We start from the raw sequence: 52,174 nt of genomic DNA, 5'->3' as shown, positions 1-52,174 counted from the left end.
CAGGTGCTGTGCTCAGCAGAATCTTCTCCCCACCTCTGCAGCAAAGCTACCAGTGCCTGCTGGGATAAAAATGTGAATTTACAGAGAGGCACCCAGAAGATTAAGGATGCTCTGACTCCTGCACTGGAGAAACAGCTTTTGAACCTGCTGCCTTGCAGCTCTCTGAAGCTTCCATCCCATGCTGGTGCTGAGGATCCCAGCCAGGTGATCTGCATGTGGTCCCACTGAGACCTGAAAGCAGGAATGGCTCCACTCACCCTCGCTTTCCCTACCTTACTCTGCCCTATAAAAAACTGTCTTTTTCTGCTCGTCACTCTTGCCCCTCGCTGTGAACCTCTGGCAGCCTTTGTCACCACCACAAAGCCACTGATACCACTGACCGAGTTGCACCTGCTCTGGACACCACCCAAATTCGTGTGGTGACACCAACTTCAAGCACCACACTCAGGCTGGACCAAAGGACACCTGCAGCTCTCAAACATCTACCTGAAACACCCCAGGTCAAAGGATTAGGAGGGTTTATGTGCTCCATCAGGTGAATGTCACCTTTTGATGGGGTAACAGAGAGAAAGGCTCTGGGCAGTGCATCACCACCTCCTTGAGGTCCTCATGAGCATCTTTAATCTCTTCTGTTGGCTGGGGCTGAATGATCAAAACCACACTTAACACAAATGTTGCTCTGCACATCAGAGACAAGTAGGGCTGGTAAAATCAATCCACCCACGTTCCATCCACTTGCTCCTGTGCACAGAAGGGGCTTGACATCTATCACTGTGCCCTTGCAGAAGAGCTACAAACAGCTTCAGGAGAAGGGAGACAAACTGACGCAGCATTTCCTCTGCTCAGCATTCCCAAAGGCCCTTCTCAAACATCCTGTTTCCTCACCAGAGCTACACTGCTCCTCTTAAAGAACTTTTTCTTTAAAATCAGTTTTTGGGTTGGAATGCAGCTCTCTACAATACCCTGCAAGTCTTCCCCCAACCAACTGCTGCACTGTGCTCTGAATCATTTAAGTGTCGTATTGCCATGAAACTGCTGGTATTTCCCCACACTACCCCACAGCCTGCTGGGATCAGCCCCTTTGCTTGCACAGCTGATACCAGGAACACCTGGGACCTGCCTTAGCATCCATCTTCAAGCAGCTACGTTTCAACATGACTTTTCAGAAGCGGTGTGTTGAGCTTTTGATGGGGTACCCTTCTTTCTTGAACCAGGGTAAGAGAGCAGAGGAGGCTGCTGTTCTCCTGAGTTCTTTATTTCATAGTCTCACAGCTTTCTTGAAGGCAGAGTTCAAAGGGGGTTACATGATAAAGGCAAGCAGCAACAGCAAACAGCAGGCAAAACCAGCTTCTTCTTCGTCTATATGCTCTATATGCTCTATATATTCTATATGCTCTATACTCTATATGCTCTAGACTCTATATGCTCTAGACTCTAGACTCTATACTTTTTCTTGCAGAAGTGTGGATTATATTTGCTAACTGACCAAAAAGATTAACACACGATTCTAGTTTTTCTTTTCTTAACCTATCCTGGTCTAATTCTAACAGTCGTAACCCTTACACAAGTGCTACACAGGTATTACACAGATTTGCATGTACAGTTTCTATCAGTTATTGTTTATGTGAACACTATCTAAAAAATGTGAACAGTATAATTCTATCTATATTTTGTCTAAAGTAAAGAATTCTGTGAAAAGGTAACACTGCTGCAGTAAGAACTGTGTCCAAGGCCTCTGCTACAGCATTTCAATGTTTAAGGCACTCAGCATATATTTCTACTAAAGTGAAAAATGTATATTTCTATTTCACTTTGGTGTGACTTCATGTATCTCAGCTTGTCCAAAGGTTTTAATTCAACCCCTGTGCTTTGGCTTCCCTCTGGGCCTGAGTCCAGAGGAGCTTTCACTCCAACAGCTGTGGTCAAAATCCAACCTAAAGAATCGATCCCGAGTGCTTGGCAGTCTGTGCCAAAGCATGGAATTAATAGACTTTGATTCCAGCCTGATGTATTTATTTTGCAGGACTAATAGAATTTGTCAAAGGAAAAATCTAGTACCCAAATTCAATTCTGGAATTTAATCTGCAGCCTCTGTAATTTGTTTCTCTTGCAGGTCACCCTACCTGAGGGTGCAGTCTAAGAATTGCTTTGGGCTGCAGATATGCTTTGGCATAATTTAAAATAAATTTAGTTTAAAATCCAAACTCTTTCCCAAGTAGTTGTGACAAGCCAACAGACGGCATTTTCTAGGACAGCATCTGGTCTTTCCTTGGTGTCTGAATAATTTAACCAGAATATGGAAGCTCCATATTTAAGGAGCCCATGTTTAAGGAGAAACAGGACATGCAAGTGCTTCCTGTTCAAAATTGCTAAACCTTCTTGTTTCCTCCTCTCCCTCTCTTCCTCCAGACCTATTGGTAGCTGCACAAATCAATATGGAGGAAAATTCTTTCTGTCTATTGACCTCTAAAACAACATTCAAGTGGCAATGACTCGAGTTTTGGTCATTTCACTGACATGTGAGAGGAGGAATCTGTGCTTGAGGTCACACCTCAAAGAAGAATAGAGAGGAATGACACATAGGAGCAGAAACAGCTTTGAGCTTTACAGGCTGTTAGTTTTAGGTGTTCTGGAAGAGACTTAAACGAAACAGTTATTTCCCCTCATAAAACAGCAGCAGCAGCGAAACAGTGAACACTAGCCATGAATAGCTGATTCCTGCCCTGGGCTCTATGACTTTATTTATTTCAGATCTGGTCATCCACAAGAAGCATCCACGGAAACTCTGTCACTGTGAGGTCTTTTTTCACATCCTCGTATGTAGGAATTTTAAGATTTCCTGCTGTCCTTCTGCCCAGCCCCAGTCCTGAGGCCTGTGGATGTCACAGGCTCTGAGCATGCAGCCAGCACAGGCTGCAAACCAGGCCCGCCCCTGTGGCTCCCAAGAAGTGCAGGAGGATGGCCAGGGACAGGAACAGCTTGTCACTGCAGAGAGCCTTGGCTCTGCTCACTCCCACAGGCTGTGCCAGCAGCCACCTGCATCCTGGGAAGGGGAGAACCATGCACAGGATCTTCCACGAGCAGCCAGAGAGAGCAGCAGCCCCAGCTCTCCCCGACCTGCGTTCCAGCAGCTGCTTTAACACTATTCAGGATCCAGGCCCTTGGTTTAGCATCCTGCCGCCTCCTCTCCACAAAGGTCATCAGGATCTGGAAACACCACAAAAGACTCCAGGCATGGTTATACATCAATACCTGTACAGTCCTTCTCACTGCCAGGGAAAGGTCTCGTGGGTTTGGCAGGACATGATGGGAAGAGGGGAAATTAAAGCGAGCCCATGAACAACGAGAAGAAACTATCTGGAAGTTAAAGTGTTTATTGATGTGTTTAAACTTTGTACATTCCCCACAGACCACACTAAGGAGTTTGCAGGTAAATCTGTGCATAGTGGGAAGAAACACAGAAAGGGGAAGAAAAAATAAAGTCACAGGAAAAATAGAAAAAATACACCACAGGTTACCAGAACCTCCAGATTTAAAAAAGCCGTGAGCATTAACACCAACTATACAAGCATTACAAAGACATGATGGTGAGTGGAACAATGCCCCTTTTGGTCTTCTTGGGGCCTATGCATCCCATTTCCCTTAAAGCAGGCAGCATCCCTTTCCCAACGTGTCACTCTCTTCCCTCCCCAGCTAAGAGAGCTCTGTGTTTGTCAGCTCCCAAGGTCCCAGTTATTGCAGTGGTTTGTCATTTCTGGCCCAACATCACCCAGAGAGATGCAGAGGCTCAAAAACCTGCGGCTCTTAATTACTTACCATGTTGGTGAGGCAGGAGAGCTGGGGAAATCAGAAAGTAGTAGCGAGAGGGGGCTGTTAATGCCAGGTGAGTACTGAAGGAAACTGGCTGAGAACAGAGGATTTCAATTCAATACCAGAACTTCCAACTCTAGAGCAGAACTGAATCTGGAAGGGGAATGTGCAGACCCCAGTATGCACAAACCATGTTCTAACATTCCACTAGAATAACTATAAACAGAGATGCTAGAAGCCTTTTAACTCCTTGCCTCCAGGGAGTCTTGATTCCTAGAGTCCGAGCTGCTAAGCAGCAGGGTGCACACCACTGGCATATGAGGATGGGTTTTTTTCTTTTTTTTTTTTTTTTCTCTTTTTCTCTTTTTTTTTCTCATTATAAGGAATTTTGTTAGTTACCATTCCAAATTGCTTCCTTGCTTATGCTGTAACAGCTCCTATCCCTAAATTAATCTCTTTGCAACTCCCAGTGAAATTCACTTTAAAAAAAAAAAAGGAAAAAAAGAATACTGTTTTATATATAAAAGCCAAAATGACTGAAGAGCCACAACTGTCTCCTTTTTCAAGGTGGTTTGGTACAAACGACCCTCAATATACAGGTGGTCTATCAGAAAAAAAAAAAAAAATCAACATTTTCCATTTTTATATATATAGAGCTTGTATCAGACAACAGTACAACAGAACTGGTATTTTTCAGATTATTAAAAAAAAAAAGAAAACTACATCTCAGTCAAATATCTGCAATAGATCCATTTTTCCCATTTAAGGAGATTTATATATCATATTGTTATATTATCATTTCTTCACCCATTTAAAAGAATGGAAATTGCAACTCTACAGTAGTAATTATAGTCTTAATGATCCAGGAGTTCTGAATGTAAGATGAAGTCCTCTTGAAGCAACTGTTGGTCAGTAGTTGATCCAAAACACTGGACCACTTTGGCCCTTCACCCCGCATCTTTTCCTATCAGGGCTACTCTATCTTCATCTCTTTTATATCTGCATCTGCTCCAGGTATTTGTAAGTGGGATTCTCATAGCCATGGTTTTGCATCTTGCTCAGATGCCGCTCCTCGGGGGTGAGCATCGGGTCAACCTTTGGAAAAAAACACACGAAACTGGTCAAGGAGAAACTTCCAGGATTGATTCCACAGAACAAGAGGCAGCAGACAAGCACTGAGTGAATACCATGGTGAGCAGTAAACAGGGAAAAAAGGTAAACTGCAAAAAGTAATTTGTTTACTGAAGTTGCTTGTTCAAGAGCTGATGCCTCTTGCCCACCCAATCCGCTGTGGGGATGGTCTCACAAATCTGTCATTGCTCAGCCAACACTGCAAATCAGGGACCCACTGCTCTCATTAAAGAGGTTGTTATGATCTCCTGCATGGGTGGGGCAAAGGGAAAAGCAGCTTTCTCTGGGCTCCATTAAGTTGTCATTAGAAATGTGCAAGGAAGAAGGAGCTGCTCTTTAGCGTTTGGCCAATCACAACATCTTAATCGTCAATTAGCCAGGGGGACAAATTGCTATGGATTGACTGACTGACTGCCCTGCTAAAGATATCGCCTGAAAAGCTCATTTACTGCTAAATCCTACCCTGAGCCAGCCAGGGAAGCCTAATTGAATCCTAGTGATAAGCAAATGCAGCTATGGAGTGGCAGGTGCCAGCACGGCACACCGGGAACAAGCGGTGATGGTGTTCGCAGGGACAGGGTTAATTCCTACCCAGCCAGGAGCAGAACTGTCCATGGCCTGGAAGCTCCTGCCATCCTCTACCCCCACACACAACATGTGATTCAACACTGACTATTTTCATCCTTGGTTGTGGAGCTCTTTCTCACCTCCACAATTCCATGGCTGATGGTCCCATACTGCCTCTTCCTCAGCATCACCAAGCTGATGACTATAACAGTAGCTATGGCAACTGCAATCACCAAGAGCCCAATAAGGGCGCTGCTGCTGAAGCTGAAGTCATCACGGAGGGAATTGTCGTTATCCTGGAGGGAAGAAAACAGCAGGCTGAGGAAGAGCAACGAGGGAGATGCACTGCTGAACACAAACCTAAGCCATGGCCACTAGTAAGGTCTTTGACCATCTGTGGTATCGAGCTATGACTGATTATACACTAGACAGTGCATATATTTCACCCTTAAGTATTCCACCCCTAAATATTTCACCTCTAAATATTCCATTGAAAGGATAACGAACACAAAATTCTTTCCCCACTCAGTACCTCTGGACAGGCACTGGCCCACATCACTTCCCTATCCCCCAAAACACTTTTGCAGTAGGAGTCAGGTTAGTATCTAACATTTGTTCACTGTTTACATCTTTATGCAGAAGGGCTGTACTGTGTTTCACTGTGCATGAGCCCCCAGAGCAGCATCCAGGCACCAAACCCTGAATTCAGTAAAAATGGGAATCAAAATCCAGCTTTAGGAATTTGCCAGTCCCTGGATTCAGCAGCCACAAACGTACCGGCTCATCCACCAGCCCTCCGACACGCTCCGCGTTGAAAATCATCTCCTTCACATCAAGGGTTTCATCAATTACCTAAAAATGGCCACAAAAGCATTTTATGGAAGGATCCACACAAAACAGGGAGGAGAAGGAAGAGAAAGACAGTCAAGAGACCTTTAATGAACACTAGCAAAGGCTCAGGACCACTTACCATCTCTCCCCTGCTCTCAACAGCATGGAATGTTCTCAGCTCTTATACAGCCACCAGAAATAGTATTACAACTAATAACCTCCAGACTACCTCAAACTAAAGCCCCAAAGAAAAAAACAGTTAAAAAATAGGTCCTAACTTTGGACCCAGAATTTCTGTCACGTAAGATCTAACCTGTGGCTTTAAAACAGTACTGAAAGGAAACTCAAAACCTCACTTTTTAATTTTTTTAAACCCATGGAACTGAGGCCAAGTGGCTGTCACTAGAACCTAGAGAATTCTTAACACTGTGGGTAGAGACAATTCCTGCTGATTTGCTCACTTTCAGAGGAAGGTGAGGCCTCTCCTGCCATGAAAAGTAAGTGGGAACACAGATGGAACACACCAGCACTCGGTGTGTTCAGACAGAGAGCTACCTAGTGAAAGTAAAGGGACATCAAAGGGTCTCTGCTTGGGAAAAACATTCCTAAATCAGAGAATTCTCAGACTCAGACTGCCAAAGATCTGAAGCTCTCTCCTTCCCTCCCCCTCCCACCCTTCTGATGCTAATCAGTATTAAGAGCCTACAATAGTCACCAAACCGACTCCCCCACACCATATGGATAATGAACACACTGACATTTTGTGAGCAGGAACAAGACATGGAAACAAGCCACTGCTATTAATTAGTGTCCAGAGCAGGTTTAGCTTCACAAAATAAATGTGGAGAGCTCACCACATTTTCATCCACCTTGTTCTTGCTGTTAATCACTTTTTCTTCAGCGCCAATCAGCCCATCCAGCTCAGTCATGCCAGAACCTGCACCAGAAGAGCAAGGAGAGCCCATCAGTCCATAAGAACATTTTGGAAGAGTCACCTACTCTGTGTAGAGCTGCCATCATGGCTCGTGTGTTTAACTGCACAGACTGCTGAGTATTGACCTGTCCTCATGCTGCTGTGTCAGAAGGCAGCTCACAAGCTACAGTGACAAATGATTAGGAGGGCTGTTAATGAGGGGAAATGAGGTGGCAATGAGAGGACCAGACAGGACTCATCACCAAAATCAGGCTGAGGTGTCAATCCAGACAAACTGCACTGTTAAGTGCTTCTGTTAGATGGCCCCAGACAAGGTGGAACACACACTGAGTGCAGTGACGTCTGCAAGTGTCACCCCCGGTCACCAACACCCCTCTGTGACCCTGCATGAAGTGGACACACATCCATCTGCCAAAAGCCAGCACACAGGGAATGCTGTCAGCATCACCCATTTTGGTGGGATCAGGCACATCAGCAAGTGCCTCGGGAATGAGAATTCCAAGGTCACCCAGAGTGGCTCTGTAATGAGCTGCTGTCCCGTATCTGGCACAAGCCCAGAAACAATAAATCCCAGGGCAAGGGAGAAGCAGAGAACTACACCAGCCTTTGTACCAGAACATTACTACACCATTTCCAGGCTGGAGCCAGCACTGGCTCAGGAGAAGAATATCAATTAACAGAAGGCTCTGCATAAACTGTTTTGATCCAAAGTGTTTATAAATAGATCAGATCAGTAAGAGAGTCTGATGCACACGGCCCTGACCTGAGGGCATGTGAGGAGAACACCAGTGTTCCACTGGTGGCAGGGACAATGTAACAACCTGTGAGGCACCAATACAAAAGCAGGACAGTGAAGCCTCAAACCTGCAGTGGGATCTTTCCAATGATGTGGGGCAAGTTCTACTATAGCACTTCAGGCTTTGCTGGTGACTGCAAAACACCCCCTCTGCACAAACTGCTGAGCTTGCAAGGCTCCCAAGACATGTCAACTGCTGGAATTGGCAGCATGGTCTTTGATGAGATGCAAGGAAAGGCTACTTGGCTCCAAGGCAAGTTTTTACAGTGACAAGCTTTTATTGCCTGAAAATGCCACAGAAGTAACATTTCACTACGAAGCATCTCAGGTTTTAGTGCATCACATTTTTCTTTAGAGGCAGTAATCAGATTCCAAGCACAGCCAAGACTGCCAGTCTGACTTCTCACAACTGTCGAAGCAGGTCATGTTATTATGGAAGTCAATGACTGGGATTTTCGGGAGAGACCAGCCACAATAGTTTGTACAGAACTACTGGGTCAGCTTTTGGCCTGTGGTTGCTTTACTCCAGCCTCAGGAGCCAGCCCAGCAGTCTCCAGGGCTGAGAGTTCAGCTGCTGCACTGAGCTCTGCTATTTGTCTCAGGGTGCTGTACCAAGTAACAGACCCAGTTCTATGTAGCTCAAAGGCACGGTTTAAATTATATACCTCCCAGGGGAAAAAAACAAAAACAAAAGCACACACCTGCACAATCCCCCCCCAAATCCAAAACTCCCTCGAAGCCCTCGAGCAATTCAATGGAAAGGGAAGGGAGAGAAGGAACACGTGTAGGACAATCGTCATCCCCAGGTCATCAGAGACTCTTTCATTTACCCAGGCAGGAAGAACTAGCACAAATTTAACATCTTCAAGTCAACAAAGCAGTTGTTCAAAAGTTTAATAAATAAAAATCAAACTAAAGTCTGTCCCAATTCTTGCCAGAGCAGTCAGCACACTGAATTGGCTATACTGTTCCACAAGAGGGATGAAGGTGACTTACATTTGTAGAGAAACACAGATAATGAGTATAGTTTCAAGCTATTTAGCCTTCACCATGTTACAAAACTACGTGTGCTCACATGAAATGGTTATTAGCAAAACCTTTTGCTCTCCTTTGAGATCTACACAGTATATTTGGAACCAAAGGCAGATTAAAGCAATGGGTTTACTCCACACACAGCTCACGTAGCACTACTCTGCAAGAGCCTCCCATTTCTACTCATCTTTCCCTGATTCCATATCAATAACAGAGACATTACTTAATGCTAATATTTCTGTGCTTCTCTTAAAGCCCCTTTTTAGCCAGGCACTGAGCTACTGCAGAATTAATCCTGAGCTAAGGGAGAAAAGGAAAACCACACACACTTTGCTGCTATGGAGAGATGCTACATGTGGGAAGGTGATGCCAAGGAAAGCACAAACACGGAGGAGGAATCTCCTGATTTATCTGTCCCATACTAGCTGCACTCCGTAAGGACATATAGATGGGAAACAGCCTGTGTCCTGAAGAACACTCATTCCTAGTTCAGTGGCATCATGGGGCATCAAGGACAGGTTCCACAAGAGGCAGAAGAGCCTCTGGACTATTCCCCACGAGCACCGCAGGGTTTAATCTGAGAAGTGTCACACATGGAGAGATGCAAAGCACCACTGCAGACACTGGCCAAGGCCACCCTTCCCAAGGGCTAAGAGCCACTCCAGGCACTCCAAGACCCTAGTGAGCCAATCAGGGAGGAACACACACACAATTAGGTGCTCAGACTAGTTGGCTTCTTTGACACTAGGCCTAAACAAGCAAAAGTGAACATTACTGACCTAAGCGAAAGCACAGAAATGAAAATCAAGGTGAGTATGGAACTAAAATGAAGCTATCAAACACACTGAGGAGGTAGGAGAGTGATTGAAAGCACTGTGAGGGAGCAGCTTAGAACCAACCTTTTTTCATTGGATGGTACAAATCCGGCTGAGGATCTAGCAGGAGGGAAAACAAAAACAAAAATAGCAGAGAAAGGAGATTAAGAGAGAAAGGAAAAAAGCCTTGTGCATGATTTCTGACTCAGACCCTGGGAAAAGCTTTTAGTCTACAGCTTTAAGCTCAGGACTCTGTTCAAGCATTTTTAAAATAAATACACACGCACACACCAGCTGTCAACACCCAATGATACAAAAATAAATAGATATATGTATTACAAAAAAAAAAGGGAATTCCTGCAGCCCTGCAGCAGGTCACAGCACAAAGATTTAACATTACACAAGAATGTTTTTGTTAAAGACTGAAAATTAATTCCAGAGTCAAGACACGCTGTAAAAACTTAACACTTGCTGCAAAATGAAAAAAGAGGACAATTTTGCAAAGAGAAGAATTAGAAAATCAAGAGAGCAGCACAGCAGACATTCCTCGCAGCACTGCTTCTCCAGTGAGTGAGGGGTCCTGTCAGGGCAACTGCTTTACTCTACATCACCCAAAGGGATGGAGCTTTCTCTGTTCCAGCTGAGCCTACTGTCTAAGGAAAACCACCAGTGAACCCCATGTTCAGCTCCACATACCTTCACTTTCAGGCAAGGCTGGGAAGGTTTTCACCTGGAACGGGCGGAAAGGTTTGCCATCCAAGGGAATTTCTTCACTCTCCTCAGAGCTCACTCTGACATCCACCTGGGACTCAGAAATGGAGGATGTGAACTGATCCATGTCTGCACGCTGCTCCTGAAGCAGCTCATCTGAAAGGAATAAGAGGAATTATTACACAAACCGCATGAAACCTGGCAGGGACAGAGAGGGGCAGATGGTTTGAACCAGGCTGAGGCAGGGCTGCAGGGGAGCACTGCTCAGGGATGCCAGGTTATTTTATTTTGCATATCTCATCTGGAATTCTCAGTAAAGGCATTGGTTAGAAATACATTCAAATAAGAGCCAAGAGGTTTGATGTGGCAAGAGGTTTTGGCAAGATGGGATTAAATTATAAAGGGAGAAAGCATCTGGGGGTTTTTTACAGATCTTTTTAATCTCCCTTAGAGAGACAGCTTTGCTATTCTGAACACTGTTGATTTTTTTAAATGGACAGCTAAAATTCTTGGGAACAAGCTATTCTGACTGGTTGTTTTGTAACATCCAGAGAGTACCTTCCCTGAGCCCAAGCACTTGTTGTCGAGGGCACCCCCTCAAAGGAGATAGCAATCTTTTGGGAGCTCAGTGGATATAAAAACTTGGGAGTCTTAGCACAGCAGCATAGGGGCTGGCACACACACTCACCAATCTCATCCTGGATTTCTTCAGCCACATATGGCACCTTGTAGAGCAGAGACAAGCTTTGATTCATCCGCTCCTCAATCACATGAAGATGTGTCATCACCTGCAGATGTACAAGAGTGTGTTGGAGTGAGCAAAGACTGTCAGTCACTTCACAGTACCAGTTCTTTCCCTGCTCAATAAAATGTCTATTACTGGGGGATCTGCCATGGCAATAGAGCAATACGGGACACAGATCCATCCAGTCCAATGGACAGACTGAGGCTCTCACGCTTCACCGAACTGGCTGTCTGTACACAGTGCATCAGGAGTTTGGGAAATGTTGGGAGTGGGAGAGGATTCAGCTGACTTTCACTGTAACCAGCTCTCCACTGGAAACACTAAAATGCCACCAAAGCTGGTATTTCCCATACATAGTCATAATTCATCTCCTGCAGCAGCTACAAGTGAGTGCTTTATTAAATGGATTATCATTCCTGACTGCTAGAAAAGATACAGGCAAAAGGAGCAGACAGGGTATTTTATCAGCTCTGGTTTCAGAACAAAGGTGCCTTTCAAACCAACTGTGGCATTACATTTGTCCTACACCCACTCACTGGCAGCAGTGTTCTGTAGATACAAAAATGCTGCTAGCAAGGATTTTCTTGCTATTTTCTAAGCCCATGAGAGACTTTTCTCTCTCACAGAAGAGGTAGCAGAGTTATGTAAACAACCAAACACCTGCAACCTTGAAAAGTCTTGTTTATGGTAGAGTAGAAAAATATTTTGACAATGGATGCTTTAGGATTTTAGCCAATCACCCCAAGGGGTGGTTGATCCTTTGTCCAATTAGACTATGAAGAAAAAAGTCTATAAAGGAATTTGTAAAATAATTAAATAAATCAATCTTGCTGCACAATTCCTGCCTGCTGGATCTCTCTCCTCTCCTCCCTATGGCTGCGGGACACGGTGATACACCCTAGGGCCCAGGCCTGTGGTAATATTTGCTGCAGTAATAGTGTTCTCCCTTCCTTTGAGAAATACATTCAAGCTCTGGGCAAGCTTAAATCACTCCTCCCAAGCACATTAAATCCAGCGGTGAAGTCAGGCCTGACCTGAAGAGGGTGCTGCACAATCAGGGATCATGGAGAGCAAGGAAAATATTTACATGGATGGCCAAACATTGCAAAAAGCTAGAGAGTCAGATGGACCTGTTTCACAGTCTGATGTGTGCCTGACCTCTAAGAGCAAGGACGAAAACAATTTAATTTTGCATGTGGCAGCTTGTCGATCAAGGGAATCAACTGAGGAGCCTAAAGTACCTCTGAAAAGTAAAGGGAATGGAAATTGAACAGTACCACCCACATCCCTCGCATGTTGATTTCTTGACACTGCAGCCTTCAGAATGAATTAAGGACTGTTTCAGGTTTAGCTTAAGAACACAGTTCACACACTCCCTCCTGGGCTGTGGCAGCAGCAGAACAAAGCACTGGGCCAGGCTGTGCTTGATGTGTCTGAAAACATGAACGTGAATTCCACATGGAGAGCCAAGCACCATCATAACCACCACAGTTGCCACCACTCCTCCTGGGGACGTGCAACTTAACAAGAATCCCACAGGCAGTGGGAGACGAGGAGAAGGTGAGGTGAAGGTTCACTGCCAGCACCCAGAAACAAGGTGGAACCCCATGGAATCTGCCACCTCCCAGTGTGATGTTTGCTTCTGGAAAATCACTGCGCCACCACTCTGCCCCTCACCAGACGTGACAGCAACAGGCTCCAGTCCCTGTCTGTGGATACAAAAATGCTGCTAGCAAGGATTTTCTTGCTATTTTCTAAGCCCATGAGGGACTTTTCTCTCTCACAGAAGAGGCAGCAGTTATGTAAACAACCAAGCCACCTGCAACCTTGAAAAGTCTTGTTTATGGTACAGTAGAAAAATATTTGGACAATGGATGTTTTAGGATTTTAGCCAATCACCCCAAGGGGTGGCTGGTCCTTTGTCCAATTAGACTATGAAGAAAAAAGTCTATAAAAGAGTTTGTAAAATAATTAAATAAATCAATCTTGCTGCACAATTCCTGCCTGCTGGATCTTCTCTCCTCCTCCTCCCTATGGCTGCAGGACACGGTGATACACCCTAGGGCATTTTTTAATACCTGTCCTACCGTTAACCCAGGATATTTCCACCTCCTGGTATACAGGTTTTTTATGCATTTTTTTTCTCAGTGCCTATTTCTTCCTCTTGGCAGCACTGGATGCGCTCCACTGCACTGTCTCCCTACAGCTCTCCATTCTTTCTTCTTCTTGCTTATCTTTCGTGCATTGCAGAATTCAAAGACACTCCAAAGCAGCACACCAACCACAAACTGGGACGAAGAAAACATTCCTAAAGCTGCAACTGGACAGTGAGTTCTCTCTGAACCTGAGAAAGGGCACACCCTTCCAAACAATGTTCAAATGCCATTCTTGATTTGAATTTTCCATCAGCTGGGCCTTTCAGCACATCTTTCCCCATTTTAAAACCAGTGAAAACAAGTATCAGGACATAATTCCAAAACTCTGCGGAGTATCTGCAAGTCCTCTTACAAGTACAATGGCCAGGTCTGAAGTAGCATATTCACATGCACTACCCAGCAGAAAGAAAAGGATTTTCTGGCTGCTCAGAAATAAAATACAGTGCAATGTTACAACATAAACTCATCAAAAACAGGCTTTCTGATAAAGCAAATGACAATGATCAAGTGCTTGGAAAGGGTTACAAATTATACTTTGGAAACCGGGCAGTAACCCTGCAGAGGCACAAGAGAATTCCCACAAACCCCAAATACAGGCACTATGAAGAACAAGCCTACAGAAAGAAACACGTAGACACTTGGCAGAAGTGAAGTCTGTTCAAGATAACCAAGTCCCCAGCAAATAATCTCAGGGGTGCTTGATAAAAGGAAACACAGAACTGATACTGACCTAGTTCTAAACCTCTCAACTTCTTAGTGTGACGAACAATGTATAAATCAGAGTTTCAATTCTTAATACTGAGTCAGGCACCAAGGGAAACCCTGCAGGGAGCGTATCTGGTGACAGGAAGCAAGCACAGGAGAGACAGAGAGCTCCACAAGGATGAAGGTGCTGTAGTACCCAGCAACGCACAGCTTCCAGAGCCTCCAACAGCCAGGGCTGGGAAACAATGGCTCCCTTGAGAGAAACCCCTCATACCTGGGATTTCATCTGCGCAGCCTTCTCCGGATCCACTGCCAGGACGTGCTGGTAGTGGCGGATGGTGTGCAGCCGGTCCTTGTTCTCGGCACGGACATAGCGCTTCAGGGCCTGCAGGATGCGGTGGGGCTGCAGGGTGGCAGCAGGAACAGGTCAAACCACTGGAGTCAACCCAAACCCGCAGCAGAAAACAGCACTTCAGGTGGGAGCCTACTTTGGTGCTGGACAGATCTGTCACCTGCACTCATCCCCAGACATTTTTTTTTCTTTTAATTAAGCCTGTTTGACTCAGAACACTTAATTTTTAGTCTGTATGACTCAGAACACCACACCTTATGAACTGTGCCTTATGGACACCAAACAAAGCAGACGTTTTTCTCCCCAGGCAGGAAGGAGACAGAGTCAATTACAGACCCACTGCTAAGTCTGCAGCACCAACTTCCACAATACAGAAGCTTTTCTAGGAACCAACTCCCAGTTTCTGCAAGTCACAGGCAATGTTCTCACCAAGACATTCCCACCTGCCATCCTACCCAGTGCTATCCTACTGGACAAAGTGTTGGGAAGAAACTCACCCGTGGTGGGTCAGCCTGCAAGGCAGCCAGGTAGTTCTCCAGGGCAATGCGACGGCGATCGTTCAGCATGGCTTCCACACGAGCCAGGTGAGTCTCCACCAGCTGCTGCTTCTCACTCGCTGCTTCTTTCTCCAGAGATTTCACCATGGCCTGGAAGTGCTAGAGCAAAGAAAGTAATCTGTGTGAAACGCACCATGTGACCAACAACTCCTGTAACCCTTTAGAACTAACAAAGACTGTCAAACTCCATATGCAACCCATTTATAGTTAGGAGAGAAAGGCATGGAGAAATGCTGATGCAGATTTCATCTCTGCAAATTTAGTGGTGACAATTTGCCTTCTGAACTTCCCTCAGAAGCCATTTCAAAGGTCTGAAGAGGGAAAATGACCTTGCACATAAAGCCCATGTTGGGGTTGGGAGATCCAGGCTGTGCTGAACAACTGACACAATATTAACTCTTGCCCTCGACCCTGCAATATGAAAACAGGATTGATCCCTTCAGCCTGGAGCCATTAATCTGAATTTGCAAAAGTTTACAAAGGTATTGCATAGGGAATTTTCCATCCGCATGCCTTCAGATCAAATCTCTCTCTATTCTTTTAGGAAGGTCATAACCCTCATCTCCAAACAAACCAGAATAGTCCAGTAAGTGTTGTGTTTCAACAGAGATAATGACAGATTCTTGGATTTGCACATAGTTCCAAACAATGATTTATATTAAAAAAATGCAGAGAGAAAACTGTGTTCCAGGATAAAATCCAAAGTGGGCTTAAAAGCTGTAGTCAGTCACTTATTTGGATATTGGTTTGAGAGAAATTCACAGAGTTGTCAATGCCAGAAGAGCCTTCCTCTAATGATCCCACACTGCGAATATCCCTGATTAACTTCACAGTCCAACTGAACTCTCCTCGTAAGGCACAAGATTGGCATTTTGGCAGCACACCAGCTTTATCTGCTGTCTAAGCAGTTCTCACTAAGTCTGCCCGAGCAGGAAATGTGTATCCAGAGAGCCAGGGCTGACTCTGAACCAGGCTCTGAGGCCAGCGGTCAGTGCAAAACAGGCCAAAGGTCTGGAATTACAATATGGCTCTGCTGTCGCTACGCTTGAGGGGTGAGATCACTTTCTACTAGTGCGTCTAGGAAAGGACCTGGCATAGTATCAGATCATCTCCAGTTTTAAGAACAAAGCAAGCAATTGAATCAAACCTCCTCTATAAAGCAGCTGTTGACAGAGCAGGAAGGCTGTTCTTCCATCTCAGCTGTCTTTTGGCTCTGAATATTGCAATCTCTCTCAGTAACTTTCCTCTTTAGGTCCTTCCATTCTTACCTGGATCAGAGTCTGCCTTTCTGCCTTGGGGAGATTTACAGCCTGGTGCTCTGCCTCCTCCCATTCTTTTTTCACCTGACAGGAAAAGGACAGAACACATGAACAAGACACAAATTTGTATCTCATCTTTATGAGCTGATTTGCCTTCACAGACAGATCCTAGCACAGCCTTTTTTAAGGCACAAAAGAGCTCTTGTGGGGTTTAAACCTAGCACTTAATCCCTCTGAGCAACAAACCAAGTTTTGCAGAATCCCAGAAGGGTTTGGGCTGGAAGGGACCTTAAAGCTCATCTTGTTCCACTCCCTGCCACGGGCAGGGGACACCTTCTACTAGACCAGATGGCTCCAAGCCCTGTCCAACCTGGCCTTAGACACTTTCAGGTATGGGGAATCCACAGCCTCTCTGTGCCAGAACTTCAGCACCCTCTGAGTAAAGAATTTCTTCCCAGCATCTAACCTAATTCCTCTCTCCCAACACTGGAGAAATAAAAAACTGACTGCCATGGTGTGGTCATACTGAAAGAAACACAGAGAAGGCTGGAAATTGGAAAGCAAGTCACTTCACCACCGATTTTTCCAGCAAGACAGGGGCAGCAAGCCGACACATGAACCGCACAGCACAAAGCCTGAAGACTGACACTCACCCGGTCCATGCGGTTGTGGTGCCTGACCTCCAGCTGCTCCTTGGCCTTCTGAAAGCGGGCATGCTCGTTGTCATCAGCAGGGGTTTCAAAGTAGACATCCACATCATCAGTTGGCACTGTATGAAGAGAGAAGGGTAAGCAGAGCATCAGCAACCTGCCATCCTGGACTGCAGAGGGCAGGGAGAGGAATCTCCATGCCTGCCTCATTAATAGCCTGGCGAGCTGAGCCTACTGAACCGCCACCTTCCAGAGTCCCTTTTGGAATCTTTACGGTGCCAATTTTCTGTCCAACATCAGCTCCATCAGCCCAAATGGCAGCGATGACCACACCTCCCAGCACTGTAGCACTCAGCTCCAGAAACACAGTGGCAGGATAAAGAATTCCTTTTCCCTTCCCTTCCACATTGGCTTTGGATGGTTTAAGTGACATTCTGTGCACTAGCTGTTCACTGACAAGCTGGCTCCAGACATCATTAATATGATTAGGGAGCCTGACAATAAATCTGCACAAAACCAGCATTTTACATTTCAAACCTACCTTTCCTACCAGATGCACCATGCAGGACTTGCAGGCAATGATATTAGACGAGACAGTGACAGAAGGAGGCTGAGTGTGACAAAGTGACTCGTCCAATACACTGGACAGTTTGGAACTTCAAGACATCCAAATTCGACAAGGGGAAAAACAAAATTTCAGAACTGATAAACTTCAAGCATCTGCAGAATCCACATCAGGGGCTCTGTATTCTATACACTGCAGTTCAGGAAGTGCTGAACACGTTCCTTTGCTACAGTTTTAGAAACTACACATCCCAGAGCCTTTCTGAAAGATCTGTGGCAAACATGATGCTCTCCGTTGTTGCCCTTTGCCTGAGGGAGGGCCCAAAGGGACAGTTAAGGCAACCTCTCATCCATATTAGTTATTTGGGTGGAAAAAACCTCTAACACATCATTAAGACAGCATGCTTCATAAAAAAATTACCTGGCACTTCAGCATGAACACTGGGTAAGAGTTTAGCATGCACTGCATCCACCAACCTTCCCTCTAACTAGGGGAAAATAATGACAACATACAACACAGGCACTACTGTTGCGTGCAAGGGACAATGTCATATCAGTCCCATATTCTTGGTCTGCTCCTGGCATTTCTGAACCAGGCTTGGACACAGAGAACTCTCTTCCCAGCCCCAAATCCTTCTGTAACAGGACAAACTTTTGTACAAAAAGCTCCTGACATCCACATCTTTTCTTTCACTGCCTCAGTTAGAATAGCCCAATCTAAAGCACTTGCATGAAGCACATTTTGTAAACAGGATTATGGCTGTATAGTCAGGCTGCCAAGCCCCAGATAACACAAAAAGCCTTTCAAAAGGCTTTAATGGTAGCTGAAGTGGAAGTGCTGGAGTTCAACAATAAGATTAATAAGGAGGCTAAAATGGTTTTGGTAGTTTTATCATCTGACATAAAAGCCAGTTGAAATTGGTGCCAAAAACCTTAAGCACTCAAAAACACAGGGATTGAGTTGTGATTCGTATTTCATACCAAGCTGGAAATGGGAATCTGAATTCTATACTACTTGTTTGATATTTTCCAAAATTAAAATAGCAAGAAAATGCCTACTATCAGGAGAACAGCAGTCTGCTTTTCAGAACCCACTGTCCAACATATGCATGGTAACATGACTGGGGAAAGCAAAGGCTTCCTTACGTATATTTTGATTAAAAGGCCAGTGAGGCAAGAGGTCAGAGACAGACCCTGGTCCTTGCTGTAGATCTGGAAGAGGACAGCTGAGCCCTCAGCAAGAGCTGCAAGTCACCAGGGAGCACAGACAGCATATCATGAGAGCCACTTTCCCCAGGAACAACCACCCTACAGACCTAGGGAAGTGGAGACAGGAGGAGACTGCTGCAAAGGGACAGACACCAGAACCAAAGGGATAAGCTACAGACAGGTCCTCTATTGCCCAAGGCAAGGAGGAGGAGACACCACACGCCAGACAGACAGTGGCCAGCTGCAAAAGGCCAGTGGGAGGCAGGACTTACTCATCTTTTTACACACAGCCATACAATACTCCTCTGACTCAAAATTGTTCCTGTTGCCTCCGCAGCCTCCATATATAAAGCGAATGCATTTTCTCTTGTTAGGATCGAAGTACCAACGAGGCATCACAGCCCGGCAGGGCCCTGTCATGGCCTCCTGGGAGCAGACAGCTGTGTGGAGATGGGTGAGAACATGAGCTGGTGAGGAGCACAGGCCTTGCCGAGCGATTTACATGATGCAGAGGTGGCTCTACTTCACCCCTTCCTCTGAGGCACCAGCCTCAGCATCGCTGCTGCACTGACCCAAGGGCTTCTGTCAGTTTTGGGGGGTTTAACACTCCAAAACATCCATCACAAGCTGGTCAGGGAGATGCCTGTACGTGGTGCTTTGGAGCTAGCCAAGCAGCTCACTCTGTCTCTACACGGAGCTCTCATCTGTGAGAGATTTCTCCAGAGCCAGGGGCTGGGAAAGGAGGAATCTGTTCTGCTGATGCCACAGCATTATGCCCTGGGTGCCCCAGTGGGAGAGCCTCCACTCTATAAAACCAATAGCACGGAAAGCCAGTCCATTAGGGCTGCTTAAAGCATCCAAGGATGTCCTGTTCACTGCACTCTGCCTGGACAGACACTCCACATCTTACAGGGGAGGTGTAGGAGTAAGTGAAAAAGCAGGCTAAACAAAGGGAGTGACCTCCATGCCAGCCTCAGACACTGAGGTTTTAAGGTTTGAAACATCTATGCACCAAATATTAAAACTCCATGCAGACATGGCGCAGGGAATGCTTCATGGTGAGCCAGCAATAGCAGCTGGGCTGTTTTGAGGCAAGAGAGCAGATATAGTGTATATATTAGCAACTGTTCGTGGTACTCCAGGGAAAAAAGACTGTATACCCCCAAAACAGACACCCCAATCATATTCCTCCAAGCCTCTTACAACACCTGCAGATCTGTAACAGACGGGTACACATATAAGCTAAGCCTCGTTTCAGCAAGGAAAATTATCTGCAGCATGCTGGCATTTTACCAAAAAGATGCAAGAACTGCTGGCAATGATTCAGTGATCTGTAGCTAATTGAATTTCATTCCCTCTCCGCTCCTCCCTTTTCTGCAGACACGTCTACATTCAAAGTGTAGGACATCACATAATGCTAAGGCACCACACCATGAGCCCTCTGCAAGGGCATCTACCACTCAACAAAAGCTGCCACCAGCACAGTAGATTCTACTACTGCAGAAAGTGTATCTTAACATATAATAAAGTTGGGTCAGTTGTGCTGGCTGATTTTCTTTTGTGGAAGTGTTTATGCAAAGGCAGCACCAAGGATGTTCCTCATCCTTAAATGACCAGATGGCACCTCTGCAGAGTATGGCCCAACACTTTTAGCTTCCTCATTTTAAGCTGGTATAAACCACCAGATTTTAAATTTACAGTGTACCCCAAATGTCCCTTTAACAATTTCCAAAATTTGCAGATATGGCTTTTGTGACTCATCACTGCACCTTCACGGAGGTGCTTGTTCAACATGCCAAACACTGGGCTTCCCACCAGCAGAACTGCTGCTTATCTGGAAACATATGGCCCATGCTCTAGAGAGTTAATTTCAACACTTGAAACATAAGCATCATCAGCTTTCCTCTGTTTGCTAACTTATCTGGCACATAAAACTTCCGAGTGGCATTTATTGACTTGATCAAAACCCCATCACTAACTGACAGCCAACAGGAATGATTCCAAGGGAGCAGGAGGCCTGTGGACTGGGATGTGTCTTACATTTCATGTCGCTGCTCACTTCTTTTTCAGCCATAGCTTTGTCGCTGCTGGGCTCTGTGGGGGTCTCTTCAATGTAGTCATCAACCTTGTAGCTGTCGTAGTAGTAATCACGGTCTTCCACCACGTCCTCCTCCTCTTCCCCTTCATCATCCTCATCCTCATCTTCCTCCACAGCTGTTCCTGTGAAGTCTTCTACACCTGCCTCTGTAGGGAACTCACTGGAGGGACACGGATAAATTAGGGGGTAAAGTTAAGGCTAATCACTTGGATGCACCAGACTAAAGATTCTCTTTCCATCTGTTCTAGAAACACCAGAAATGGGAAAAATAAGTGTACCAACTATTGATTAGCCCATCACCCACAGCAATGGGACATCCCTCATTACAGACACTCCTGCTGCTGCAGGCAGAGCTTCTCCACGGCCCTGGCTTCATGCAGCCTCTTTCCATTTTTCAGTAAGTGAAAATCTAACCTCGGGGCAGGTTCCTACTGTAGAATCCCAGAATGGTTTGGGTTAGAAGGGACCTTAAAGCCCATCTTGTTCCACCTCCTCCCCTGGACAAGGATACCTTCCACTGTCCCAGGCTGCTCCAAGTCCTGTCCAACCTGGCGTTGGACTCTTTGAGGAATGGGGCAGCTACAGCTTCTCTGGGCAACCTGTGCCAGGGCCCCACCACCCTCACAGGGAAGATTTTTTTTCCCCAATATCCATCTATCCCTGCCCTCTGGTAGGGTGAAGCCATTCCCCTTTGTCCTGTCCCTACAGGCCCTTGTCCAAAGACCCTCTCTAGCTCTCTTGGAGCCTGTTTAGGAATTGGAAGGGGCTCTAAGGTCTCCCTAAAGCCTTCTCTTCTCCAGGCTGAATGACCCCAACTCTCTGCAGGGATGAAGGGAGAGCGGGTGTTTAGCCCCTCCAGTAAAAGGGGCACTGCAAAGCCATTTGTCCTCTTCAAGCTCAGGACACTCCTTTAGGAAACTCAGAAGCACAGAAGTTCGCTCAATCCTCACCACAAGGGAGCTGCCTTGTGAAACATTCCCAAGCAGCAGCTTCAGGTACAAAGCTGTCAACATCTACACCAGTAAGAACTCTACCTCTTGTAGAGATCATAGTCTTCATCCTCATCTTCATCCTCTTCCTCTTTGGACAGAGCTTCATCCACAACCTTAGTCTGAGGACAGCACACATATTCTGTTCCGTGGAACTGATCCACTCCGCAGGGCAGCAGCATCCCGTAGCTGTGCAGGATCATCCCTTCTGTCAGACAGGCCTGAAAGGGGAGCCCATTCACGTCAGCTCAGCATCATGCTCTGCCTTTGGATAAAGCTCAAGTTTGCCTATCAGAGATCCCAAGAATGGTTTAAATTTTACAGCAAAAACAACAGCAACACATGACCTAAATCTGAACATCAAAGGAAAGTGGATTTGAAACTTGCAGTGCAAAAAAATCCTCACAGAAGTCCCAGATTCAGAACCACCCAGTTCTTCCTGGTGTTAACGTTTCACACCCCAGCCCCAACAACTGCTGGTTTGTCAGCCTGGCAAAGTTCAGGAAAAAAAACCTAAACATTTTGTGCCAACTCAACAGAGAACACTTGAAAGAACCAGAAAGGCTGTTTGCTTTTCTGGGCTGGCCATTTCATTAAACTTCATCTATTAAACTTTACATTAGAGCAAGTGAACAATTGCTCAGACAGACTTTGCGTCAGGATTATTTTACCATGCTGTAGATGAAAATCAATCAGATAATTCAACAAAAAGCCAAACGTAAACTATGCTTGGACATTATGTCTATTCACTTCTCTTAAGCTAAGGAAATACTTGGCTTTGAGGTGCCCAGAAAAGAATGAAGAAAAGCTTTATTACGCCCATCGGAACGCTTTTGTGCTTTGCTTTGTTACAGCACGGATTTTAAATGAGCCAAATATTGCTGGAAAAGTTCTCCAACTACATTTAAAGCAAACGATTTTTCAATTTTCTAGACATTAACAAGTTTACCCTCAATTAAAAGACAATTCCTCTAGTACAGCTTTATTTAGACAGATTTTTGCTCACAGGATTTTAAAGTAGGAATTTTAAGTGGAGCATCCTTAACCTCATCTGGTTAACAACTGGTTCTTGTGTTGCCGTTTCTACAATTGTTGCTTCTACAAAATGGAAAACATGAACATTCTGTCAGGATCTTGTTTTTATTACCCCTGCTTCAAATGGGAGTGCAGAGCTTTCGCAACAGTTTAGCTAGTCAGATAAAAAACCACAAAACCCCCCCAAAACCACGGGCTAGATTTATTTTAAGAATATAATCCATCTCTTATGTAAAACCTCCACTAATCAGTCCCAATGAAACTCAGAGTGCTCCCAGGCAAGCCCTCCCAGCCAAATCCTCAGCAGCAGCAGGTACATAAAAGCAAAATGTGCAAGAAAAATACGAGCTATCCTATGCCCACTGTATCTCCCTGGAAAGAGGAAAGAAAGAGGGATGAACCATTGGTTAAAGCAGTATCCCAGAGCCCTGATTTCAATTCCTAGCTCTATGATATGGATAAGCTATTTAGGACAGCTTTTCACAAAGAATAATTCAACTGCTACACACGTTTTTAAGTCACTTGAGTACTTTTAAATTTTTATTTCCTTGCTGTCTGCCTCAGTTCATTGACTGGAACATGGGAATAGCAACCCAGAGTGAAACACTGCTATGCTCCAACACTACAAGCATCCAAGTGGACAGATCCAGAATAAACAAACTCCTGTCCCAGTGGCTCCATTACCTCCTTTGCCACGGTGTGCCAGTGCTGGTGGCTCTCACACACATCCATGCGCTCCTTGTGGAAGAACCGGCATTTCTCAGGAACCAGCAGGACATCGCTTACAAACTCACCCACTGAAAAACACAATGGCCACAGTTCACACTCGTCCAGCTTCCAACAGCAAATGAAGCCTCCATCAGAAGTCCCCCAAAGAGCACTCTGTGCGTGTGCCTTGAGGGTTTGGTATATTCTTAAAGGAGACAAGTCACACCAACTGTGAAAATTATCTCTGAGAATCTAAAGAAAAACAGAGCCTCAGAGATTCCAAGGTAAAACCAGGAGCACAGGGTGATCCTGCTGACCCCTAAAGCTGAACTGAAGGCAGAGTTTACAGTGCAAGTTAATAAACAATTGTTCTTCCATGAAAGGATTGACTGAAGAGATTTCACTCAAATCTTTGAGAAGATTGTGTTTGCACTCGGAAGTTTCAGACCACTTAATCACCTACTTCCAAATGAGTTGCATCATACCAAAGTTCCTTCATGCTGTCTGCTGCTGTAACAGCCTGGAAACTTTTATATGCTGAGGGTGTTATCTATGTTTTCAGTATCTGAGCAAGTCTTGTTTGGTTTTGTTTTGTTTCCAGATGGTTTAATTCAAGATCAGCTGCAGCACATTCACTGCCCTAACCAAAACAGAGAGGTCTGGAAAATAAAAACTATACAGCCTAAATAGCAGAGTACAACCAGAGTCAGCAAATACACTGCATTCCAATATCTAGATAACCACAAGCTCACCAGCACGAGGAACCTTTGGCACAATCTTTGTGCCAAACCCAGACTTTAGCTTTTGAGGAAGATGGGAGAGAGAGAATCGCTCTACTGTACACTCTAGTTGGAATTAAAAGCTATTTACCATAAATTTCCACCATCATTCAGTTTGGTACCAACACATGCGGACTAAGGATCAGAACTAAATGAGCATCACTTCCTCTTCTTACCCCAGAAGTCCCAGTAAACACTGCCACTGGAATCCAAATGTCAGATGTTCTCCAAGCTGAGGTTTTTCCTTTCTTCCTTGCAGATTCAAATGCTGCACTCAGTGATTTTAAAATAAGGAGAGAGCTAGATACTCTAAGAAGACCAGGAAAAGATCTTCAGCACAAGTGTTTCAAAGCACTTTCCCTGCACACATGACCAGCAGCTTTAGGCATCATTTGTTAAAACTGGAGAAAAGCTTTTAAGACTTTTTCTCACAGTCTCCACAAAGCAGAATTCTTTGTCCAACCAATCTTTCACACTATTTTTCAAAATATATTTTAAATATTGTTTGCATGACCAATTTTTTTGCAACTCCTTAGTGTTAATACTAAAAGCTTATGGACACGTCTATACAGCATAGAAAAGTTAAATAGTTTAGAGTTAGATTACCTGATAATTGAAGATAATGAAATCAAATGACCTTAACCATCCCTTTGCAATTACTTACATTTTAAACTAACAAAGAGATGGTATTTTCCCCATTTTCTTATCTCAAAACTGGCTAGTTAGAATTTTGAGTTAATAATCTTTCATCCTACTCTATCAGGAAAGGTTTCAATGCTCCTGATAAGAAAAGTAAAACTGAGCAAACTTTAAAACCAAGAGACCGTGGTTCTGGGGGCTGAAGGCAGAAGATTCATGGGTTCTTCTCGTCACCTTTAAAATACAAAGGAGTTTTCCTTTGTGGGGGAGGGGCAGAGAAGATTAAAAAGGGTATGGTGGCAGGATCCTACCTCAAGGTACGCTGTGCATTAATGTATCAAGGTGTCTTGGGGATAGTTTATTATCCCAGATAATTGTGGGGGGTTTTGCTCTGTTTTCTTTTGTCTTGTTTCTGGGGGCTGCCCCCCCATCCTCCCTGGCTCTGGGAGTATTGCGGCAGTGGGAGCCAGGCTGGAGTTTCTGGGGACAGCTCCTTCTTTTTTTGGGCATGCTGTTCGACTGGACACACACAGCTGGTATCTCTGACCAGGGATCCTGTTGCTCCTGTGGGTTTTGCCTGCTTTTTTTTGGTGGTTTTTTTTTTGTGTGTGGTTTTTTTTTTGTTTGTTTGTTTTTGTTTGTTTGTTTTTTGTTTTTTTGGTTTTTTGGGTTTTTTTGCTTCAGCACTGTGACTGAGCCTCCCAGCTTGGCTTCTTTTACTGCTCTACTGTCGGGAAGCTCAGAGCTGGAGCGTGCCCTGCCGGGACCCCTCAGTGCCCTCAGTTTCCCACTGGGGGCTGCTGCCCAACACCCACCGTACCTCTGCCCTTCCCAGCTTTGTGCTACACTGCACCCTTCACCCCTGCTTGCCAGGAGGGCCTGCCCCTCCCAGCTGCGGCGTTTCTGCTGCCTCTTGCTTGCTACCTCTGGGTGAGTCCACCCTGCCGTTCCAGCCTCCTTCTCCTGAGGCTCCTGCTACAGCTGCTTTCGCTATCAGCCGGGGCACTGGGACCGGCTCCCCTGGGAGTTTGTAAAAGCAGCGCCTTCTCCATCCCCCCGCTGGCTGTGCTACCTTTACCACAGAGAGAGAGAGAGAGACAGAGAGAGAGAGAGAGAGAGACAGAGAGAGAGAGACAGAGAGAGAGAGACAGAGAGAGGTGGCCGGAGCCGCGCCACAGCGCCCCCTGCAGCCGCGGGGGAACCATCGCACCCGCCCTGCCCGGCCGGGAGCCACCAGCGCCCCTGCCGGCCGTGAGCGGAACTGCACCGGGGGGAAAGCGCTGCAATAGCGGGAAGAGCCCGACCGTTCATTGGGTTTGCTGTTCTCGTTTGTTGTTGTCACCGTTGTTGTCGTTTGCCTCGCTATACATACACACACTAGTAAAGAACTGCTATTTCTTTTCTCATATCTTTGCCTGAAAGCCCATTAATTTCAAAATTATAATAATTCGGAGGGGAGGGGGCCGTATTTTCCATTCCAGGGGAGGCTCCTGCCTTCCTTAGCAGACACCTGTCTTTAGAACCAAGACGCAAGGAAAACACAACCAAGAATGGGAACAAAATCCCACAGTTTGACTATAATCCCAGAGAAACATCCATTTACAACAAGCAATGTGTGTAGTGCTAAAGACAAAGAGATTGTATGGACTCCAGACTTGCAACTGAGATCTGAAAACCAAAGCAGCCTCACAGGCTGGGGCCTGCAAGTCATGAACAGTGTGAAATACACTGATGAAAAACCTGAATAAATGGTTTAATGAGTATCAAATTTTAGGGCAGTATCAGTAAAATCAGTTTATTTTTCAGCTGGAGATTAGGCTTGGGGAAGGATTTGTAAAAAAGACAACTCCTTATAAATCCAGGGATCTTGCTTTCATCCTTATTTCCATCGGAAGTTCTTATGATCAGGGCTTGGTTGCTTCCCAAACCTGAATTTCCACATCTATAAACACAAGCACCTTTCTCCCAGGATGTGTCCACAATAACTTGTATGTTTAATGAAGTGCTTTATGATTGTCTAGTGGAAGGTATTACATAAAGGACAAAACACCCACATGGTTCTGCTTCTTTGCTGGAGTTCTCCTTGTCAAATCGCATGGTAACCTAAGATACGAATAGAAATTATGAAAACTGGTTCCTACTGAATGCTCCCAGCAATCAGACTCTTCCAAGACTTCATACAAGTCTTTTCCAGTGGATAACTGAAAAGAAAGTCAGCCAGCTGAAACTAAGCTGGGGCAGCATGGGGCAGCGCAGTGTCAGCCACAACCCACAAGTCAGAAGTCACAAGTTAACCAGTTAAAACATGCTGCCTGATTCCAGTGGGTGGGGAGATTCTGGAAAGCACCATGAAATCCATCACAGTTTATTTCATACTCTTTCACAGTTCAAAATGGGGACAGGGGATACAGCTGCAAGAAGCAGGGCCTCTTTGAAACAGCAACGTTTAAATATAGTCATTGAAATAGAATAGAGATCTCTTGCCAAGACCAAGCAGGAAGCCTGAGCACACTGAGCATTTAAGTCTCCAAGGCAACAAAATATTAAAGCTTCACAAAAATAGGATCAAAATATTAAATCCCAATGTCTTTGTGATACTCAGATACAATAGCCTTCAGGTTTTTATGGCAGTTGCAGAGAGAATGGGGATTTGTTTTTCATGCCAGGCACCATTATTCCACCACAGCTGTTACCAAGCTGTTGATCTGCTCCAGAAAGGCAGAGTTCCATCTTGTGGAAAGAAAAATGTTTCGGTGGAAGTTGAATGTGGAAATGACAACCTGATACAAGAGAAGTCTTACAAACTGAGTTGTTCTCTCTGTAAGAACCCAGGAGGCAATTCCTTGCTTCTCCCACAGGAATGCACAGCACACCCAGCACACACTCACCCAGGCACTTGAAGGGCACGACGATGTGAGTGTGGTCCTTGCATTGCTTCTTCCCACGCTTGCACCAGCTGTCGATGCTGACAGGCTGGTTGGCTTCCACCACGTTGGTGATCTGAAGGTCTGGGTACATCTGGGGAACAGCACAGACAGAGGTTTCTCTCCAGAAAGGACAGAGAATGTGCAGAGCAGCCCCTACCTCAGTAGTGTAGTAGAGTAGTGAGGCTGATTCTCTACACAGGAACAAGTTGGAGTTTGCACATGGACACACGCTCTCCTCTGGATCAAACTCAGGACAGCTGGAGACATAAAGAAAGCTCCAGCTGTCTGTCACACAGGGCTTCAGAAATGGATATGTCACTGCTTTGAGGCAGGAGAAAGCCAGGTCAGGGCAAGAGGCCTCACTGGCACTAAGCTAAGGGGTCTGGATTTGCACAGCAGTGGAGGAGGAGCATCTGGGTATTCAGGTTTGGAGGAGATGTAGCTGTTTAATTCTTTCTGGAGCAACACAATACCCCCTGGAACAGCAATCACCAACAAACAGGGTTTAGTAATGTCTTCAGACTCTCTCAACACCTGTCAGAAAAAGCACCCACCTCCTCAGGTTTCCTCATGCCTGGTCCATTTATGATGTATTAATTTGATCCTTATGCCCTGCTCAAGTTCTCACATCCAGACACTGGCTTATATTTAGGCTTCTACTACGTGAAAAAAAATGCAGCCCCAGTTATATCAGCCTTGTAAAACAGTTTAAAAAGTTTTCCAGTCCAGACATGGTACATTCTGTTGCTTTCCCATTAAAAAAAAATACATTCCTTGTGGTATTTTATGTGCCTGTCACCTCATAGGAGCAATTAAAGACACTGGACAAGGCCAATATGTTATAGAGTATCTGAAACACAGCAGAAGACGATTACATCTTTTGCAATAAAGTATAAAGAGCTTAAAAATACCATCAGAATTTAATTAAAATATTTTTCTAATATTCTGGCTGATCTGAACACATCACTGAGAATAGCACAGCCACATTCTACCTAGAATAGGTGTCAGGTTCCATTTTACACAACAGGGAGCAGATGCTGGTTAACCAGCTCGGAGGCAGAACATTTGGGTAGAGCCCTGCAAACATACATGAAGATACCTCTGACATACAGACCAAGGACCTTCTGTGGCAGTGTGAGGTGATCTGAGGTAGCTTCTAAATCCCACTGCAGTGTCCTCCCTGCTCTTCCTGGGTAATAACTCAGCAGGACAGTACAGGGAATTGGACATGGGCAAAAGCAAGCTCATCTCCTGCAGGGTTAATTTGCTACTGAGCAGCTAAATTGGAATCCAATTCCTTCACAGCAGTGAAGAGTCAGGATTACACAGAAAATCTCACCTCCTGGCAATATTGCAGAATCTCCTCCTTTCTTCCAAAGCAGCTCTTGGTCCCAGAAGTGTCAGGTTCCCATTTCCCAGTCTGGATGTTCACATGCATATTTAGCTTCCCACAGAACATGGCAATTTGAGGCTCTGCCACCGCAAACCCTGTCCCAGCATTGGCTGCAAGGGCCTGTGAAGACAAACCAAAACAAAACACCTTGATTCATTATCTGATCAAAGACTCAACAACTCACAGAACCAGAAACCCTCTGGCATCTTCTCAGACAGCTCCTGCTTGATCCAGAATATCAGTGGAGTCTTGCAAACTATTTTGTAACAACATTCCTTGAGATGCTGAGCCAACCCCAAGTTTTCACCAGCAAGGCATTTGTTTTCACAAACTCTGTTTTTATAACTGGAACAACAGCTTACCAAAATCAAGAATAATTCCCACTAAAAGGCTGCACCTATATGGGGGCAAAACAAATGTCTGAAAAACTTACTAAATAATACTAATAACTTTTGGCAGAAGGACCTCTGTGAGGTTACACACAAGCAGGTATTACTACTAATAATAAAATAACTGTGTCCCACTGCAAGAATCCTGCTCAGAGTTTAAAACTATGTGTTTATCCCAATATTATTGAATAATTGGGATAGAAATACCCAAGATTTTTGCTCAAACATACAAATAAAGATGATTTCTGCTGAATCAGAAAAAATAGCTGTGGCAACCAGCTCCTCAAAGCCTGTTGTGTCCCATTCAGTGCACTCCTATGGGGAGCTGTTTCAGATGTGTTCTGCGCACCAGCAGACAAAAACCTGACAGCCCAGGTCCACATTTGGGTCAAACTGCAAACTGAGCAATGAAAATAAGGTCAGGGCCCCTTTCTGAAATCTTGCTGGCTGACCAAAAGAGGAAAAAGAGGAGTACATTAAATTGCAGACCTTTTTTTTTTTTTTTTTTTTCTGAGAAGACCAAGTGGATGGTGGGAGCTGAACATGCTCTCCTTAAATAACTACTACCTGTTGCAAAAGAGAAAGAGGCATAAGGCAAAAAAGCAGATGAATTACTAAATCAAATGCTCTTTAAGGTGTTCAGGAGAATTAAATCAATTTCAACTACTCCAGATGGAAACAGCAATGCAGAGTCTGCTGGCCCTAAGCTGCTTTTCACTGGCAGGCAACACAACCCCAGGCTACCAGTCCTGCCTTCATATTTAACTTTTTGTGCACTGAAAAATGCATAAATTACTGTGGTCACTGTTCATCCCCTACTGCCTGCAGACCCCCATCAATTCATACCAATATTTGTATGCCTAAAGCAAATAAAGGAATAAAGAGTAGAATTCAACTGGACAACTTCTTTGTGCAGCTCCTAGTTACTGGATATTAGGAAAAAGAATAACTCCATTATAATTAGCTCATTTCTCCCCCTCCCCTTATCTCACTGCCTGGAGATAAGACATTTCAACACTCTGAAAGTCAAGGATTGTTTAGAGCTGAGCACAAGATTAGTGCTTGGGGGAGAAAACCAACCTGAGGCATAAAAGCATAAATTCAAGTATTAACTGCAGAAAAATGACCCCTTGAATTTTAAGTACTATTCACCCGTGCATCACTTAAGAGAAACAGTCTTATACAAGTGGTTTCTATTTACTCTGACCCTTCTAATCAACAGATGCTCATGACAGCATGTTTTAACACAGACCACAAAGCAAGGAAATACCAAACTATGTGTAACAGATAGCAGCATCGATGTCCCAGTATCAAAATGCTGCCAAGTTCACATATATTTTCAAGTTTAGTGCAGGTATGTTTGTTGTACTCTGTCCTAAGGAAAAAAGAGTCACATAGTGCAGGTACAGGGGGAACTCTGAGGAATAGACTGAGGCTGGGAATATGGTGCAGTAACTCGGTTCTTTCAGAAATCAAGCCTTTAATAAACATCTTACAAGTGCACACAGCAGAACCTGTGATAGGTAGGCCTTGCACAACCCTGCTCCCTGCTGTCTTTTCAGAAGAAAGAGGCAAACATAGAATGATCCTTCATAACACTAAACACACACAAACTTTTTAAGAGGCTCTTTTTATCTCTCCAAACAAACACCACTTTGGTACCAACAACCACTTTCCAGAGAGCACAGGACCTGACATGCTAAAGGAAACAATCCGTAAAACAATTCTGTTTGATGACAACACCACAACCACATCCAAGTTCCACGCCCAGAAAAAAACGAAAAGAAACACAAGATCAAGAACCCAGGAAGCATTTTAAACCCTTTTAAAAATACAGGACACCAAAAGAGAATAAATGCATGTGCTATGATGGCTCTGCTGATGCCTGAAATCTGGCTCCTTCAAAGCAAACTTAACAAGTCTGCAGCACAATAAGGGAACTTCGTGAAGGCAGGAGAGGTGCAGGCTCCATCGAGAGGCAGAAACATCCCTAAGTAATCCATTCATCACAGCTCTTGCATGAGCAAAACTCCTGTTCAAACACATACCAACCTCCTGAAATCATGACCACCCCCTATTTACATACTGATTCGAGCCAGTGTTTGTTTTTGCTGCCTCTCTGGCTCGATCCCTGCAAAGGTATCATTCCTCCTCCTTGGATTGCTCGCATAGTTTGCATATCAGTCGAGTGCTGTTGCCGTAGCTACCAGAACATGCTAAGCCCCAATTCACAGCTGAACAAACGAGACTAATTACTTGCTTGATTTCATCACTTTTAATCAACCAGCAGAAATCTTCTCTTGAATTGCGCTGTTGGGTGAGTTAATGAACTTTGAGATACACAAGTTGATTTTTTAACCCCAGGACCTGCAAGACAAGATTTTTGAGCAATGGGCTTCAATTTTCCTTCACTGGCAATCCACTCCAGCCCTCAATCATATCAGTTATTTAATCTAGTACTTTGATCTCATTTTAGCTGTAATGAGAGAATACAGCACCTCCAAACTTCATGGAGGCCACATCTTTTAACACTGACACTTAAACAGAGAAAAAGGTCACCTACAAGAGCCTTTTGGGACCAAGAAACTTTCTGATGCTTCCCACAATTGCCTTCGGTGTATCAAAACTGGAAGCAGATCCCTCAGGCTACACTCAAACATCACTCTGCAAAAGGAAGGCTTCAGAACATGTAAACCAGCACAAAGCTTGGGATAAAGCCATGTCCTTAGTTAAGCTCTTTAGTACTTCAGAGAATTCACCCAATCCACATTGCAAAGGGATGAACAAACTGACAGCACATTTTTCTCTGGGAATTTCCCAGCCATAAATGGAAGCAGCTGCTTCTTTTAGTGCTGGGGAGCAACTATTCAATCCTTTAAATAAGCAGCCTGACAGATCAGGAGGGGCAACACACACATGATGGAAGACAGTTCATCCAGTTGTATACATCCTTGCTGAACATTAAAAAGTAGCTATTATCCTATTAATACATATCCATGACATGAGAGCAAGACAAATGTTATTTAGGAAAAGACTGTTCCGTAAACCATTACTTTTTTCCTCACCGGCACTTGAATTTACAAGATGTTTCAGGAGAAACAGGGCTCTGCCTTTTGGTATAATTCTGTAATCCAGTTTGCTTTCCAAGACCAAAGAAGTTTTTGATTCCATAAACACATAAATCTCTGGCCAGTTAATGTCAGTTAAATTCCTCATCCTGCCATGCGGTGCCTGATTTATGGTCTTGAAACACTGGAATTCAAGACCCTAAATTTTCCTTTTCTCTGATGGAAGTGTCTGCCCAAGTATCCTGGATTTTATTTACTACTGGCCTCTTCAGCTTGTGACACAGGATTTAATGTGTGAGCATAACCCACCTGGAGGCCTGGGCTCCAGGTGCTAAAAAGGGTCATATCTGTTCCTCCTGCAAGTATCCCCAATCCCGAAGGGGGGACACAAGGCTAGAGACTTTAGTAAAATAAAGAGTATTTTACATCTACCCTTGAAACACAAGCAGTACATTGCAGTTCTGGTTTGTAAAGATGTAAACATGAAAACCACATCCATATCCTTTGCCTTCTATTGCTGTGATCTGTTAAACCTCATCACAACATAACTTATTTCACATGCTGTCCATTCAGCTCCCTACGGAATGCTATTCTGGAAAACCATCTGGCATGCTGCTGGGGACTTGAGGCTTGAAGGGTGATTGGAGCTTATCTCTTGTGAAGAAAAGCTGATAGTAATAATTCACACAAATTAGTTCCTGAGAGCTTTCCTTAATAGCACAAAGGTATCTGCAAAATGTCATATTTAACTGAATTCTGCATTTTTGGTGGGGTCAAACATGACCGTAGCCTTGTCCATCTGATCAGATTAGCCAGAATGAGCCTTTATTCCAGCAAAACCAGAGTGGAAGGGAGCTTGAGAAGCTTGGAGAGCCTGTGAGGAGAACCCACACTGCCCAAGCTTTTCATCAGGCTTCCCCTGCAGCAACACGAGTAGCTCTCCACATAACACCATGGAAGATTAAGCTGTTTTAAGACTGAAACTCCAGCCTCTAGAATTTTAAGGTGCTGAAGAAAGCTCCAATGGAGAACTGCATTGACTTGGTGACCAGAGAAGAGTTTACTGGCTGCTGAGGGCATATCCCGCCTTAGGTGACAAGGCAAGGCCTTTTGCAGGATTCTCTCCAGGACAGATCAGATCAGATTACCTGTTCCTGAGTTACATGTACTCCACAACCAGTTGCTACTACTGACAAAAAAAAGCCATGCAGCACTTGAAAAGATTACTTGCACTGTTTGTTTTTAATTAAGCGAAGCCCCTCAGAACCAATACTGGTTATTAAATCAGGGTGGACATGAACCACAACCTGAGGGACTTCAGAACAGGCTGCTCAGCACTGTCCTTATCCAGATATATCACACTGCCCACCTTAATTAAAGGAAAGGAAGAGCTTTTTCTGGGTTTGTTTTTTTAAATTACATTTCCTACTCTTATCTGGAGCAACTCTGCAAATCTCCCTATGTCAGTGCAATACCCACAAATATGGAGGATATAAACTGAACGCTTTCAAGACCACTGAGGAATTCTAACAGTTCCTTTGATACAAAAATGAGCCCTGTTACCTTACCAGCCTTTTGAAGAACACAACCCTCCGTGGCTGCTGCTTTTGAATGTGTGAGGATTCTAATGTTTTGCCCTTTCTGCACTGAAACATTGGTATGAATGTTTGTGCAGGGATTCAACTGCTTCAGCTGCACACTCCATATTATCACTGCCTCCAGCTGACATCCATGGGCCTTTTTCCTTCCACATGGAGAGGCCAGGCCGTGGCAAAACAAAAATTAAGAAGAGCTGCAGTCACAAACTGAAGCTGTTGGAAGGAGAACAGCTGGGCTGGCATTGTAAAGCCCAGCCTTCCTGGGTCACAACGTGCCACACATCCATTGCCATGAATCTCACCTGGGAATTCATGATAAGTCAGTATTCAGGAGACCAACACTTCAACTAAAAAGTGAGGGATGTTGGCAGAGGTTCTTTACACACAAGAACTTCTGGACAGAATACTTAGAACTCCCCTGGTTTTGGATTTCTTCTGGACAGAATACTTAGAACTCCCCTGGTTTTGGATTTATAACTTGTAAACACGAGCAGAGCTCTCAATTCATGCTTCAAATGGCGTTTCATGCTTTGTTTTACTTAGCTTCTTTTCCGGGTTTTATTCAGCAGATAGGTGGCTTGAACCCAGGAAGGCTAATGAATGCCTGACACAGCAGGCAGTAAATCTACAGACTAGCAGCTCATCCTAGCTTTATTGCTTTATTTTTTTTTAAATTGCTGATAATTACAATAATGCACATGGGCAGGGGTCCAAGACAGGAAGAATTATTGTCTGCAGGCAGATCTGGTGTGAGCTGATAATACCAGCCTGTGTTTGCTTTTGAATTTAAATGGCAGAAATCTCACTAAAGCAGTCTTTGGCTTGCTTTAACTTGCTGGAAGGGGTGGAGTTCTCATCTGCTTGTCCTTTATTGACTTTTGTGGTGGAGGAGCCTGCACCAGCAGAGAACTGGGAGCCAAGGCAGAAGCTGCAGTGGTAGCTGGGGTGCAGTTTATATTTAGATGCCTGTGTTTATGGCTGACATGAAGCCTTGAATGCTCGGAAGTTCAGGGACAACAATCCACGCACTCCCATACATGCCGACGGCAACCGCAGGATTACAAAGACCTGCTGCAGCCTGAAGCATTCCTTACTGCCCTGCACATTCCACTGCCTTTCTACAAGGAAAAAGGGAGATTTCCAAGTACCTGTGACTCATGGGCAGCCTTTTTGCCCTTGGAATTTGTACTTCGGAGGTATCAGATTATTTCCCCCTCCTCCTCTAGTTTATCCATGCTCCATAAACTGGGCATACATGAGTCAATGGGCACATAACCTGCCTGGGAGACATTTGCACTGGAAACTGCCACATTTCCATAGGGAGTGCCACACTGCAGGCAGTGCTTGTGCACAGCTGGGCTGGGGGAGAGGTGATCAAATCCGGTAAAGCCACGAGTCAGCACTGTCTCAGCTTCCTGAAGTTGCTTGTGTAACGTGGTTGCCTTTGGCATCCTCTTTTTTATCCCTGGAGAGACAAAGTTCATAACAACTCCAGTGGAACATTCCCTGAACAAATGTTGCTGTACCCAGAACTATGCCCTTTGGAAAAGATTAACTGCAGGGCCTCAAGCTTTCAAAAGTACGGCTTGGATGTAATGGCTGGGACTGGAACAGTTTAAGACAAAGCCGCCCTAAAAACAAGGGCAAGAGAAAAGGAAAGTACAAACACTGATAATCTTCACACAACGCACAGGTAGGTCCAAATAGGTTTAATCATCCAGGTCGCCTTCCACGCATCCCAAGGACATCAGGGACAATTTCCAAGCTGCGTCAGACAGACACTCACAGCCACTTCCTTCCCCTCGCAGAAGAACACTGCCATGGCGCTATTTAAAGTTCCCTTTTTATGGCACCATCCGAAGTCCTATCCCAGCACAGGGAGCCAGACCTATTTATCACTGGGCTAAACTGAGGCACAAAGTCAAGTGACTTGCCTAAGGTCACCCAGCAGTGAGCTCAGCTCAGTTTAATCCTCATCTCCTCACTCCAATCTGTGTCATCACTCTGTCTTGCAAGGCCCAACTAATTGCTGCTTTCCCACATTAATTATTTGGGCATCTGAGGCACAGAGACCCAAGATGTCCTGTTAGCCAGTCAGCAAGTGAAAACTTGAGAGCAAGTTAATGTTTTCACATTCACTAATATTCTGCTGAAAAAAATGGCCATGTAGCAATTTTGCCTTCCTGGACAACCAGAAGGGCAATCCAAACCAAAACCTAAGGACAGCAGCTATGGCTTAATAGTGTTTGAAAAGTTTAGCTCTCAGATCTTTCATTTCTGAGCTGATTGTTAATATGAACTATCACTGCTGATAGCACAAAGGCATCACTGAGAGCAGCACATGTGGAGGAATACTGAGAGATGCTATTTTGTAAAGTGACTTCTCCGTAGTTTGATAGGAGAGTTTGTGCCATCTTAAGGCACTTTAGCTATACAAGAATTAGGGAATATGATCACTGTAGTTACCAGGATACAGATTCCATAATACACAGCAAAGTACTTTTAGAAAATCTTTCATCACTTCAAAGCAATTTGTTCAAGGCAAAAATAACTCCTGGACTAAAACTCATCACAAGTCACACACCCACACAAGTTCTCCACTAGCTTTCCTACTGGCCAAAACTGGCAGAAAGGAGACAGAATAATCTGTTAACACCAGGTAGACAGAAAAATAAACCCTTTACTACTGAGTCAAAGTGATTTAGCATTTCAGGAGGGAACAAACCAAAATTCCTTCCTCAAAACAGCATGAACATTTGTTTTACAGATCTTGCAAAGCTCACTGGGAACTGCACAAAAGAGCCACTGCAGGAACCTGTGGTTCCTCACTCCATCCACGCGTCTGACCACCCAGCTGACTCCAGATAAAAAGGCTGCAGAGATTGTGTTTTTCTCTAAAACACCATGATCCAAAAGGCAAGCAGGAAACTGAAGGGCACATTTTCACAGAGAATATGAAGTAGCAAGGACAAATACCTGGGGGGGGGAAAAAGCAAGATAAAGAAGGATAACAAGCAGGAATGCAGTTAGCAATGCAGCCTGAGTTTGGTTCAAGTATCCATCCCCTTACAGATGTTGTTCAGTATCACAGATTGGTTATTTATGTGCACAGACTGCACGTGTTTTGGAACATGATAAAACACTTGGGATTTTCAAGTCCTGCAATTAGGCTACATGGCAACTTCCTGACAGCACACGGGAATGATTCAACAGGTCCTGCTCTGACCACGCTGGAGGTCTACGGGTCATGCTTATTGCTTTCCACCCCTAAATTCACAATCTTCTGTACAAAAACCCCAAAACCCAATCCAATTCATTGGTAATTCTGTCCCCTCCAAACAATTCAGATGAAACTTCAAATCTGCAGAGGAAACCATGAGGTTTTTAAGTCTTGGGTTTCCAAACCATGCTAATGACTACCTTTTGAAACCTGGAAACCACAGCTAAAATACAGGGCTGCTTTTGTCCTTGCTGCTGCTCTCTGACCTCTGCCAAGCTTATGCTGATCCATCCCAAAACTAACAAGTTACCAAAAAAATTATGAAATAGCCTTGTTTTTTCCAGCATAAAAACTGAGAATACTTTTATACTTTAAACTTTTTAAGTCCACAGGTTACTTCTACAAATTTCAAGTCTGTCAAAATGGTCAACAGTTAGCACCTGTTATTGAGAACAGGTAGCAATGCTGGCTCTTAGTAAATCTATAAGGAAAATAATGAAAATTGGGATTGTAAACCAAAACCATCTTCCCATACACCTCCCCCTGTTATTTATTCAGAGTTGTTAAGGAGCATCTTTCAGGCAGCAGCTTACATGACTGCTCACACACGAAACAAAATCTTTTAAGAACCTTTAATGTCTAAGTGTGCAAAAATCAGTGCTTTAAAGAGTTTCCTATACTGACACTGTAAGTTTCTTCAGCTACAGTAAACAACATCGTTTTCCTTAAAGAAAACTTCAATGTGAAAACTTTACCGTTAGTTGCTCATCAGGAAAAGTTCCTACCACTCATGGCAATAAAATAAATGCAAGAGAATTAACTTAGCAAAACCATCTCAAATTTTCATCAAAACAGTCTTTCATTTTCCTGACTTTAGCTATTTCTGATCCCACTAAACAGCAATAAAAGTGGTGAAAGGCTTCCACTACAGCTGGCAAACTGAAGGTGAGAGTGCAAGCCCACAAACAAGGGCAGGATAAAAAATGCCAAGCACTACTCTGGTTAAGTAGGGAAGAGGCTGGAGTGCAGGAAGAAGGCTTGGAGGAACATTTCTTACTTCCAAGAGTCTGAGGGCAAAAGCTTTATTTGTTTATTTTTAAGCTTATCACACACAGCCAACCAGTCCTCAAAAGATCCTGGCGCTATCAGCAGAATTCAGGCTCAAATCTCACAATTTACCTTCTTCCAAAGCAGAGGATGAAAAATGGACTTCCATACATTCCCTGGAACTCAAAACACCTGGATTGAGCAGTCTGATACAAGAGAAGTGACAAAAAGCCTTTTGAAGCACCCCCCAAAACTTGTCAGCAGCAGGGTCACAGAAAGTAAAGGACCTCACCAATGGCCTAACGTACTTCCCTTTTTTCCACTCTTTAAAAGCAATCCGTAGTAATTTAGCAGCATTTTATTTCCAAAGCATTAATTCATCAGCTGGGATGAACAGTTACAGCACCACCCCACAGCCAGGCTCGCACACAAGCTCGAATGGATGCATTAACCAGTTCCTTCACGGGAAGCAGCAGAGCTCTACTCAGAACAGCGGCTTAATGCTATTAGAAAATTAAGTGGTAATTTATAGAACAGACTCGAGCTGGCTGTGCTGAGATGCCCTTCACTGATTTTACTTTTTGAAAGTAAAACTACCTCCACAGAAGGAAGTATTTCAGGGCTATCACTGCAGAACATTTACCTGGCTTTGCATGTTGAAAACCTGAATTTCTTATGCTGAATTTTATAGCTCTTCACTCTACTGAGCTGTATCAGATTGTGTAGCACTGCATGGAAATAAAATAAAATGGGAGAGGTGATTTTTATCTTTGATAAAATGAGATTTTAACTTGTTAATAGCCTTTTCCAGGTTCCAGTGGGAAGAATGATCCTGTGCACACTGATAATAATTTCCTTGATGTTTCCTTATGCATTTTCTGAAAAATTTCAAGGTAGGGGAGAGAACACGGTTCTTTTCCGTCTGCTTTAGCTGAAATACAATTGACCATAAGGTTAGTGGAAGAATTTACACACTGCAGCTGCACCCACCTGATGGTCAGGTCCTTGATGAGTTTTAAGTAACCTGACACTTCACTGAGGGCTTCGAAGCACAAAGCCATCAGGTGCTGAAAGCTTTATTACAAAGGTGGAAGCAAAAACTGCCTGTTCTGCAACAGCAAGGGAAATTGTTCTTTGAAAAAGAGCAGGCAGAACAGTTTTCAACAATCCAGTTAGGCCTTAAAGAGGCACTATACACTGAGAACTTCCATCACCTCAACTGAAATTCCTCTTGAAGGTCTCTGAAATGTACTAGTATTTTAAATTTTTTTTTGAACCCTTTGCCCTGGCTGTCCATCATAGCAGGTTTTTGGTTTTTTTGGTTTTGTTGGTTTTGTTTTGTTTTTTTTGGTATGAAGACCAGCTGGAGGAACTGTAAAGAAAACCGTCAAGATACGTTATTTTGAACACAAGCATTCCAAACAATTCTTTATTTTCCTGCTTGGAAAAGGCTATCAGGCAGGGAAAGAAGTGACTGTTGACTTTTACTTAGAGATGCTTTTTTTTGCCTGCTCAGATGCTCTTGGGAGACACGCTTGAATGAAAAAGAAATAAACGGTCAGCCTTGCAAACAAGTTTTGCTTTCCTTAACCCTACAAGCAGACAAGGATAGCAATGGAAATGCTGACTTAACATGCAAATCCCATCACTGGGACAGTAGTTGGAGGGTAGATTGATCTGCCTATTGATGCAATTGGCCACTCACCATTTTCCTAGCCATGGGCTGAGTCATTTCAATAGTTCTTTCTCAAAGTCAAAGGATGCAAATGTTGCATAAAGTTCTAACCCTGGGGAATGGTGGTTTTGTTTCACTGGTTGACTTCAGACATGGCCCACTACGGTGTTTTTTAATTCAGAAACCCAGCTATCAGCTGCAAATATTAACTCTGCCAGAATCTGGCAAATCCGTGATGTGGATTAGCTCTATAGAATCTATTCAGATGTCTCAAATCATAACAGAGCAGCACCCCAAAAAGCTGTGCTGAAATTATAGCCTGATGATGCAACAGCATGAGACAGCCAGAAACATACCTCATTCTCATATCCCTACTTTGGACATCTTACCAAAAAAAAAAAAAAAAAATCATGGAGAGCCCAAATGAGTTCCTTGCCAGACCACATTTGAATTATCTTGGAGGCTGCCCCTCCCTGCACAATTCCCAGCCAGCCTGGACAGCAGTGGGACCAGTACTACATGGATTTGTGTTATGAGGCTGGGAACATTCTGAGAATACTGCACTGAGAACTTGTGTATCTCATAGTAGTACCTGTTGGAGGAGTAGAACAGGTTTGGTAACCAACACAAAATGAATGGATTTGTGGGTGTCAAGGCTTGTGGGGCAACTCTACAGCCTGGACAGCAAAGGCACATGGAGCAACTACTCAGTCAGAGTCACACAACTGCTTTAGAGGCTGTCTGTATCCCCATAGTTATACCTGTCAATTAAAGGATGTGAGTGTTAACCCAGAGAGGTGGGAATAAGTAAGAACAGTCCTCTGCTTTGGGCTGTTCCCAAAGTTAATTCACTGAAGGAAGCATCCTAACAAGTAGTGACGCCATTTTAAGTGTCAATCAGGTGACACTGACCTCATCTGAGGTGGGGCAGAAGGGACCAACTATCCACTCAAACACAGCAGAGAAAAATGAAAGCAAGAAAGTGTCTACAGACAACACCAGGCCAAGTGTCTCCATATGCAAACTAAGCCCTGGTTTCATCTTTCTGTGATATGAGCATTTCAAATCTGGCTCAAGTTAAAGATGTTCCCATCCTGATGCATTCCAACAGATTGTACCAGTCCAGCATGCTCAGTTTGTCTGTATTTTTATCTTTTATCTTTTATCTATGTGTATCTTTATTTTGTATTTTACAGGACATATTGTGTGTTTTGCAGCTTAATGACTATTTTAATCCTCTTCATCAGTGAAGAGCGTCATCCTGGACATGCTGGAGATACAGATTGTGAGATGGATGCTGCTCAGAGATCTATCTGAAGAGCCACTCCAAAGCACAGAAATCATTCCAAAGCAAATACTACAAAACAAAAAGAAATCTCTGCTTTGCTTGATCTGGTGTATTTAAAGCATGCTGTTATAAACAGTAAAAATCAGCCCTCTTTTATGGCCTGAGAAACAGCTTAGAGTAGGTCAGCAGCATCCTCTTAAAAAAAAGACAAAGGACTGCTAGTCGCAATGCATCTCCAAGTCCACGTGAGGGGAAGAGCTGCTGAAAGTTTAGCACATTAAACCCATCTTAGCTAATGCTGCTGCCAGCTGTGGCTAAATGTTTGTTATGCCCCCAGTTATAAGATCAAAAAAAATGTAAGAATCACAGCCTAATAAATAAAAGAACAGAAAATTATGAGGAAAGCTATCAGCCACTTGCATAATGAGGAACAATTATTCAAATTTTTGCAAAAATCTTTAAAGACAGTGACATAAAGCTCAAAAAGCCAAATTGAAACCAAGGACAAGCAAAGCAGATGAAGTAAAGTCATCTTTGCTTTTGCCTGGAGCAAAAGGCCATTTAGGGTCTTGGAAAGCAGTGCTCCTCATGTCTCTGCTACAGTACACATGAAGCTTGCAGCCCAAAATTTTCCTGGCTGTCTCCATAGAATTCTTCCTTGGAGCACCCAGCTTACCAGTTTGCACACACACTAGTACAAGTATGACAGTGGCCATTTCAGAACAGCACTGCTCCTGAAATCCATCAGCATCTATTACAAAAGGACTACAATGCTGCATTCTACTCAGGGCCCTGCAGTGAAAGAGGGAATTAACATGCTGTAGATGCTCTGTGGAAAGCCTCCATACAGTCATACTTTGAAAAGTACTCTCCTCATCACGCTAATTCCCATGTGAAGCAAGTTGCAAAAGCTTGCTCAGTATAATTGAGCGCAACAAATCCATCCAAACCCAGGAATTTCAGCCTCAACTTCAAAATAGCTTTTGTCTGTACTGTGGATTTTACATTTAAGCAAATTTGAAAGAAGATTTCCCGTCATTTAAAAGCCCAACTACAGGAGGAATCCAGCTCTTCTAGTTCCTCCTCCTGGCAGCCAGGATGCAAAGGGAAGGACCTGTTGTGCAGCGAGAGAAGGCAAAAGGATGTCGAGGTGATCAGCTGGTTTATTTCTTTGTCTCTTATCCTGAGAAACAAAGATATATTCTGAAGCAAGATGCAAGGATTTAAAATGAAGGATTAATTAAAAACACTATGCATAAAACACAGCACTATGGATTCAAACACAGGTAATAGATTTCAGCTCTTGTGATTAGTACAAGTTTTTATTCACAAACTCAAACGTGCATACCATGAAAAAAAAGACAAAAAGTGCATGAGCACATAGGCAGAAGGAGAGGGACAGAACAGGTGACAAGCTGTGATCCAGCCCACAAAGCCAGCTGTGGACAAGGCAGGGATACAGCAGTGCAAACCTTCCACTGCATCCAGCCTTTGCTCCAGCAGGCCATTCATCTCTGCCTCTGTTATTGGGAAATTGTTCCGAGAAAGCAGCTGTGCCCTAAACAGGACATCCACATACTGGCTGGCTTTGTTGCAGGGCAAGTATTGATGCAATTTGAACAAGACAGCATTTATCAGGAGTGACGGGGACAGGAACGTGGGGTTTTTTCCCTTGTTTCTCCAGTGAGTGTCCCTTGCTGTGACACGATGCTCTGTCCCAAGCCCAAGCTTCACACACCCACAGGAGCACCACAACTTCATTCTGTGACCCCCTCAAGAATTCCCTCAGCCTCTCCTGGGATTTGGCTCTTGCCCAGGTAAGCCACAGCACCATGTCCATCCATGCCCAAAGGCTGAGCTCTAATACATCAATATACTGCAAATGCAAAATCTCAATTTTTTTGCCTGGTTACCAAGGGAAAACCTTCTCCACTGCCTGACATTTCCAGCACTGAGGCTGAGGCTCTACTTAAAGCCTCTGGAAATGAAGTGGTTATTGAAACCCTACAACTCAAACTACTTAGAGGCACTTAAATCTTACCCCAAGTCCAAATGGGAGCTGCAAGCATCCTGCTCCATTCAAGAGTAATAACCGGTTTCCACAATAACATGCACCCTCAACAATTTCTCAGTCTCCTTTTTTCCTGGCAGGCAGCACATTTCAGTCCATGCACGAGCACTGCTGTACCCTACATTTCAGAATTCATCTTTGACCGAGGCTGCTAAGGCAGGCTCCGTGCTCTGCTTGGATCCTGACACCATTTCATTCTTCAGGGTTTCTAAACGTGTTTGTGATCTTGCGGCGTAAAACGAAACAGCTATCAAATTCAATTTCTTCAGTGAGGGCTTTGATAAATTATGCAGGGAAAGACTCACATTCAAATGCCAATACACTCTCTGGGAACACCAATCAGAGGTTTGAATCAACATTTTGCATTTAATCTTTTGAGAGGAATACTTAGGAGATTAAAGCAAATCTGCCCCTCTCTGTTTCAGGCCACAATTACTGTAAGATGACCAGTGCAAGAAGTCAACCAATGCTTGGTATTAGTGAATTAGCCTAATTTGTGCAAATTCGTCCATTTTTGGCAAGTTACTAGGCCTGATATGAATGAGAGAAGATCAAACACCAATAAAAAACCCAACTACACTTAGAGCTGGCAATGTGTCACGTCAAATCCAAAACCATAGAGAGAATTTGGTGATTAAAAGCTTTATGCTAGAGGATACCACACATCTAAGCGGAGACCAGCTTCTGTTGTGAATATGCTATCCAAATCCACTTGGAATCTAACAGGAGTGCACAATATTTATTGTAACAGATGGTATGGGTAAGATTTTTCTTTTTGTTACTGTCATTTCACACTATGTAATGACATCATAACTAGTGGGATTCATCAACCCAAAATCCAAAAGAAAAGGAACAAAGCTTTTGGCAGGGAGCTGGAGCTAAAAATAACATAAGAGCCTTTAAAGAAAAGCCCAAAGATTAAAAATGCAAATGTTCGGCTTTTGATTTAAGCATCTCAGTACTGAAGTTAGCATAAGGCAACTCCTAGAAAATACCAAGTAGTTTGCTAAACCTCTGTTTCATCTTGGCAAGATTTTTGAGTTGTCCTCACTGACTGCATTTAGAGCTTTGTGGTGATGGGTTAAAGAAGCACAACATCTTCATAAGAAAATGCAAGCCCTGCTATAGTAGAGAGTTAACAGAATAATACAATTCTCACTAATGCAAGAATTGAAAGAAACCAACCCACCCCCTGACCCACATCTCAGAACATCTCACATTTGAAAATGTAACATAACCAAGAAAATGTTTGTTGAAGGAAAAGAGACCTAAATGAGAACAGGAACTTTCAAGGTTAAACACTGCTTTTATTTAAACACGAAGTCATCTGTAAGGAGATGATAATTAGCTACTCTTAAATGGAAACTTCACTGAGTATCAACCTGCTGTTAGAGTCAAGGGAAGTACGGCCCCAGCCAGCTCAGTGTGCCCATGTGTGCCTGCCTGTCCCTGTCCTTGACCTGGATCAAAATACACTTTGCACTGCTGTAATTTTGTTAGAGAGAAGCTTACTGTATGAAATTACCTAAATGCATCCCTGTCACAGAGCCAGAGCCTGGGATCTGAGTGCTGAGGCATGTTTATCATCTGCTGCACCTCGGCACGATACCATGGGTCAGCGACACTGCCAACAGCTGTAACACACCAATGACTCAGGGCCTCACCCCACAGCTTCTCCAGTACAACAGGGAACCAAGGCACAGCTCCCACCTTCTGTGGGTTTTGCTGGGTTTTTTTCAGGCTGCATCTAAGTTATGCTGGCAATTTTAATGCCCTTCATACTTGGTAACTTGAAAAACTTGAGCTCAAAGTCATCGTTTGCTAATGATTTTCCGTTTGTCTCAAAGCACAATGAAGCCATCCAAGCCAAACAATTAATGACTTGTCTCTTCCATAAGTTTCTCTGAAGGTCACACACTGCATGGAATAACAACTTCAGACCCTGCTTCATCAACTGAAGGCCTTGTCCAGCCACAGCATCCTACCCCGCAGCTCACCTGTGCAGGAAATCCTGGCACTAGAAATAACTGGTGAGACTTTTGAAGGTCCAGAGGAGGAATCCCCCAGGAAAGCACTGACAAAGAGGATTAGACTAAACTATGTAAGCAGCCACTGATCTGCAGGTTGAGCACTAAGAATTCCTTCAAACCACTGCTAACAGATGTTACTGCACAGCCCAACACAGTCATCTTGAGAAACAAATCATCAGGAAAAAAGCAGCTCAAGTGAAGCAACTGTCCTTGCAGTAAACACACCAACATCAGCATAGCCCAGCTGCACCAGTCCTCACAAACTACTGGGCCAGTCTTGCCAGAAAAGATCTCTAAATCAGATGAATACATACATACGTACATGAACCAGGTCTGCCTGTAGAGAACAAAAGGCTTTCTGGACCATGCCTCACCCAGCAGTTCTCTCCCTCAGGAAACAGAGAACCAACATGTGATTTGAATTCCCATTGTCACCAGCGAAATGGAAAGTGAAATAAATCACCAAATGCCACGGAGAGCAGCAACATTTGACTGTGCACACTAGTTAAGAGTGACTAGGAGGCTACTGAAGATATAAACCAAAATGAAGGTCTGCAATGTATTCATTTGTACAAGAGCATTATCACGGCAGGCAAACATGACAACAAGGAGTTAGAACTCAATTTACTCCATATACAGGTTTATCTTTCAAGAATAAGGAGTACCTCCTTTTCCCCACTGGCTGTATACAAAACATCCCTGCAATACCTCCAAATGAAGAGCTGGTAAGCAGCTTAGCCAAATATGCCCCTGATCAGGTGGACACCTGATTACATAAAGCCAAGCAGGCTGGGTTTGGCTGCTAGAAAGATTAGTCTAACATCACTTGCAGAACATTGGTGTTTTGATCATTCATCTCAGGTTGGAACTTAAAACTCCCACAAATGCACATAAAGACAAAATTTTACATTTCAAACACCAATCCTTTAGAGCAAGCATTAGAACTTACGGACATTTGAAAGCCAGGCTAAAAGGTGGGTTTCACTTCTGTATTCTTTGATACATGGGTTTTCCATGTTCTCACATAAGGTAGTATAGCTTAAAGAACACTTAGTCACAAATATATATTTAACTCCAACTGAGAAGGCAGATGGAGGTGAAAGTAGTAAATCTAGTGCTGAACAAGTTAAAAAAAAAAGTGTCATTCACAAGCTAGATCTCCACATGAAATGTGCGTGTGTGTATATGAACGACCACCTGCCCTATATAAGTAACAGTATTAACAGGCTAAAGTTACTTTTATCCTATTGTATCTGAGGAGGAGCCATCAGTCCTCCCAAACCAGAAAAAATAAGTAATTTTGGTTAATTCACAATAAAGAGAAACCTGACAATTTAGTCCACGCACATCTTCCTTCTTACTGCTTTATAACTCACGCTACTAAGCATACAATAAGTATATATCTACATATGGAAAAGTTGTAAGAGTTTGCACAATGTTGTCAACCCATTTCTCCCCACAAACCTGAGACTTATTGGCACTTACAGCAAAAAGCTGAAAAGGAAAATATCCAAAAGCAAACTACAAAATTAATATAGTTAATGCATAGTCACCAAGCCCTAAGTACTCCATTTAAGATACGCAGCAACCAAAACCTGTGGTAGGAGATACCATTTCCCTGTGCCAAACTCACTGCAAGTAGAGAGAGCAGAACATGTCAATTATGGGTGCAGACAACACTTCTGGGGAAAAAAAAGGGGCAATCTTGCAAGTTCAAGTACAGTTCTGAATTAGGAGCCTCACCAGAAGGGTTTCTAGGCCATTGTGAGTATTCAAAGCCTTCCAATCAAGAGCAAGCATCATCTTAAATTAACACCATGTTTCAGAGGTGCTGACTGCCTGAACTTAAAATCAATGACACCAAGTTTTACTGCACAGAAGAAGCAAGAGAGCAAGAGTCTGAGGTGTTGCATCAATTTAGAAAGCCTGAGGAGTTAATGAGCAGAGAGTAAAATGCCCAAGTGTAGAAAGAAAGGGGAAGGCTTTGCCTTCTAACAAGAAATAGTTTGAGATGGTGTATTTCTTTCTATTTTCAGCTAAGGAACAAGGCTTTGGTTTAAGTACATGTGTAGAAGCAGATGCTGCAGTCAAAGTGACTTATACTTCCAAGGTTGAGTCCATATGCCTCCAAAAGACACACAAGCAAAGCAAAGGCAGAAGTTTTACAAGGCACATCTAGAGAGAAGCACAACCGGTACAGAGCACAGGGAACTGCAGTAATCCTTCCCTGCACTCCCAGGTGCTGGAGGAACAGCAGTGCCTAATTATAATACAGCTAAAGCCACCTACAGAATAGCTTTTGAATAACTTGCAGGTGATGCAACAACCACATTAACAAAAAAGTCATTCAATCCCTGGGAGAGCTATTAATGCCTAAATAACATTTAAGGAGGTGATATTTATTCCACAGGTGAAACAAGGAGAGCTGAAGGCCTCCTCCAAAAAGGAGCACTTACCTTCATGTGCCATCCTACAACACAGCATAAATTCCAGAGCCTCTCCGCAGTATCAGATTTGCTTTGTTTCCATATCTTTGCTTCAGAGAAGCTTTTATTGAAGCTTAGAAGAGGCACTGCATACAACCACCTTCATAGGAAGGTGTATTTCATAACACTGGGAAGCAAAGTTTTAGGAACTGAGAGGAAACTAAAGGCCACAGGCTCAAGACTGGAATTTTCCTGAGCTGTTTCTGCTCAGGACTCGAACACCGAAGTGGAAATTTCCCTAGGTGGAGTTCTTTGTTCGATGCAGCAGGCAATTAGAAGTCCCCAAGGTCTGCAGAAATGGCACAGACTGGTATTTTTGTTAGGGAGAATTTAAGCAATACAAGACAAAAATAGTAACATGAAATTCTGCTGCAAAACACACGCTTTTTTTTTCCCCCTCCCCCAAATCCTGGTGATTTCAAGCAGGCAGGTAACAGATGTAAGCATTCAAGAGAGCTTTGGAAAAATACCAAACATGATTAAAAAAAAGCAGTATCAGGTCTCCATTGCCTCAGATTTGATTACACAAAAAGGTCAAGTGATAAAAAAACTTTGCACCTTTAAAGGCCTTGAGGGCACAGCAGAAGCAGTTTATCATTGGAATACAAATCAAATTAGCATAGATTTATTTTCTTTTTCCAGTTGGCATCAGTGTCCTGTTTGAGGTTCCTGGGGACTTCACATGCAAAATAAGCAAAATTCAGACACATACTGCTATGGAAAGAAACACATTAACTGCTGGGATCCATGATTTCTCTAAATTCTTCCATTCATATTCATTTGGAAGAGAAACTGTCAGAGGTTATCAGCCATCCCCACACTTAAAGGGAGACCAACTGTCACCAGCACCAACCCCTGGGAATGCCCTAGTCAAGAGTTCAGATACCACCAATTTAAGAGAAAAAAATAAACTGCCACTCCCCTTGCTCTGTGCAGGACAGAAAGAAAAACAGATTGTAGTTGATAAGAAGATTACCGGGTGTTCCAGGGACAGGGAATGGGAGCTAAGATAATCAGGAGACAGAAAATCTACCTAATGCAAACGTGCCAATCCAACTGAACTAATAACTGCAGACATTTTTACGTGTTTTCCATTAACTTTCAAATATCATCTTGATTATTGAAAAAAAATCAATTGCTTGCATATTTTTCATCACATTATCTGATAAAATCCAGTAACAACCACAGTATAAATCCCTGAACAGTAACCATTTACTTCCTAAGCTCTACATTAAGAGCTATTCTTGAGCAAATCTGGCAGCAATAAAGACTTGAGAGCTGCAGTCTCCCCACTGACAAGACAATGGGAGAGGACGCAGCAAAAATAATGATTAAAATGCCACAGTTGATATTTTATGCCAGGAGATGAAGGTGGCTATCGTGCCTTTAGAGGATGCAAATTGAATTGCAGGAATGTTTTCATTTTAATCCTTTTCAAAAAGGTCAGTGCCCCCTTCTCCTGCTGCTGAGCTGCTGGCCCCTCCTGGAGCATCAAGGTGTGACACCGCTGCTCCCCTCTGTGCCAATCCTGGGATGGGCAAAACCCGGGATCTGCTTCATCACACAGACACCAGGCTTTGGAAAAAAATGACAGCTAGATTTGTTTTCCAAGCTGATTTTTCATGGCCCATATCCCTAAGCAGTAGATTCCAGAAGGGATGTGCATAGCAGCCAAATTTGTCTCGGATGTAGGAGAGGAAGTGACCTACAGCTGGAGGAGTTGCCAAACAGGTGCAAGAGATTGGATGTAGCACCAGCAGCCAGGACAGTCCCCTGCCACCAAGGCAATGCCAAGGAATCTGATCTGGGCATTAGCTCCATGCCCTCAGAGCAGCTCCACCATCCTTCCTGCAAGGTAACCGATGCATAAGTTGTTCCACAAACAGTTATCAACCATGTTCCATTGATTTACAGAAATTTAACAGAAGGATTGGTACAAAGTATGTGGAATACTATTCCTCAATAGCAATCAAACAAGCAGAAATCATGGACTAACCAATTCCATATAACACATTAAAAATATCCAAGAACTACATTTACTGCCAGTTAGGAATTACCACCAGCTTAGAGCTTTATGCATCACATTGAGGTAGATGTTCTGCTTAACCAAGCTTATTAAAATTTACTGTAAACTCTCAAATCAAGCCATTCATAAGCAGCCACAAGCCTGTTCTTTATCCAGCCCTAAATAACCCAGAACCTTCACAAGACAGATGCAGCTGTTTTGCATTTCGAAACAACATTCAGGCGTAGATTATTAAACTCTATTTACATGACATGTCTGAAGCTCAGCACGTACTTTGCTCCTTGTTTTGCTGCTTCCCTCTAATAAGACAGGTTTATAGTGTCGAGTTTTTAGACCCGCAAGATTTTCTCCTACCCATCTCGTTGTCTGGAGAGCTAGATTACACTGACCTTTTGGATTTAGGATAAAGCTGGAATTTCCTCTGACCAGTTACTTTCATATACGCAAACACAATACATATTTCGTGTATACAAAAGGAATATATACTCGTATACGTGCGCATGTACATATATATATACACACACAGACCCCTGTGGGCATCTAAGCCATTTCTAAATGAAATGCATAGCCTTTACATTCGGCTGAAGCATACTCCCCGAAAGCCAAGGTACCAGTTCCAAACCAAGATTTATTTTGGATCCATCAGCAACCAAATGGATTCGTTTAACCGAGATTTTTATCTAGGGAATTGCCCTCTAACAGTCTTCTAAGCTTCTGGACCCATCTGAAGCTGGCCGCTCCTGCTCCCGTGCCAAGAATGCCGAGGTCACGTCCCCAAAAAAACAGCCCCAAGCATCCCGCTGAGACGGAGCTCCCGTCCAGGTGCGCGGCCTGAGGGTTGCGGCTTTCCCGAAAACACGTTTAAAACACGAACTCACCACCCCGGGAAGGTCTCGGAAAGGCTGGACAAGCTCCAGGTGGTTCCACACCAGCCGAGACACCCCGAACCCCGCTTACCTCCCACCTGCGCATCGCGTACCCCCGGGGAAGCCCCCGTCGCCCGCCCCCGCCCCCGCACCCCCCACACACCTCGATGTATCCGGCGAGCGCGGCCGCGGGCCCGAGGAGCGCCAGGAGCAGCAGAAGCGCAGAGCCCATGGCCACCGCCATCAGCCGCCGCCGCCCGAGCGCAACTGCGGCCGCAACGCCCCCGCGGGGACCCGCCTCGCCAGGCCGCGCCCCCCGCCGAGACTGACAGCCCCGCGCGCCAATCGGAGGGTGGCGTGTAGCCGCACCCCCGCGCCGCTCTCAGCCAATGGGACGAGGCGCATGGTGGGTGGGGCCGCCCCCCGGCGGGAAATGGCTGCCGGGGCTGCCGGGAGTCGTGAGGGGGAGAGGCCGTGCGGGGGTGTGGCCGCTCTTTGTCACCCCCGGCTGCTACAGAATCAGCCCCCGGTAAAACCCCGCATAGCGGGGACCTGAAAAGACCATGGGATGTATGGCCGTCTGTGGGCTAAACGCTTCACCGCACCACTGCGGTGAGCAGGAACGCTCTGGGGTAATAAAAGGCAAGTGAGACGTTTTCCTCATCTAAAATGTTTCCCACTCAAAGAAAACATCTCTGCATCTATCCCTGATTTCTCAAAGCCCTTGACCCGTGTGCAAGCAGCAAGTTCCCGGCTGTTTGGGTTTCGCAATGTAACTCAACACGTGTCCTTTTTTATTTTTTTTTTTCTTAAAATACAGCTATTGAATGAAAAGAATTATAATCATTGACGACTTCATCCTGCTGCCAACACCGGGTGCTCCCCAGGCACTACCTGAAAGAGAAGACATCACATGTGCTGCCACACATGCTGCTCTGTAAACACAGCACAGCTCTCCATAAACTTTAAACAACATGCATGTATTTAATTAAATATTTAATTAAACAACAGACACATC

At 44.2% G+C, this 52,174-nt stretch overlaps 1 protein-coding gene across 6 annotated transcripts; it reads right to left on the bottom strand.

Annotated features, from left to right (window-relative positions):
* Nucleotides 1-3,358: 3,358 nt before the first annotated feature.
* On the bottom strand, nt 3,359-51,424 carry APLP2 (amyloid beta precursor like protein 2). 6 transcript variants are annotated; one of them, XM_082297028.1, is made up of 18 exons: nt 51,320-51,424; nt 29,339-29,512; nt 27,961-28,090; nt 23,631-23,743; nt 21,957-22,132; nt 20,865-21,082; nt 19,097-19,264; nt 17,055-17,170; nt 16,411-16,485; nt 15,083-15,241; nt 14,508-14,636; nt 11,316-11,415; nt 10,613-10,783; nt 10,001-10,036; nt 7,194-7,276; nt 6,286-6,360; nt 5,649-5,804; nt 3,359-4,905 (listed from the first exon to the last, which is right to left on the bottom strand). In XM_082297028.1, the coding sequence occupies exons 1-18, from the start codon at nt 51,398-51,400 to the stop codon at nt 4,804-4,806; spliced, it is 2,262 nt and encodes a 753-aa protein (XP_082153154.1). In that variant the 5' UTR covers nt 51,401-51,424; the 3' UTR covers nt 3,359-4,803. The 6 variants fall into 6 exon arrangements, with proteins under 6 accessions (XP_082153154.1, XP_082153155.1, XP_082153156.1 ...); XM_082297029.1 differs by having other exon boundaries at nt 7,197-7,276; XM_082297030.1 differs by having other exon boundaries at nt 7,209-7,276.
* Nucleotides 51,425-52,174: the final 750 nt, after the last annotated feature.

Source organism: Coloeus monedula (genome assembly GCF_965178545.1).
Source record: "Coloeus monedula genome assembly, chromosome: 25".
Taxonomy (NCBI): Eukaryota; Metazoa; Chordata; class Aves; order Passeriformes; family Corvidae; genus Coloeus; species Coloeus monedula.
This window is presented reverse-complemented; position numbering and strand designations above follow the sequence as displayed.

Bases quoted from the DNA above. Each gene is read 5' to 3' on its own strand.
- APLP2 (XM_082297028.1), bottom strand. From the start codon at position 51,400: ATGGCGGTGGCCATGGGCTCTGCGCTTCTGCTGCTCCTGGCGCTCCTC. The intron at 28,091-29,338 runs GTGAGATTTTCT...GCTGTTCCCCAG, and splicing joins TTCTGCAATATTGCCAGGAG to ATGTACCCAGACCTTCAGAT. The intron at 16,486-17,054 runs GTGAGTGTCAGT...TTTTCCTGTCAG, and splicing joins ACCACAACCGCATGGACCGG to GTGAAAAAAGAATGGGAGGA.